The sequence below is a fragment of the Zingiber officinale genome, chromosome 11A (genome assembly GCF_018446385.1).
Source record: "Zingiber officinale cultivar Zhangliang chromosome 11A, Zo_v1.1, whole genome shotgun sequence".
NCBI classification, from domain to species: domain Eukaryota; kingdom Viridiplantae; phylum Streptophyta; class Magnoliopsida; order Zingiberales; family Zingiberaceae; genus Zingiber; species Zingiber officinale.
The window spans coordinates 42,732,058-42,804,146 of record NC_056006.1 but is presented as its reverse complement, the minus strand read 5'-3'; the positions used below and the strand labels follow the sequence as shown (position 1 = coordinate 42,804,146).

Genomic DNA, 72,089 nt, shown 5'->3' with positions numbered 1-72,089 from the left:
TCTACATCACTCACATCCCTCCGCATAATATGTTACACACCCAGTAATCGCCTTTATAGTCCACCTAGTTACGGGTGACGTTTGACAAAGCCAAAGTATGTAACTTTTTATGTAGGAAACCATGGTGACTTCAGGTCCAAGAACTGATAGTCATACTAATAGTCACATGAGAAAGTATATGACACTCATATAATGATCCATGATACTTTCTCATGGTGGTTCATTCAGTATACATTCTACAATGCATACCCATGTGTCAACTTGATATCTCTATATCCATGACTTATGAGATCAAGTCATCGAGTTGACCTACATGCTAGTCTCATCGCATTAACATTGTCCCTAAATGTTAGTACTTGACTAGGAATGATTAAGAGTAGTGTTCTCTATATCATCTCACTATCAATTCAACCAATCGATTGATATAGATAAGAACCTTCTACTCAAAGACGCTATTAGACTTAGTTATTTGGCACCAATATAAGAAAGTATAATAACCATAAAGAAATATCTTTATAAATATATATAGGAATATGATACATCGAGTCCATACAAGAACCATCATATAATTGGCTCTAGGACTCTAACTAACAATCTCCCACTAGCACTAGTGCCAATCAGTGTAGGCTCTAAGGCCCAATAACCTAGTGTAACCATCATGCTTTCTCTGTGCCAAAGTCTTGGTCAAGGGATCAACGACGTTAGCCTCTGTGGGTATTTTACAAATCTTCACATCTCCTCTATCGATAATCTCTCGAATGAGATAGAAGCGCCGTAGTATGTGTTTGGTCTGTTGGTGTGAGCGAGGTTCCTTAGCCTGTGCAATTGCTCCATTGTTGTCACAATAGAGCTCTATGGGATCTGTTATGCTAGGAACCACCCCAAGCTCAGTAATGAACTTGTGGATTCAAACTACCTCCTTTGCTACTTCTGATGCAGCAATATACTCAGTTTTTGTTGTAGAATCAGCAACTGTGTCCTACTTCGAACTCTTCCAGCTCACAGCACCACCATTCAAGTAAAACACAAACCCAGACTGCGATCTATAATCATCCTGGTCAGTTTGGAAGCTGACATCACTGTAACCCTTTACAGCTAGCTCGCCATCACCTCCAAATATCAAGAAATAGTCTTTAGTCCTTCTCAAGTACTTAAGAATATTCTTGACCGCTATCTAGTGACGCTCACCTGGATCTGACTGGTATCTATTCATCATGCTCAAAGCATACGAAACATCAGGATGAGTACATAGCATGACGTACATAATAGATCCTATGGCTGAGGCATAAGGGATCTTATCCATGCGGTCTTTCTCCTCTCTAGAAGAGGGACTTTGAGTCTTCGAAAGACTCACACCATGCGACATCGGCAGAAATCCTTTCTTGGAATTATGCATGGCAAACCATAGTAATACCGTGTCAATATATGTACTTTGACTTAGGTCAAGCAATCTCTTAGATCTATCTCTATAGATCTTTATACCTAAAATACAGGCTGCTTCACCTAAGTCCTTCATTGAGAAACAATTCTCCAGCCAAGTCTTTACAGACTACAGCAAAGGGATGTAATTTCCAATGAGTAGTATGTCATTCACATACAATACAAGGAAGACAACTGTATTCCCAACAACCTTCTTATAGACACAAGGTTCATCTTCATTCTTGATGAAATCAAACTATTTGATTGCATCATCGAATCAAAGATTCCAGCTCCGAGAAGCATGCTTTAGTCCATAAATGGACTTATGCAGCTTGCATACTCTACCAGTATGTAATGGATCTACAAAACCCTCAAGTTGTGTCATGTACACATCCTTGAGCAAGTTTCCATTCAGAAACGTGGTTTTGACATCCATCTGTCAGATCTCATAATCGTGGTATGCTGCAATAGCAAGCATGATCCGAATGGACTTAAACATCGCTATTGGAGAAAAAGTTTTATCATAGTCAATACCATGAATTTGCTTGAAACCTTTAGCTACCAAGCGATCCTTATAGGTAATAAGTCCATCCATGTCAGTCTTTCTCTTAAAGACCCACTTACACCTAATGGGTTTGACGCCTTCAGGTGGATCAACCAAAGTCCATACTTGGTTGGTGTACATGGATTCCATCTCGGATCTCATGGCCTCTAGCCATGACTCAGAATCTGGTCTCATGACAGCTTCTTGATAGGAGATAGGCTCATTCTCAATGAGCATAACGTCATCATGGTCAGACAAGAGAAATGAGTATCTTTCAGGCTAACGACGTACCTGTTAGTTAGAGCCCTAGAGCCAATCATATGATGATTGTTGTATGGACTCGTTGTATCATATTCCTATGTATATAAAGGCATTTGTTTTGGTTATTATACTTACTTGTATTGGTGCCAAATAACTAAGTATGATGGCGTCCTTGAGTAGAAAGTTCTTATCTATATCAATCGATTGGTTGAATCGATAGTGAGATGATATAGAGAACACTACTCTTAATCATTCCTAGTCAAGTATTAACATTCAGGGACAATGTTAATGCGACGAGACTAGCATGTAGGTCAACTCGATGACTTGATCTCACAAGTCATGGATATAGAGATATCAAGTTGACACATGGGTATGCATTAGAGAATGTATACTGAATGACCCGCCATGAGAAAGTATTATGGATTTTTATATGAGTGTCATATACTTTCTCATGTGGCTATTAGTATGACTATTAGTCCTTGGACCTGAAGTCAGCATGGTTCCCTACATAAGGAGTTGCATACTTTGGCTTCATCAAACATCGCCCATAACTGGGTGGACTATATAGGCGATTACTGGGTATGTAACAAATTATATAGAGGGATGTGAGTGATGTAGATTGGATCTATCCCTCCTATATAACGGGAGTGACATCATTATTCTTGATAGAGTGAGACCACTAAGTGCATGGTCATGCCCAAATGAGTCAATATGAGATATTGAGCTCATTTGATTATAGTGAGTCTACTTGGAGTTCAAGATTTAGATTGACTAGAGGATGACACGATCTATGCCTCACATTGATCAATCTAGGTGTCAAGGATAGAAGGACACTTGTCATATATTGTGAAGAGTCACAATTAGTAGTCACAAGGTGATGTTGGATCTCAACATCCTTGTAACTTGGGTAGTAATGATGTGTTGTTAGATACCGCTCATTACTTATGCTTCTAAATGGGTTTAGGAGCATTGCCAACGTTACAAGAACATATAGGGTCACACACAAAGGGCAATTAGATGGAGATTAGGTTCATTTGATGAACCAAGAGGATTAGGTTCATGTGATGAACCAAATTGGATTAAGAGTAATCCAAATTAAACTAATTGAGTTAGACACAATTTGATTCATGTATTCAATGGATCTAATTTAGATTATGTTTCATTGAATCAATTTAATCAATGAATAGAGATTCATTATATTAAATTGATTTGAATCAAATGGGTAGATTTGATCAATCATGGAGAGAAGTGGTCAAGTTTGATTTAACTTGAGAGAGAAGATGAAAGGTCAAGTTTGACTTGACCATTGTCACCTCATTTGTGTGTTGCCATTAAGTAGGCCAATGATGATGTTCTACATCATCAAGGTTAGCACATGTGTGTGCCACCTCATAAGGGAGATCAAGAGTTGCGACTCTTGATATCCCATGGAGGTATATAACCTTTTTCTAAGGTGGCCGGCCACATTATTCCATGAGTTACAATTGTGTAAACTCATTCAAGTCATTTTCTTCCTCCTCTCTTTTCTTCTCTCCCTCTCCTCCTCCTTGGCCGAACACCTTTAGAGTGCTAGCACACTCTAAGTGTTTTCTCCATCTCTATTGTTCGTGTGGATACGTATAGAGGTGTGTCCACTTGAACACACTTGAGATCCGACAAATTTTTGGACGAGCGGGATTCGCGAAGGGCTTCGCTACAAGGGTAATCTCTTAACCATGTAGATCTAATGTAGATCTAGGATAGAAAACAAGTACATGAAAATTTTATCTTTGCACGGATCCGGTGGCATGGGACTTCGGGGTTTCCGCAACGCAAAAAATGGTTTTTGCGGCTCGAAAGTCCCAACAGTGGTATCAGAGCCACGTGCGAAGCGTATACGAGTTTCATTTTTATTTTTATGAAAAAAATTCAAATCTGTAAGTTTTTGCATATTTACAATTTTTATAGATTTTATGGGTATTTTCTCGTATAGGCGAAGCAACAAGTGTTTAGACACTTGTAGGCTTCGACTACCGAGAAAACCTTTCCGAATCGGCAAGGTTTCGCCCAAATCATTTTGGGACAGCGGCTTAAGGCATTGTAAGATCGTCGTAGGACACTTGTGATATTAATTTCACGAGAAGGGGCACTGCCCCTAACCCCGCAAGGGGTATTGTACCGCGATCGCGCCCGAAAATCGCTAAATAGGACCGTTGAAAAATTTTGACTCATAGAATTATAAAAATAGTAGTAAGGACATTCGATATCTTAAACATAGGGAAATTAATACACTCATGATAAGAAGGAACCCATAATGTAATTTGGGATTGATGCGGTAGTTCAATAATAACTCTTTAGTGGTATGAGTTATTATTGATGAACTTGAGTTGAGTGTTCGGGGCGAACATAGGAAGCTCAAGATCATCGGGAGACCAAAACCAATTTTTCCTCTCGGTCCCTGTTGTAGCCTCTATAAATCCTTATATCCACAAAGTCCACTTCTTACCTAAGTAATGGATCGGACACATCCTTGCTTGGAGCAAAGGGGGCCGACCAAGCATTATTTGGAGCCCAAGAGGTGGCCAGCACTACAAGAAAAAAGGTCTATAATGACACACATAAATGTCCTTATAGTATATTTTTGGTGACACTTAAGTTTTAGTGGCATCACCGAAAAACATCCCATAAAGTGATGTCGTCTTAGACCTCCTCGCATTCCTGACATTTTATGATGTCTTTATACAATATCAATGATAACTTTAAAAGTGTCACAATATAGGGATATACCGACAGTCAAAAATGTCAGGAAAAATCATATTTTAAGGACATTTATAAATGTCACCTAAACTAATTTATAATGGCATAATAAATATCATTATAATAATTTATAAATACATTAAAAAATATCATTAATATTTATTTAGAATATATAACTTGAATTCAATATTTACACATCATCACAATTCATTGACCATTTAGAATAGAAAAATTTACAAAACAAAATTTAAAGGGCTAATAGATATTTTTATTCATCCAATACTCATTTGAGTCAAATTTACAAATGCAATACTAATGATAAATCTTTTACATCCAAAACAACCTATAAATACACTCAAAATATTAAATTTTAATACTAACAAAGTCTTGTAAAATAAAAACTCGATTAGATGGATCATCTTCAACCATTATATTGATTCATAAAAATCCAAGTACCTGTCAGCTGCAAATACAATGCATATATTTGTATAAGTGAAATAAAACAATGAAGATACAAAATTAATAAAAATAATTCAAAATATTATATATCATACCAAACCAGAAAAAATGCAAAGTATCATTCCATATGCACTTAATAGCAGTCTTCGCTTACTGTTAACTACAAACACCAAAGCAAACAATGAAAATTTTTTGTTTCCATAACAGTATATGTGCACCAACAAAGCAAACATCATTAGTAACAAAATAAATCAATAAACTTTACTTGTCAATCAACACTAGTAATCAGTCCTCTCATTATCACTTAAACCAACTAGGGAAAATGCATACTACACAAACTTAATAGAGCTGAGTTTATTCATACTTCTTTAACTGTCAACCTTAACTCCAATTCTACTTGAAATTTAATGGTTAGGCACATACATAAAGAAATTGGTAAAGCTTTGAACTAGATATATATACTACTTTGACAAACATAAAAGAGCATGAAAGATTGATACCTCTACTTTATGAACTCTACCAAAAAAAATAAATAAATAAAAAGGAAAGCAACAAAAATAGTGCTCGTGCTTTAAAAATCCCAGCTAGTCTTGAGAATTTTTCCACTTCAACACACAAGGATATATTAGAATTGCCAAAAAGTTGTTTGCAAGATTGCCCCACAATAAATGAGTTCAATGCTTGAACATATAGAATATCTCATTGGTATACCCAACGTAATATGTATGGTTAAGATTAGACTCAGACAAAAAACACTGAATTACATAAATTCCTACACCAAGCTCATTGGGCTCTGATTTAATATAGGAACCATTTCAGGTGATATGAGTGCATATGACATCTTCAAACTAGAAGTATTTGTCTACATATCCAAAATATATGAGGTTAATAAGCAACATGAGATAAACAACTAGATTCTTCAAGGAAAAAATATCATTTTCTTGCTTTGTAATGCAATTAGAACGTCTTCATAAACCATTCACAAGAAAATGAAAAATTAGTACATCATTGGCAACAATCATGGAGTTCGAAAGACTATGCAAAGTAATTGGCTAATCCAAAGAAAAATGTGAATGCTAGACATGCCCCAAAAATAAGATCAAACAATCCTCTTTAAAGCAAGTTACTCTGTCTGCTATCTGATCAATTCATAGTTCCTTCTATCAATTCCAAACGAAACATGATTCCAGCAAAAACACAATACAAAAGATGCTGAATAGATAATTTAGAACAAAGACTCTCAAATCTTGATACCTATCGTGATGTGAGCCCAGAAGAGGCACTGAAGGGAATTGGGGGACCCATGACGAGATCCAAGACTAAGAAAATGAAGCAAGCTTTGGAAGGCTTAATAATGGGGCTCAAGGAAAAGGAGGATCAATGCACAATGGAGGCAACAACTAAATGGATCAAATTCCTTCAATTTGAAAGTGAAATTGGACCAACATGAGGACCATTTTCGGATGCATTTTTGGGAGATTTTTCTAAAGTGACTTTTGATATCCTTTGTGGGTTTTTAATGCATTTTTGAGAGTTCCTAAGCTAGTATAATAAATACCATGCATGCATGGTTGCATTAAGCTAGTACTATGGATTAGTGGTTGCATTATTGGATAATAAATACCTATGCATGCAAGCATGATATTTATTGCATAATTAGTGCATAGTGGATCTTAAGGGATGTTAAATAGGAGAACTCTTGTATGGAAAATCAAGTAAGTTTGAATGAAAATTTTAGTTTCTCTTTTGGTGAGAGCTTCCTTCTAGTTCTCAGGCAAAGAACTAATTCCGATCTTATCAAGGCAACTTGTGGCGATTAAACCCCATGACTTATCACTCACCTTCTCATCTTGCTTGAGTGTGGCGTCAATACCCTTCCCCAAGCTGAATTTCAAGGTGATCCATTTACAAGGTTGCTTATCATTTGGTATCAGAGCCTTGGCTCCTTAATTTTCAGGTTTGTGTTTTGTTTTCATCTTTATTCTTGTCCATCTTTGTTGATCTCTCCGTCCCTATCTATCATAAATTCTATTCGCTATTTGGGTCCTCAACTCAAAAAAAAAGGAAAATTCAAAAAAAAAAAGAGAGAGAAAAGAATCATTAGAGTCATTGGTTTCTGATTGAAAAAAAAAAAGAAAAAAAAGGAGGAGGATTTGTGAATTAAAAGGACTCAATATTCTTTCTTTGTGAAATCTGAATTCAAAGATATATTCCTTTCATTGCTCTTGATCATTGCTGAAATGCTCATTTTATCCATTTATTTCTCTTGTTCTACTCATATTTCTCTTGTTGGTTTCTTATTCACTTGGTTGTCTACTTGTTGTCTTGAGAAAGATATTGATAAGGTTCTTTCCTTAAGAGCTTATAAAGGAAGCTGAGTGGATAAATTTGAATGCAACCACGTGAGTAGAGTGGTGAGGTCTGTCTAACATTTCTTTTGTAATTTTCCTTGTCATCTTCTTTTTTTTTCTTTGCAAGCATAAGTGGGGAAAAATCACCTCATTCCCCTAGGTGAGATCTTAATAGGCTTCAAATGGAGGCACTTACTCAACAATTTGAAAGAATGCTTCAAAGATAACTTGAAGAAATATACGAAAGGATGGACCGACTTGAAGGAGAAAATGTTTCCAACCGTGGGGGCAATTCTAATAATGAAGAATCTCATCAAAGTGACCCATTCTATGATTCACCAAGAGAAAGAAGGAGGCATGAAGGGGGAAGAAGACGTGAAAGAGGAGGTAGAGACCATAGACGAAAAGATGATCTAGGAGGTGTGAAAGTCCATATACCTTCCTTCAAAGGGAGGAATGACCCTGAAATATATCTTGAGTGGGAGATGAAAATAGAGCAAATCTTCTCATGCCACAATTACAATGATGCAAAGAAAGTAAAGGTGGATGCCCTTGAGTTCACCGATTATGCCTTGATTTGGTGGGATCAATTGCAAAAGGAGAGAAGAAGGTATGGAGAGCATCCTATCAACAGTTGGGACGAAATGAAGACTTTGATGAGAAGGAGATTTGTGCCTTCCCACTACCATAGGGAATTGCACAATAAATTGCAAAGACTCACCCAAGGGAGTAGGAGTGTGGATGATTACTACAAGGAGATGGAGGTGGCTTTGATTAGAGCCAATATTGTGGAGGATAGGGAAGCTACCATGGCTCGGTTTCTCCATGGCCTAAACTGAGATATTGGAGGCATTGTGGAGTTACAACATTATGTGGAGCTTGACGACTTAGTGCATCAAGAAATGAAAGTAGAGCAACAATTAAAGAGAAAGGGCGTTATGAAGAAATCATCTTCTCCAAACTACTCTTCAAGTTGGAAGGACAAGCCAAAGAAGGAGGGTTCTTCTTCAAATTCTAAGGAGGCAGCAAACACTAAGAAGCCTATTCCTATTACCTCTTCTTCCACTTCTAAGAGCAGGGATATCAAGTGTTTTAGGTGTTTGGGAAAAAGTCATATTGCATCTGAATGCCCGAATAAGAAGACTATAGTGGTGAGAGATAATGGGAGTATCTCTAGTGAAGAAGTTACTTCTCATTCCTCTTCCTCAAGCGATGAGGAAAATGATGGAGCATCCTATGCACAAGATGGAGATCTCTTGGTGGTTAGGAGATTATTGAGAAGCCAAGCCAAGGAGCATGAGGAGGACCAAAGAGAAAATATTTTTCATACTCACTGCCTTATTCAAGATAAGACATGCTCTATAATCATTGATGGTGGAAGTTGTACCAATGTGGCAAGCACTAGGTTGGTCACCAAACTCAACCTCAAGACTACACCACATCCAAGACCATATAAACTTCAATAGCTAAGTAATAGTGGTGAATTGGTAGTGAACTAACAAGTGTTGATTAATTTCTCCATTGGCAAATATGAAGATCAAGTTCTATGTGATATTGTGCCTATGGAGGCAAGCCACATTCTTCTTGGAAGACCCTGGCAGTTTGATAGGCGAGCTCACCATGATGGATTCTCCAACAATTTCTCTTTTGTCCACAATTCTCACAAAGTCACACTTGTACCATTATCACCTAGAGAGGTTTGCGATGATCAAATAAAAATAAGAGAGAAAAGAGAAAAAGAGGAGCGAGAGTTTAAGAAAAAGAAAGAGTGTGTGAAAAAGAAAATACTTGATTTTGAAGACAAAATTCAAAAGAAAAGAGAGAATGAGGAAAAGAAAGAGAGAAAAATAGAAAATTTGTTTACAAGAGGAAGTGAGGCGAAGAAAGCTTATTTGACAAGGCAGCCTATATTTCTTCTTTTGTGCAAGGAAACTTGCATGGAATCTAATATTAACTCCTTGCCTAGTGATGTTGTTGTTATTTTGCAGGATTTTGAGGATGTGTTTCCCAAGGAAGTACCTCAAGGTTTGCCTCCAATGAGGGGGATTGAACACCAAATAGACCTTATTCCTGGCGCTTCTTTGCCCAATAGGCCAGCTTATAGAAGCAACCCTCAAGAAACAAATGAGATACAAAATCAAGTGGAGGAGTTATTGCAAAAAGGATGGGTTAGAGAAAGTTTAAGTCCTTGTGTTGTATCCCTAGACTTGATGATTTGCTTGATGAATTGTATGGTGCTTGCTTCTTTTCTAAAATTGATTTGAAAAGTGGGTACCATCAAATTAGGATAAGGGAAGGGGATGAATGGAAAACAGCTTTCAAAACCAAATATGGATTGTCTGAATGGTTGGTAATGCCTTTTGGGTTAACTAATGCACCAAGCACTTTTATGAGGCTTATGAACCATGTCTTACGAGAATTTCTTGGAAAATTTGTGGTAGTATACTTTGATGATATTTTGGTATATTCCAAGAGTTTTGTAGAGCATATTGCACATCTCCAATCTGTCTTGCATGTCCTTAGAAAGGAAAAACTATATACTAACTTGGAAGAGTGTTCTTTTTGCACTAATCATGTGGTTTTTCTTGGTTTTGTCATAAGTTCTAAAGGAGTGCAGGTTGATGAAGGGAAAGTTAAGGCCATTAGAGATTGACCAACTCCTAAAACTATGAGTGAGGTTAGGAGCTTCCATGGGTTGGCAAGTTTCTATAGGAGGTTTGTGAAGGATTTCAGCACAGTGGCAGCACCCCTAAATGAAATTGTTAAGAAAAACATAGGTTTTAGATGGGGAGAGAATCAAGAAAATGCATTTCAAACACTTAAGGATAAACTCACACATGCACCCATTCTTGCTTTACCTGATTTTTTCCAAATCATTTGAAATTAAATGTGATGCATTTCATGTGGGTATTGGGGTTGTTTTACTTCAAGATGGTCATCCCATTGCATATTTTAGTGAGAAACTAAGTGGTGTCATTCTCAACTATTCCACTTATGATATAGAATTGTATGCACTTGTTAGAGCATTGCAAACATGGCAACATTATCTTTTGCCTAAAGAATTTGTCATTCATAGTGATCATGAATCTTTGAAGTATTTGAAAGGGCAAGGGAAGCTTAACAAAAGGCATGCCAAATGGGTCAAATTTCTTGAACAATTTCCTTATGTGATTAAGCATAAGCAAGGAAAGGTAAATGTTGTAGCAGATGCACTTTCAAGAAGGTATAACTTGTTAGTTACACTTGAAACTAAATTGCTTGGCTTTGAACATATTAAGGAATTGTATGTACATGATAATGAGTTTTCCCAATTATATGTTGTGTGTGAAAAGAAATCACAAAATGGGTTTGTTAGGCATGACAACTACTTGTTTAAGAATAACCGACTTTGTGTGCTTAAAGGATCCATGCATAAATTGCTAGTTAGGGAAGCACATGAGGGGGGTTTAATGGGACACTTTGGGGTTCAAAAGACCCTAGAAATGCTGTTTGAACATTTTCATTGGCCACACATGAAACACGATGTGCAGAAATTTTGTGCACGGTGCATTGTGTGTAGAAAAGCAAAATCTAAGACATTACCTTATGGGCTTTACATGCCTTTGCCTATTCCTAATTTTCCTTGGACTGACTTGTCTATGGATTTTGTTTTAGGGCTATCATGTACCCAAAAAGGTAAGGACTCCATTTTTGTGGTAGTTGATAGATTCTCTAAGATGGCACGCTTCATACCTTGCCACAAAGTGGATGATGCAACTCATGTGGCAGATTTGTTTTTCAAAGAGGTGGTAAGACTTCATGGCATGCCTAGGAGCATTGTTTCAGATCGTGACACCAAATTTTTAAGCCATTTTTGGAGGACCTTATGGAACAAGTTGGGAACAAAGCTTCTTTTCTCCACCACATGCCACCCACAAACTGACGGCCAGACTGAGGTGGTAAATAGGACATTTTCTACTCTTCTTAGAGTAATTATTAAGAAGAACATTAAATCTTGGGAAGAATGTTTACCTCATGTTGAATTTGCTTATAATAGGGCGGTCCATTCTACTACTCAATTTTCTCCTTTTGAGATTGTTTATGGGTTCAATCCACTAACACCTCTTGATTTGCTTCCTTTACCTAACACTTCTTCTTTAGTTCACAAGGATGGCAAAACAAAGGCAGAATATGTGAAGAAGCTTCATGAGCAAGTTAAAGCTCAAATTGAGAAGAAAATGGAGCAATATGCAAATCGAGCCAACAAAGGGAGAAAAAGAGTTGTCCTTGAACCCGGTGATTGGGTGTGGGTTCATATGAGGAAGGAACGGTTTCCTACCCAAAGGAAATCAAAGCTTCAACCAAGAGGAGATGGACCATTCCAAGTGTTGGAAATAATTAATGACAATGCTTACAAAATTGATTTGCTCGGTGAGTATGGTGTTAGTGCAACATTTAATGTGGCTGATTTGAGCCCTTTTGATGTAGGTGATGAAGACCTAAATTTGAACCCAAATTCACCTAAAGAAGGAGGGAATGATGTGAGCCCAGAAGAGGCACTAAAGGGAATTGGGGGACCCATGACGAGATCCAAGACTAAGAGAATGAAACAAGCTTTGGAAGGCTTAATAATGGGGCTCAAGGAAAAGGAGGATCAATGCACAATGGAGGCAACAACTAAATGGATCACATTCCTTCAATTTGAAAGTGAAATTGGACCAACATGAGGACCATTTTCGGATGTATTTTTGGGGAGATTTATCTAAAGTGACTTTTGATGTCCTTTGTGGGTTTTTAATGCATTTTTGAGAGTTCCTAAGCTAGTATAATAAATACCATGCATGCATGGTTGCATTAAGCTAGTATTAGGGATTAGTGGTTGCATTAGTGGATAATAAATATCATGCATGCAAGCATGATATTTATTGCATAATTAGTGCATAGTGGATCTTAAGGGATGTTAAATAGGAGAACTCTTGTATGGAAAATCAAGTAAGTTTGAATGAAAATTTTAGTTTCTCTTTTGGTGAGAGCTTCCTTCTAGTTCTTAGGCAAAGAACTAATTCCGATCTTATCAAGGCAACTTGTGGCGATCAAACCCCATGACTTATCACTCACCTTCTCATCTTGCTTGAGTGTGGCATCAACACCCTTCCCCAAGCTGAATTTCAAGGCGATCCATTTACAAGGTTGCTTATCATATCGACCGAAACTGTTGATCCAAAATTAAAGAGATGAAATCTATGTATCCAATTACAAGATACAACAATTACGAAAACAGAAATTAGAGATTGATCTTCAAATCAATAGGAGGGAAACCCTAGCTCCAATAAACCATTATGAACTATCAAATCAAGGATGTGGAATCATAGGGTCGCCAGAGATCGCACGCACCAGTGGCTTCTAAGAACCAAAATCATCTGCGTTTGGCATTTTCAGTTGGGGATCAGAGGGAGCGATCTTTCCTTCTTCCGCCATTTCCGAAAGTAGACGAAGGGAAAGAGATAGCAAGTTTTAAAAACGACATCCTTGGATGTGGGAAGGGAGCTAGAAGAGGAAGACAGGCTGATCTCCTCTTCCTCCGGCACCATCTCCTCCTTCTCGCCGTCAGAATGTGGCAACGTGAAGCAGACCCTCGTTGCCTGGCGAGGCTACGAGCAGTGCTGCGGTGAGGGAAGAAATAAGAAATAGATTACCTTTAAGCTTCTCCTTACTTGCTGTGGAGGGGGAAGAACCTGGCTACGTTGCAAAGAGGAAAGGAAAGAAGAAGAGGTGGGAGATGAAGGAAACCTAGCAACGATAGAGGAAACGAAACCTAGCAGTGATAGAGGAAAGAAAAGGAAAGACGAAGAGGTGGGAGACAAAGGAAATGACCGTGTGGGAAGGGAAAGCGTAGGTTAATAGTGTTTACAATATAATGACATTTATAAAATATGTCACCATAAGAGGTCTAATATGATTATTTTTCTAAAAAAATAATCAATGGTAAAGAGTGCCATTATAAATATTTTATAATGACACTTTCTTATAAGTGTCATTAAGAAAATGTCATAGTAGACCTTTTTTCTTGTAGTGCGGCCCCAAGCACATCTTGGTGTCCAAGATGTGGCCGGCCACATAAGTTAAAATGAAGTTTTAATTTTTGTTTGAAAATTTCCTTTTAACGACCACATGAAGAATAAAAGGAGTTTTTAATTTTGTGTTAAAAATTTCCCTTTTATAGTCATCCTCATGGTTTTAAAATATTTCCTTTTATAGCTATCTACAAAGGATTAAAGAGATATTTTAATTTTGTTAAAATTTTTCCTTATTTGTAGTTATCTATAATGTTTAAAAGAGATATTTTAATTTTTGATAAAACTTTCCTTTTTTGTAACTATGATTTAAAAGAGAAGTTTTAATTTTAATCTTTCCTTTTTTGTAGCCTTCTACAAAGTTTAAAAGAGAGAGATTAATTTTAAAACTTTCCTTTTGTTGCCATGCACAATAGGAAATTTAAAAGAGAGATTTTAATTGTTGTTAAAATTTCCTTTTTTAAAGGGAGGTCACAAATAAGGAAGTTTTGATTATGTTTAAAACTTTCCTTTTTTGCCATGACCAAGGATTATAAAAGAGAAAGAGAGGGTGCCTCATGAGATAGACAACCTAAGCCTTGCCTCCTCTCTTCTCTTCCTTGTGGTCGGCTCTCTCCCTTTCTCTTCTCACTTTGTTTCTTCTCTTAAGCCGGCGGCACCATCTTCTTCTCTTCCCTTTCTTCTTTCTAAGGTCGGCACCTATCTCATCTTGGTGGGTGAAACTTGAAAAGAAAAGAAGAGATCCTTTATGGCCGGTTGTTTAGAGGGGAAGAAGAAGAAAGAAGAAGGAAATGTCCTATTTTGGCATTCCTTGGTGGCTCTGTTTTCTTGGAGGCAAAGAAGTGATTCGGGTGGAGTTATCTTGGTAGATTGTCACCCACACGACGTCTAAGAGAAGGAGAGAAATACAATAGAAGATCAAAAGGTCATTAGCTACAAAGAAATGTATAACTAATTAATGGTTTCCGCTTCAAATTAATTAGTTAGTTTTCTTTGCATGGATTCTAAAACACCAACACAAGAGGCTAGCGATTTTATGTTTTGATTTCGTGTTATCGATTTTGTATTTTGATTTTGTGTTTCGATCTTGTGTTTTTATTGTGGTCTCTATAGTTAAACCTAGGGTTACTATAAGAAGTTAAATATCCAATTTCTTTGAAAGGCTTTGTCTAGGAAGTGGTGGATGATCTCATAACCAAGAAGGCCTAGTGCCTTATCATGTTTAACCTGGAAGCTAATTTTTGAAATAGATATTTAATCAACTTCTGTAATATGGTTTAACTTAGGATGATCACATCAGTTAAACTTGGAGTAAAAATGTTAAGTATCGTTTCCAATCCAAGTTTAACTTCTGAAGAGAAATTTGGATTAATAATGTTAAGCATCGTTTGCAATCCAAGTCTAACTTCAGTAGAGCACATGGGTAGCTAGGTTAAGTTCTATGCTTGTACAAATTTTTGTATAGGGGAAACAGAACGGTGTTCCGAGTAGCAACTAACAGAAAGCGCAGCGGAAAACAAACTAAATCCTTCCAGAAGATCCATGCAAAGGAGATAAATCACATATACTAAGTTTGATGAGAGGGGTTATATCTTTGTTGCATTCCCTTCTCAATCCCAATAGCAACTTTTCTTTAGATGCAGATCTCAGCGCGATCAGATGTTCATGCCTCTATAGTATCCACACAAATGCATTCCATCCGTCTCAAGAACTCATGATTTGGAGAAGAACCACCACTGTGGTACTAGCCACACATGGAGGTTCGACTAAGAGGAAATTCGGCCAAGGAGGAAGAAGGAGGAAGAAGGGAAGATCAAGAGTCTCATCTCTAAAATGAAATGTCAAAAACCCTTTTTTATTCATCCAATGAATACCAAGGATTTTTTGCCCTTTGGTCTTCCTCCTTCAATATATGATTAATCTCAATTAATCATCATTGTCTTCTTGCATGATTAATCCAAATTAATCATCATTGTATTCTTGAATAAATTGATTCAATTGTGTCTAACTCAGATTGGACTCTATCCAATCCAATGAGTTTAACTTGGATTGGACTCATTAACCCAATAATCCTAATCATTTCATAATTAGCTCTTAGAGCTAATACTAACATGGGATTATCCCCTTTCCTTAGGGTAGGGTTTTCCCCTCTAGGGGAAACACTAGAGCCCTCATCCAAGAGGCAGACTTGAGATATGTCCTCCTCCGGAGCAAGGGAACACCTCCAATAATATCAAAATTCTTGGATAAGTATTTCTCTTCTCTTTATTTTATGTATCGAGTTGTAGAATGTTATTTATTTGTCTATTAGTTGTGTCTCTCTTCTCAATGGAATAGATTCTCCAGATATAGGATGTAGGGAGTAATTAGGATATGATGTTGATGTATAAACTATGAATTTGTTCATTTCTTTGTTCAATGATATGTTTATGACTTATTCTATTGTGTTGTGTCTTATTCATGTTTAACGAAATGTGTGTATGGTAAATACATCTAGATGTAAAAAAATTGATCACCATGTAGAGGAGATGCTTTGAATTGTATGACCGAGGGGTCTTATGTCAAAGAATATCTCTTTAATCAGACTTTCTAGAGCATCGCCTTAAAACGAAAGTCAACCTTTTACAAAGGATTGACTAAATAAGTTTTCCTTAACTTAATATTAGGAAGTGACTTTGTGTAATCTAGACTGTATGGCCAGGGGGCCCTTAGTGATAGTAAGTATTCCTTTAACCAGACTTTTTAGGATTTCTTCTTTACTTAATGACTTTAAAAATTGGTGTAAACTTTTCAGTATGATCTTAACTAGATCGTATCGATATTTGGTCAGAATTCCTACAAGAGTGTAAGTATGGAGGCAAGGCGATGAACAATTTATAGAGACATTGATTAACATCATAGTGAATTGAAAGCCTAGAATCATTCCCCCAATCACTCTCTTCCTTTTTGCTCACTTCCTCTCTCTCTCTCTCTCTTGCTCTCTCAACTCTCTCCCCCCCCTCTCTCTCTCAATCTTTGATTCTCGAGCTTTTAAATAACTTTCAACTGTTTATATAACTTGTTTTATAAAATCAACTAGTGTTTAATCAATAGTCTATGTGGAATCAATATTTTTATTATTTGATGGCATTTCACACACTTGCGAATTGACAACAAAATTGCAAGAGATAATTTGAATTTAAAATACATAATCAGAATTGGTCTTATCGGTTAGATAATCTGAGGTGATAATCTCAAACTTCCAGGGGGACTAGTTCTGTCGAGCTTCGGGTGGTCTAAGTGAAGTGTCGAGTCCAAGTCAGGAAGTCACTTGACTGTCGATTCGCAACTTGTTCGAGTCTCCAAGTGCAAATTGGTTGAGTGTTGAATCAATCGAGTGCTCTAGAGGGCAAGCAAAACATTTCCGAGTGGACACTGAGTTCTTCTTAGTAGATTTTAAGTGTTGCCTAGTTGGGTTCTTCTGAATTGTAGAGTTGCCCAAGTGCTGACTGTAGAGTGCTCGGGGAGTCAATGCTAAGTTAGAAGCAAAAGCTGAGTACTTGAGAAGTCACAACCGAGCTGAGAGTGGAATCACTTGACTGTTTGAGTCGAGAAGAGGTATCCCCGACTGTTGAGTGTTGATCGAGCCCGAGTGGATTTTGTACCCAGTCGGAAAGCGATGTTGAAGTCCACGTTTGATGTGGTGACCTTCAAATAAATTTGTCCCACCTCCAATTGTATTTTGAGGTTGTTGTGGGTTGTTTCTTTCTCAAGATACAATGGTAAACCATGATCATCATCAACTACTGGTGGTCATAGCCAACTGAATTCATACTTGATTACAATCATGAATGGATCTGTCGAGCGTAAGATGGACATAGAGAGAGAACTGAGGAACAGAATGGATGAAGTTTTCTTTCTACTTTTTATTGTGTATCTCTTTTTTTTCATGGTCACAACATCCTTATATAGCAGCTCAGATCCAAAAAGTAATAAAATGGCTAATTAATGATCATTTACTACCTTTACTTGCCAACATCAAAACGTTAGTTGCCGACTAATAATGGTCAGCCGTTTCACTCGGTCGGTTACATATTCTCATTAAATCAACGATTAATTCATTATTTACACATCAATAACAAGCAAAAGAATTATTTACGTGACAAAATATTAATTGTTCCATTTAGATAAATTTTATACTGATTAATCTAACATTTAACACATACAAGTTGTGCTCGTATATGAAAATATGACTCAATACAAATTCGAACTCTGAATTTATATCCTCTTATATACTCATGCATGAAAAATAACTTCTTTTTATACATTTGTTTACAATTACCATGTCCGTGATGCAATAAAAACTAATAAAATTACCTTAAAAGTTTTAATACGAGACTAAAGTGACATTCGCAGAGGATTCACTTATGTCCAACAGAAATGACTTACGCTAAAGCCTCGGATTTTTTTTTTTTTTTGAAAAATGACTTGGTCGGTTTTAGGGGGCAAGTTTTCTCTGCCAAACCGATAGTTCAATCTATACATTTAGATCGAAAGAAGGATTTGCCGGATATTAAAAAAGAGGTGAGGTGCTATTTTATTATTTTTAAAAATAAAGATGCTAATAAGAAAAATTGAAGACTACCATGTTACTGGTACTATTGTTTTTATTAAAAACAAATCTGTCGTTTGGTTTGTTGTCCAATTGAATTTTCAATCAAAAGCAACTTACTGCACAGATGCATTTTTAAACTCGATTTTAGACCGAAGATTCTGTGATAACGATGACCAGCGCTTTCCTTTTGTTCCTGTCTGCGACAATTATGGCTGCTTCCATTGTATCACACGATTATATTAAATTCCCACCGACCAAAGTTTCCTTTTTCCTTTTTTTTTTTTTTAATTTATAAAAATGCTTCATTTTATTGGCGAATTTATTTAGTTGCTCATTTTTTTGATGATTTAAAAAAGTAACGGCTCTTTAACGTTTTATAAAAAGAGTTAGCTATTTTGATTTTTATCAAAAAAAAATATATATATAAAATAAAAAACGAGTCCCGACACGAAACATGGAGCGATGTGATGCCATCGGTGACAAGTCTGTTATCTGTTCACAACCTGCACAAATCCTACTTGTCAATTAATCTCTACCATGGCAATGATGAATTTACCGAGCTACCATTCTTCGCGAATCAGAGTAATTTACTGCAATGCCCTGACTCCGAAGTGTCCGTTTGAGTTTTCCTTTTTACGCAAAGAGTGGAGATTATAAATGACTATTAACTATTAGGGTAGATGATAAAATATTAAGAAAAACTTAGTTCCAACCTGTTGAATTTTGTCTTAAAATTTTATATAATAATATTTTATATTTTAATAATCGCATCGTCTGAGAGGACTTTGAGTTTTTTTAGTTCACATCCGATGTTGTTCAATTTAATCCACAGTCGATTCATCTGTCCATCATTTTTAGGTAATTGAACGGGAAGATTAATTGGAGTAACTAAATAGCGATAGCCCACCTATTAAAAAAATAAAAACTAAATTAATTCCTGTGTACTAAGGGTTAGACAGCAGAAAAGGTCACGCCCTTTTTTTTTATCTTCCCCTCCCATGGCGATTCCTTCCTTTCCCACGAACACTTCTCCTCGTTGTTCGTCGAGCATCCCCACTGAGCCAGAGCGCTAAACCTGAAGGCCTCTTCGCCGGTTATCCATGGCTACTGCTCGTGCGCCGCCGCCTCCGCCAGTGATCGGGAAGGCCGGGAGCTACACCGTTTTCATCACTCCCTCGTCGATGGCGCCGCCATCTGAGAGTCCGGGATCGAACATTGTGAGTCCCTCGCCGAGCTCTACTGCTAGAAGGCCTGAAACGGAAGCTCCTTCTCCTGCGAAGGCTCCTCCTCCGCCAGTTCAGGTCCCGCCTCCGCAGTTTGAGAAGACGACTGCAATGTCCTCCGGATCTGTGTTAGGGTTCTTCTGGGAGGCTGTCGCCAAAATCCAAAATGGTATCGTCTGTGATTTTTAAATTTTGCGGGTGTAATAATTTCCTTGCTTTCTCAGTTTCTTTAATGAACAGCGCATTCAAGCTTGGACGAACACTTGGCGAATTGGTTTGGCTTGGACCATTCGAGGTACCAGTGGGCCTTGAATGATTACTATGAAGTCAGTGGAAAGGTAATTGATCTTTCTCCTTTTCCCTTCAGTTCTTTTGGACGCCAATGGCTTCAGGCTTACTCTGAAATTGGAATACACTGTTTCAGTCTGCATTTATCTTCTATAATTGCGAAGTGATATTATTTTCTCTGGAATTATTTCCTGGATCAATTTTCTTGTTGGCAGAAGGCAATTAAGTTAATTTGAGTAGGCATTGATAAGGGTAAGATATTATGGAAAAGATCCAATGTGAGTTTCCTAGACTTTTCTATTCATTTTCTTTTTCTGGAGTTTATATCCACTATAAAGAAGGGTACCCATATTTGTTTAAAATCACATTTGCTTTGAAAAGTACAAATTTTCACATATTTGTATATGTTTATTGTTGGGCCAAGATGAGAAAGTTCAATTACAAAAAATTTCTTTAGTTCGAATATCTCATTATAGATTTTGATTATTTACATATTAACACGAATTGATTTAATGAAACATATAAAAGAATTAAGGTTATCCTTGAAGTGTACATTCAACGTTAGATCTACGCTCCAAACCTCTAAGCCTTCTTTAATGTTCTCTCACGATTCAACTTTGTAATAATGCTTTTTGTATGTGTGGGCACACCATATATATAGGACTAAATATAATTAAAAAGAAAGCAGCCTGGCTTTGAAAAGTACAAATTTGCACATATATGTATATGTTTATTGTTGGGCCAAGATGAGAAAGTTCAATTACAAATTCTATAATTCGAACATCTCATTAGAGCATCTGCAATGCTCATTAATAGGGGGTGTTATAACATCCCTTGGTGTTAAACACCCATTGTGGAGGGGTGTTATAACAACCCCCACTTTGAACGCGTTCAAACAATTGAACGCGTTTAATTGCAACGTGGGGTGGGCCAGCGCTTCACCCACCTCACGTGTGTTTTTTCTTTATTTTTTTAATTTTATTTATTAAAAAATTAAAATTTTAAATTAATAATTGAATAAAATGGTTAGTTTTTTAACGGCTAGTTTGAAATTCCATCTTTATAATTTTAGGCGCTCAGTTGTAATTTCATTTTCTCATAAACGTCTATTTTATTTAATAAATATATTAAAAAAATTAATATTATTTTTGAAAAACAATAAAATTATATTTTTAAAAGTAAGATTATTATTAAAATAATAATAATAATAATTTAAATATTTTAAAACATATTTAAAATGTATTTATTTAATATGATATAATTTTAAGATGATTGAGTGGATTGTGGGACCCATAAATAATGAGTGTTAATATTAAAATGAATGTGGGTAAAAGAAGGATGTTGTTATAATGAGTATGTTGCAGTGACCCCATGCTTTTTGATGAAGTGGTGGGTGTTATAATGATGATGCATTGTGGATGCTCTTATAGATCTTGATTATTTACATATTAACACGAATTGATTTAATGAAACATATAAAAGAATTAAGGTTAAGTGTTCTACTCAACTTTGTAGTAGTGTTTTTTTGTATGCGTGGGCACACCATATATTTATAGGACTAAATATAATTAAAAAAAAGGCATTCCGATACACAAAGCTCGCTGTTTCTTGGATTTAAACCCATGATCTTTTGGTCACAAAGTAACAACTTTACTATTGCACCAAGGCTCCCATTCAAGACTAAACATGATTATTCTATATAATAATAATCTCAAATAATTATATTCTTACTATAGTTGGGTTGATCAAATTATATCATATCTAGAATATTATGATAAGTTTTTTAAATACTTTCCCTAAATAAAGATTTGACAATTACTTGTCGTTACTATCAAATATCTTGTCATGTGTACAATACACATGTCAATTAGTCCAATATATTTTATTTTCTACTACAATTTCTATAAATTAACTCTTCTAATTTATCCAAATCTCACTCGAGCTACCAAAGGGACCGAATTGGACCCAATTAAATCAAACTATAATAAATTAATTTTGACATATTCAACTCTTAACTAATGAAAATAATTTATTAATCTCATTCTATTCTACTAAAAGAATGAGATTGCATGCTTAATCCAATTGGAATTAATGAAGCTTATAATCAATAAATATATCCTCTAATCGATTTATCTAACATATCACCTCCGTTGATCAACTAGAATATCTGAAATTGGGTACTATGACCAAAATGCCCTTGTTGGGTATTCACTATCACACAACTTTCTTCTTCTATTTGAGTGCCCCATGTAATCTCATCACATCATTAATTCAATAATTAAAGTTGAATTACAATTAAAGTTGAATTACAATTAAAGTTGAATTACTGGGCTCAGATTTTACTTTCTATTAGAACTTGTGAGTTTTGACCACGCCCATTAATTAGGTGATGGATTTTATATTGTGAATATATGTTCTTTGTTATTTCACTTGAATTCCCAAAACACCGAGATATTAACCAAAAGATATTATCCGCTCAGGATTAAGGTGTTATGTACAATAATCAAGTAAAATTAAATTTGTGCGGTCAAATCACAATTTAATTTCATGTGGTCAGTCCAATACATTAAAAGGTATCCCCAATTTTATTACGAAGCCAAAGATAGACATAATAAAATTGAGACAATCTTGTCAAAATGAACGATCATGAACAATGATTCTTTGGATTGAATTATAAATCGAACTTTGTATGTTTAACAACTTAAACACTCAATTTACAGTCTTATATAATTCATGGACACATGCAATGCTCAAAACAATATTATTGAAGTTTTTCCAACTTATCTTAAGTAAATAAGATATGTATAATATATTCATATTCTGAATGACTCTCAAAACTCCCAGTAAACTTCTAGTGTAGGGATCAGTAAGATTTTCGCTATCTTGCACATTGTCAAGTCTCTTTGTTGAAAGATATCCCTAATTAGGTGATACTTTTGTTCAATGCGTTTGTCATGTTGATGGTTTCTAAACTCTTTAGCATATGCCACTGCTCCACTATTATCATAGTACAAAGTAATGACCTCTGATGTAGAAGGAACAACCTCAAGGCTTAGCCAATTTTTTTTCATCCATACGACTTCTTTTGTTGCTTCACAAGTTGCCATGTACTCGCTTCCATTGTGGAATCAACAATACAAGATTGCTTGATACTCCTCCAAACAACGACACCACCACATAGTGTGAAAATGTAGACTTACAAGAGTCTTTATTGGCATGAAAATCAAAATTAGTATATACTATGGGCACCAATTCTGGAGCAAAATAAACTAACATGTATCCTCTAGTTATGCGAGGATACTTGAGAATATGCTTATAGAAGTCCAATGCTCCGTCCCTAGATTTGACTAATGTCTACTGACTATTCCACGAGTATAACATATATCTTGACGAGTACACAACATAGCATAGACTTCCTACAGTTGAGGCATAAGCAACTCGTTTCATGTATTTTACTTCACTTGAAGTCTTGGGACTTTGCTCTCGTGACAAGTGCACTCCATGTCTTTTGAACCTTCTTGGAATCTTGCATAGCAAACTTCACCTGTATCTTATCAATGTATGAAGCATGGGATAATGCAATCCTCTTGTTCTTCCTATCCCCAAGGGTTTGGATACATAAAACATGATTTGCTTCTCCCAAGTCTTTTATGCCAAACTGTTGAGTCAACCAATGCTTAGTTGATGTTAACTCTCCTATGTTATTCCCAATGAGCATGATATCATCCACATATGATACGAGAATAACTACTTTATTGTCTTTTATTGTCTTATAGATACAAGGTTCATCTAGATTCTAATCATAATCATAAGTCTTTATAGCTTGATCAAATCTGATGTTCTTAGCTTGATCAAATCTGATGATTGAAGACCTAGACGTCTATTTAAGTCTATAAATGGACCTTTTCAGTTTGCATACCTTATGCTCTTGACCCTTTTGTATGAGACCATCTAGTTGCATCATATAGATGCTTTCATCATGGTTTCCGTTAAGAAAGGTAGTCTTGACATTCGTTTGTCATATTTCATAATCAAAATGAGATGCAATGGATAAGAGGATCCTAATAAATTTTAGCATAGTCACAGATAAGAACGTTTCATCATTATCGATTCCTTCTCGTTGGGTATAATATTTTGCAATCGATCTAGCTTTAAAGGTCTTTACCTTTCTGTCTATTCCTCTCTTTCTTTTGTAGATCCACTTATACCCCATGAGTTTCATCCCATTAGTTATATCTACAAGATCTTGGATGGAATTAGTGTACATGGATTTCATTTCTGAGTCCATAGCACTCCTATAATGGTCAACGTCTATACCCTCCATAGCTTCCTTACACGAAGTGGGATCCTCCTCTTACTCAATAGATATTGTGCCATAAAGGACTCTCCATAAAGCAAGTACTTGGAGGGTCGACGAATCACTACCTCTAAGCTGTGGAGGCTCTTGGTTGATTGGAGTTGATTGTTGCTCTCTCTCTTGATCACCATGTCCCTTATTTTCCATTTCAATACACGGAGGCAATTGAACAATGGAGCTACGATTCTTAACCATCTCAATTGTCGGCAAATTAGTAGATACAATAGATGGAACCTCCATTCATTTCCCACTAAGACCAACATTCGATGGTGGTAAAAATATGAATTCAAATTGAGTTTGTTCAGTGCAAATATCTGAATTAGGATTTTCTTTCAAAAGAACCTTACTTTTTAATTCACGTTCTGTAAGTACCTCGGGTGAGTTTTGATGCGATTGACCGGGTTAAGTTAGGTTCTGCGTTATTTCATGCCTTGTGTCTAAGTGTGCATAGACTTAGAAACATAAGAAGTCGAGTGGAAGATGCAGCTAGTGAGAAGGATGACACGGGAAGTGAGTCGACAGGCTCGGTGCATCAAAGAGACGAGGTGTTGCGGAAGAGTACACCGGTGGACGAGGAAACGCGCGGAGCATCCAAGGGATGAGAAGTCGAAGACTGCTCGAGAAGAAGACCAGAGTTGGGTTCGAGTGAGCTCAACTTTGGATGATCGGAGAATCACTTAAGCGACCGGAGCAGTAGCCGGGCAAGTCAACACAAAGTTGACTTGTCCAGGTCTAGGCACCCGGACCACCTTGGGCCAGTAGAGGTGACCCGACGAGACGTTACTGTCCGGATAATTTTCGGAGTCCACGTTAGTAACACTCCAGATGTCTGGACTGATCTAGGCATCCGAGCGAGAATAAAGTTTGATCATCAAGCCATTAAAGAGCCGTGAAGCAAATAAGATGCATCGCTGGGGCACCTGACCTGCTCCAGGCGTCCCAACGGACGAATTCGCCAGACTATAAATAGAGCCATAGTCTTAGAAATTCAGTACAACACACTTGTATTTCATTTATGAAGTCTATTTCAACTGTTCGTGCTTTAACTTCTGTAAGAGACTTCTCCACCTTCAACAAATGAGACTTTTTAATTGAGCTTACATTGTCTTGGACTAGCAACCTTTCCGATTGCAAATTAAGTAAACTCAGAGTTTTCTCTTATTTTTTCTTTTGCATGTTATATTTGCTTAAGTAACAAGAGATTAGTTTTCAATTCTTATTTGTAGGCAATTCAACCTCCTCTTACTGGTCATAAAGGAGCTTCATGTTTTTCTATATATTTATCCTCAAAAAAGGTTGCATTTGTATATACAAATACTTTTTTTTTTATCTTGAGGACTATAGAAGTAATATCCTCTTGTTCCTTTTGGATATCCTATAAAGATGCATGCTTTTGATTTTGCTTCCATCTTATCTATCTTGCATTTATGCACATATGAAGGGCATCCCTATATCCAGATATATATTAGATTAGGCTTGCATTTATTCTACAACTTTAAGGGTGTCATAGATCTAGATTCAGAAGAGATTATGTTCAATGAGTATATTGTAGTTTGTAAAACATATCCCTAAAACAATATATTGAGAGTGGAGAATCCAAGCATATATATGACCATGTCCAAAAAGGTCCTATTTCTCTTTCTGAGATACCATTGGGAGCCTCATGCGCTCAGTTGGGATAAATTCACATTCTCTGAAAGGTATGCTCTAAACTCATTGGATAGATACTCCCCACCTCGATTTGATTAAAATGTTTTAATGTTCTTACCTAATTATTTTTCCACTTCATTTCAGTATTCCTTAAATTTTTCAAAAGCTTCAAATTTGCAAGTCATTAGGTAAACATAACCATATCGAGAGTAATCATCATTGAAAGTGATGAATACTCATAGCCACCTCTAGTAGGGACACTAATTGCCCCCATGGGAAGCTCTCACGTGTTGGCGCAGATGGTACTTGCATGAGTGTTTGCTCTAATAGGTCTTGGGGTCAATTTCTAATAGTTGCAAAATGTCTCGTGGGTGACATGTAAATGGTTGTTGTTTTAGGAAAAAAATGCCCTCGTAATTTGCCTGTATCCATGGGGTCAGCCATATTAGACCGCTTGAGGTGAGCGATTTCACTTTTTGCTTCAACTAATTGCCCCCATAGGCATAGCCGAGTTGGTACTTGGGTGGTAGATTGCCACGTGAGAGTAGGGATTGAATATCTGGAAAATAATCCCTTGCGGAATAAAATCCCTCCCACCTAAAGAGGCCGCTCAGTCACCATGATTTATTCCCTTCATTTCGTTGTGGGGCCAACGATGAAGAGTATAAAGTGCAACCAACTAGTAAATGAACTTAAACCGACTATCAATCACATAACTCTACACCAACATTAAGACCCAACATCCTAACACACGTAGAAACTTAGACAAATAAAAGAGGCCCTCGGGTGTGCACTGCCAGGTACAAGAAAGCTCATTCTTTAAGTCCTTCTATTTCCTCATTACCTACACCATATGGATCTTGTACTGCTAAAGACAGTAAGCTCAATCATTTATAGAAATAACATCCACTTGCATTTAAGAGAAATATATTTTTTTATATAATTTACCATGTAAGAAACGGAAAACAATGACATTAGTTTCATGAATTTTTTCATAAATTACAAGAATTTAGTTCATCAGATGTAGTTACTTTATATTTCAACCTCTGATCGTTTCACTAAACTTTTATCCTAGATTAGTAAGGTTCATCGGACCCTTCTTAAGTCGGATTCCCAAACCCCTTTACTTCAGTATGGTCAGAGTTCTTTTTTTTTTAAGGATTGCAGTGCTTAACCATTATAGTGCATCTACTTGTTTAGCTTAGAATAACAAAAATTGACATATGCACATATATATTTGCATTATACTTGTGTAGGCTAGAGCAAGGTTCTGAATCTCGACCCATGCCGGTTTCGGTTCCAGACCGGAACGATACAGTTTCAGTATCGTATCGTGCCATGTCGATATGGTTTCGATATTTTTTTATTTATATATACTAATTATTAGATAAATATGTTTATTGTGTATAATTTTAAAATAAGTTTTTATAAAAAGCAACTCCCTGAAAACAATATTCTATAACACATTTTTATAAAGTAAACTATCTCCTAAGAATATTAATTTAACTTTCTCAATTTAGAATGATCAGAAGTGCACAAGATTATAAGTAAGAAGGCTATTAGAAATCATAAACTTGATAGCATATGTTTATCAAAATTTTTGAAATAAATGACAGATAATATTTCCTAGGCAGGTAGAGACATTCTAAGACAAATATATATGTTTCATATGTTTTGGAAGTAAGAATCCTAAAAGTAAAAAAAAAAATATATTATTATTCATGGATTTAAATTTCAAATTGATTCTAAAGAAAAAAATATTATCTATAATAAGTATATAAATTAACACAAAAATAATACTTTATATATAATAATTATATAAATTAACTATTTATTAATTTAATTAATTATTAATTTAAATAATATATAATTTAAAATAATTTAAATAATTATGTAAAATAGTAAAAAAATATACAATAATTTTTCAAAAATATCAGAATATAAATCTGTTTTTTTTAGAATTTTTAAATAAAATTTAAAATAATAAAATTAATTTTCAAAATATTAATTAATAATTTTTTTTTTAATTTTAAATGTTTTTTATATTTTATTGGAATAATTTAATCGGAGTTTAGAAAAGCCGGTTTGAAATATCACGTTTGAAAAGTTTTCAATTAATTAAATAAATGCTGGGATTTATTTTCTTGTGAACTTCGCGAAGAACAGAAACGCGAACATGGACTTCGCACCATAGGGCTCCCCCGAGCGGATGCGAGGCATTGGAGGTGGCAAGTGAGGCATCCGACGGCCCCATAGGTGTTCGACGATGCTTTTGGTGGAGCCGAAAGCATCCCGTGACGCCTTCAGCCTCGCCTGCAAATCGATTCCTTTTGTCGCGATTCTTGGTTGGCGACGCACACGTCCTCGCTCGTGACGCACGCAACGTGATTCCTCTTGTCGTCGTTGTGACAAACGCAGTGACACACGAAACAAAGTGGCTCACGGTGCCAGTTTCGTGCGTTAAGCGGAATGGCAAATTTCGTCCATGTCGGGCGGCACAGAACGAAATTTTGATCCTTGGGCTAGAGAATTTTAAAACAATGTAGTATCATCTTTTTTTTTAATGAGATGGCACATTGACTTGTAAGATGCAAATCCTATAGAGACCCTCTTCATAGAGATCTCATATTACGAAGGGTTGTTATATGCTATTACACTTTACATTGTTTTTTATCTTGCATTGTTGTTATTCAAATTATATACGGTTAATTTTGAATTTTTTATGTACTAATATTTTTAAAATTATGTGTTACCGTCATGATGAGGTATTACAAAATATTTTGCCGACCAAAATAATTTCAATAGGAGGAGATCTAAATAAGCATGAAGGATTGAAAAATAGGAATATGATAGGGTGCATAGGGGTTATGAGTTTGGACAAGAAATGAAGGGAAAATTATATTGGATTTTGCGATCACATATGACTTTGTACTAGCTAATACATTTTCTATGAAAAGAGAAAACACTTGGTCACATTCAAAAGTTGAAATAATAAGTTGCAAATTAACTTTCTTATGGTTAAGAAAAATGATAAAAAGATTTGTAAAGATTATAAGGTCATTTAAAACTTAACTACCCAATATAGGTTAGTTATGTTAAATGTGCGCCCCCAACATAGTAAGAATAAAAGGAAAATGTGCATGACTTATAGAATTAACTAGTGGAAGTTAAAGAATGTGAAGTAAAACATATTTAAAGAGATGATAGGAGTACAAGTATTAGCAGAAATACACGATAACTTGAATACTACATGGGATAAAATGATATTACAGTTGAAAATAGTAGCTAAGAGTGTATTCGGTAAGTCAAATGGGCGTGCACTAATAAGTAAAGAATCTTGAATACTATATGGGATAAAATGACATTAAAGTTGAAAATAATAGCTAAAAGTGTATTTAGTAAGTCAAGAGGATTTGTACTAACAAGTAAGAATCTTGGTGGAATAAGATAGTAAAGGAGAAAGTGAAAGAAAAAATGAACTGCCTATAAGGTATTATAACACTTGTAAGAACGAAAAAAACTTAAAAAAAATACCGCCAAGAAAAAGACCAAAGCAATACATACAACTTTTGAACGCTTATATCGAAAATTGGATAAAAATAAAGGAAAAGGGACATGTCTAGAATAACTAAAACGAGAGAAAGGAAGACAAAAGATCTTATCCAAATAAGTTGTATTAAAGATGAATGCAATAGGGACTATTAAATGATGAGGAAATAAAAGAGCAATATAAGAGGTATTTTCATCAACTTTTTAATGAAAGTTAGGTGATCAACTTAACTTAGTAATTTAAGTAGGTCAAATGAGTATAAAAATTTAAATTTTTATTGTAGCATTCAAACTTTAAAAGTAAAATAAGCTTTAAATAGAATACAAAATGGAAATGTAATTGGACTAGATGATATTCTGACAGAGGTATGGAAGTGCCTAGGGAAACAAGGTATTGAATGACTTACAAAATTATTCAACTTGATATTAAAAATGAAAAAAAAAGTCTAATCAATGGAGGATTAAGTATTCTAGTTCTCTTATATAAGAACAACGGAGATATACAAAATTATACAAACTATAGGTGTATTAAATTAATGTGTCATACCATGAAATTTTGAGAAAGAGTAATAGAAAAAAGACTAATAAAAGAGATATAATGGTTGAAAATCAATTTGGATTTATGCCTGAAAGTTTGATAATAGAAACTATACATTTCAGACGATTAATTGAAAAATATAAGAAACAGAAGCAAGATTTATACATTGTATTTGTCGACATTAAAAAAAGCTTATGATAAGTCCCATGAGAAATTATCTCGAAAATTCTTGAAAAGAGACGTGTTAGAATAGCATAGTAAATGAAATGTCATTCCGTGCCGCCCGACACTGACGGTTTTTAACGTTCCGCCGTGGAGGCGAAACCGGTACATCATGTGCGCGCGTCTCAGCGTTTCTAGCAGAGCCTCCTCGACATTTCTGGTAGAGCCGGAAGCTTCGCGTGACGCCTTTGACGCCATCGGAAACATCGCCGGACGCCTTCGGAGTCGTCGGAGGCATCGCGGGCGCGCTCGCGTCGCTTCTAGCGGAGCAGAAAGCGTCGCGGGACGCCTCCGACGCCGCTGGAAGCGTCGTCGGATGCTTTCGGTGCCGCCGGAGGTGTTGCCGGACTCCTCCGACGCCGTCAGAGGCGTCCGCGGGCGTCGCGTCAGAGGCGGGCGCGGACGTCAGAAGCGAGCGTCGCTGGGTTTACTGTATAAAATTCATATTCTAATTTAAATAAATTAAACAATTCCTAAGTGTGATATTTAAAATAAGGTTTCATTAACCCTAATTAAATTATCCCAATAAAATATAAAAAAATATTTAATTTTTTTTTAAAAATTAATAAATTTTATTAAATAATATTATGAAATTGTTTATAATGTTTTAAATTTTATTTAAAAATTCTAAATTTTTTTTTAAAAAAAATTATAAAAATTCTAATAAATTAAATTTATATTCTGATTCTTTAAAATTATTTTATATTTTTTTACTATTTTAATGTTTAATTGATATTCTAATTTTTTTCTTACTATTTTAAATATATTATTTAAATTATTAAATAAATAAATATTCAATTTATATAATTATTATATATAAAATAGTATTTTATATTAATTTATATAATTATGATTATTTAATTCAAATTATTAATAGATTAATTTTTTTAAAAAAACTATATTTAATTATTTTGTATAACAATATTAAGTTGCTTAATAATATAGAACTTATATAAAATCAATATATAATTTATTTTTAAATTATAAACAATAAATATATTTATCTAATAATTATTATATATAAATAAAAAATACCGAAACCATATCGGCACGACACGATACGATACCAAAACCGTATCGTTCGATCTGAGACTGAAACCTCGGTATGGGTGGAGATTTTAAATCTCGGCATAACATATATCGACTTACTGAGTCAATAGGCTAGGAGTGAATGTTTGATACGTGTACTTTAGGGTGGTTTGAAGTAAGGTGGACTCATAGGCTAGGAGTGAAGGATGACACAGAAACCAAATTTGTGGGGCTTGGTCCATCTAAGGGATTGAGGGTTTAACACGAGGTAGACTTGAGGGCAACAAGGAATATAAGGTTGAAGACCTAGAGGTGTGAATGCTGCGAAAGATTACAAGTGATGTGTAATGTTTTTCCTTTTATGCAGGATAATTCAAGAATAATGTGCTTAGGTTGGTAGAATAGATTAGCTAATGGTTTAATTGAAGTCTACAATTAGGTGTACAAGGGTCTAAGCAGAGAGGAGGGACCACTAACTTGATTCTGTCCACACTAAAGATGGATCTTAGTTGATTGAATGCATGTTTGGGTGACAGAATGGTTATGTTCGAATAACAATCAATTTGAGGTTTATCCAGTCCACTCGAGACTTTGCAGTTGATTGAGTGGAATTTATGGCAGTTGGTTACTCAATGATGATTAGTGTCTGAGAAATCGATTGTAGCCTTTTCTAATTGATTGGAGGTGGATAAAAGAGCAACATACATAAAAACCCTTGGGAATCTTTGAGCAACAAGAGGTTGCTTGAATGCATTCTTATATTCCTCTACTATTGTGTAAATATTCTCAAAGATCTCCAAGGGCTTAGATAAGGTTAGAAGTTTTAATTCAATCTCTTGGTATTCTTCTTTTGCTTAAATTGCATCAGTCTTATTTGATAGTAGGAGAGACTTCATTGTAAACATTCCTCAAGTGGTATTGTAAAAAATTTACTTCATTTAACTCTTGTGAATGTGTCTCCTGTAAATGGGTGTTTTTTAGTTGAACGTTTATCAGGGTGACTTACTGGACCAGTTATTAGGATTAGAAGCAGTCTTCGAACCACATTAATTCATGTTGTTAACATTATATTTATTTCTTATTCTTATTTTATTACTACTATAGTTAACACGAATAACCGAACACACACATGAGTGCCCCACGAGACAACTAATGATTTAATTTATGTTTGTTTTGCAAGAGAATTTTATGTTAGGGTTTTAGTTGTTCACCGCCTTCCTCTATGGCCATATCAAACTTTGTCTAAACTAGATCATCGCTCTTGATAAGTGCTATTAGAGCAAGTGTTCTAATTCAAAGGACTAATTGCCAATCATCTTGCAACTGTGGAATATGACGGAATAAATTTTGAATTTTAAAAGATGAGAATGGAATATTTTTTCAAGATTGTCTTCGAGGTGTTTTCTGTTGTTGCACATGGATTTGAATCTCCAAAAGATAACAATGGAAAATTTCTTAAAAGAAGGAAATGGACAAGCTAAGATGTTTAATGGTTTGAGGGAAATGATAAATAGAGCAAAATTGGTGAGTAAACTTATTTAAAAGATCTTTAAAGTACGGTGGTCAATCTTTATGAAAAGCACTTACAATAACAAGAAATTCAAAGTGTTGAATTAGTAGAGGATAACAAAAATTATAAGTAGAAGACATTAAGTTCATGAGGCTGAGGAGTCACATGATGACGTAGACAATGAAGACTATGACTTAATTGTGTAGAGAATGACAAGCAATGAAGATGAGCGGCTATCTTCATCATCTGAGCCATTGGAAAAAATAACCCTTAAATAACATCAAGGAAATTTTCAGTTAGGCAATTGAGGAAACTCAAATGCCACTCCTTCAAGCCTCTTAGTCTCAAATCGTGAAATCCAGGCAAAAAAAAAGTTGTATGATTCGTATGCAATGAGAAGGCTAACTACAAAAATGTCCACACATAAAGAAAGAGAAAATGAAAGAGAAGAAAAATAAAGGAGAAAATCAAAGAGAAAGCAACCAAGAAGAAAATTAAGTGCTTTCATTACAATGAAAGTGGACATTTCAAGAGGGATTGTCTTCTTATCAAGAAGGGTCTGATAAGGAAGAAAAGAGATGTCCTAATCCCTTTACAAAGCTAATGTGGTAAAAATTAAGGAGCGAAGCTCAAGTCAAGTGGAGGTAGAAAGGTTTTCAAGGGGGTAACGAGCCCCTTTCTTAACTTTAATATGTATGATTTAATGTCTAATTTAACTTTAGAGGAGTCCAATAGAAACACCAAGGCTCGAAAACAAGAACTTGGGAAACTTAAGGCCAAGGTCAAATTATCTCACATGCTTGGTTAGTTGTTGAATTAGAAAATCAAACTTTGTGGTCAAAACTTATGACATGAGAACAACCCTATAAAAACTTACAAATGGCTCCACCTAAATATGATTTTAGAGGAGCCAAAAGGTTGACATCAGTATGACATACAAACTAATGCCTAAGAATTAGGTCGTAACACCCTCATACAATAGGTTTATTTTTGTTGACGGATGACTCATATTTGAGTGAAGGACATCAAGGATGAAAAAAAGAAATGGCGGAAAAATTCTACTACCGTTTTTCGTAACAGAATTCTTTTATGGTTTTTTTCTAACATAATTCTATTATGGGTTTTCAGGTTTATTTTGGGGTTTGAGCACTATTTATAGGGATCATTGTGATTATTATGATGAGAACTCTTTTGTGTAGAGAGAATTCTAATAAAGTTTTTGTGGAGTAGGCATGCCGTCAATCCACGATAACTCTTCTTCCTCTTCTTTACTCTTTCTTGTGTGTCTTTGTCTCGTTGCTCCACGCGATCTTTTCCTCTTCTTCTGCATTAGAGGTTGAAAGTTGTTACCTCCTCTTTACAGAACAATTGGTATTGCAAGGTTTTGACGGATTTCTTCAGCATGTCGGGGATGTCTTCTGAAAAATTTGATATGGTGAAGTTTGATAGAATCGAGAACTTCGGATTATGGCAAAGGAGGATTAAGGAGTTGTTGGTGCAACAAGACATGGTGAAAATGCTAGGAGAAAGGAAATCGGAAAGTATGGAGAGATCAGATTGGGAAAAACTTCAAGCGAAGATAGTAGTAACAATCAGACTTTGTCTTACGGATTATGTGATGTACCATGTTATGGATGAGAAGTCACTGGTGATAGTTTGGCAAAAACTAGAAAGTCAGTACAGGTCAAAGTTATTAACAAACAACTGTATCTCAAACAAAAGTTATATGGACTGAAGATGATAGAGAACTAATCTGAGCTAACGCATCAACTTATTCAACTAGATTGTGAGTTATTTGAAATGAGTTAATGTGAAGATTAAGGACGAAGACAAGACGTTGATGTTGCTGAATTCTCTACCTTCATCTCCTACGTACGAGAATTTGGTTACTACTTTGATATGGCGTAAGGAAACTCTAAATTGGAGGAGATCACATGTGCGCTGCTAGGTTTTATTAAAGGAAAAAAGCAAATGATGAAGTTTCTCAAGGAGGACTTGTGATGAATAGTAACCAAGAGCATGGTAGGAGCAAAACTTAGTATGGATCGGGTAGCGACAACAAGACCCTTTCTAAGTTGAGAAGAAGGTGATCATGTGCTTCAAATGTGGAGGAAGATATCATATGAAAAGAAATTGTCCAGAGATAAAGAAACATATTGCAGGAACAAGGATAGTTCGACAAAGTCTGCAAATATAGTTGAAGAGGAAAATTCAACGAGCAGAGATGTAGATATGCTATCAGTTATGTCGAGTTCGGAGCAGCTGATAAATGCACGGATCTTACACTTTATATGTTCATATCATATGACTCCAAATAAAGAGTAGTTTGACACATATAGGCAGTGAATTCTAATTCAGTGTTGATGACATAGTTGTCAATCGCGCGTAGCGCCCTGTAGCGCAAAGGGCGCACGTGGCTATAGCGCATAGCGAATAGCGCAGCGAGGGTTATTTGAAAGTATAGCGCCACAAGTATATAAATATATAATATATAGTATATAGTAACATCAATTCAATAGTTCATACTTAAATAACAAATATATAGGTTCAACTATTCAAGGCATATAAAACCTCAATTCTAAAAATAAAAAAAAACATAATCTAAAATTCATCTTCATCTTCAACTTCTCCATCAAGATCGAGACCATCTTCTTTATTTGGAATTGCATAACGCTCGGCATCATTCTCCTCTTCACTTTCTTCATCAAAATCGAATTCATCCTCTTCATCTACAAGATCAAGTGTAGTAGATGTTCCTATCGGCCTTTTCCCTCTAGACTTAGATGTGGACGCCTTCAAACTTCCTGTAGGTGTAGATGTGGTCATCTTTGCGACTTGCGTAGATGTAGGGGTCGCTTTCGAGGCCCCTTTGGATTTTCTCAATGTATAAGGAGCTTCATTTACTCCAACAGCATCTGCAACATCTAGCCAAGTCAAATCATCACCATCATGAACAAAGTCAAGCTCTTCATCCTCCAGTCTCCCTACCAACCATTCATTTCCATCATCTACTTCACTCAATATGATAGGATCGATGGTATCACGACTATCGTATCTACGCCTCAGAGCTCTGTTGTACTTAATGAACACTAAATCATTCAGGCGTTTTTGCTCCAATCTATTCCTTTTCTTGGAATGAAGTTGCGCACGAGACATGAGAACGAATTCTTAAAATTTCACAGTAATAAAAAATAAAAAGTGCAATATTATATAGGCTTACATGTTCAAACACACTCCAATTGCGCTCACAACCAGAAGAGCTACAAGTGAGACTGAGTATCTTCTGGGCAAGTCTTTGCAACTTTGGTGTCGAAGCTCCATACGAGTTCCACCATGCAGCTAGTTAATAACAATAGTTATATACTTATATTAGTATTTCTCATTGAATTTATTTCAAAAAAAAGGAGTAAATATATTTTCATACCTGGTGATACAACCTTTCTCATTTGGATTGCAATTTGCTTTCCAAAAAGACCTTCGGCTTGTTTGTATTTTAACAACTCTGTATGTATTGTTCCCTCTGACTCGGGATCATCAGTCAACCTACTGATTGAATTGTACAACCCCATAACTACTTCTTCATCTTGTTCTATCTCAGAATTTGAGTAAAAGAACTCGGGGTTCAAGAAATAACCCGCTGCATGCAAATCTTGATGGAGCTGCAACTGCCACCTATGGTCAATTATCTCAAAAACATCTTTGTACCTATCCTCATTATTACCAAAGGCTTTTGCTATTTTCTCCTTAGCCCTATCCATTGCCTCATATATATAACCCATGGCAGGCTTCTTCTCCCCATCCACCAACCGAAGTACCTCCAATAATGGGCCACCAACTTTCATAGCATAAATAATGGAATTCCAAAATGAAGGCATCAATATAATTTTCTGCGCTTGCTTACCAGTCTGTTCCTTCGTGAATTTGCTTTTACTCCAATTTTCTGAAGTAAACATCTTTCTCAAATTTTGCTTATGCTGCTGAAAGCTTCTCATAGTCAAGAAAGCAGTGGCAAAACGAGTTTTAGCTGGCCTTATAAGGTCTCTTTGGCCGGTGAACTCTCTCATCATGTTCAACAATATAGTTCGGTTGTAAATATATCCGTTAACAATGATTGCCCGCTCAAGTGCCCTCTTCAAATCCGGCATTTTGAATATGTCCTCAAACATCAAATCCAAACAATGTGCCACACACAGGGTCCAATACAAGTTTGGATATTTATCCATCAACTTCTTTCCTGTAAAGAACAAGAGCATAATGAATTAGTTAATCAAACTAATTTATGAAATTGAAAAGATGATGTAAGTTAGTATATTAGATTTTCGCACCAGCAAAAACATTATTCGATGCACTGTCGATGACCACTTGAACAATATTATGCACCCCAACTTTTTTCACAAACTTGTCAAGCAACTCAAACATCTTCTCACCAGTATGAGAGTAGCTAGATGCATCAACTGATTCAATAAACATGTTTCTTTTTGGGGTATTCACTAAGAAATTGATAAGTGATCTCCCCTTTCTATCTCTCCACCCACCAGCCATTAAAGTACAACCATTCTTCGCCATCTCTTCTTTATTTTGTTTCAAAATCAGCATTGTATGGTTGATCTCTTCTTTCAAAAGAGGTTCTCTCACCTCATGATAACTAGGTGGTTTCATCCCAGGACCATATTGTCCAATTGCTTCAATCATTGGCTTGAAACTATCATATTTGACCTCATTGAATGCGATTCCAGCATCATACATCCACCTTGCAAATTTTTGAGCTGCATCATACTTGAGTTTTTTTTTAACTTCATTAAATTGGGGTCCTTTGCCACCTTGATTCTTGGCTTCCAGCTTAAAGAAAGCATTTATAGGTCCCAATTGCCGAGGTTTTTTGGGCTGTAATATTGACGAGTTGGCCGAGGAAGAAATAGATGTCGACCTCTTTATACTAGAGGGATCCCTGTGTGAGTCAATATCATCTCCTTGCTCTTCTGTTATGTCAAAAACATCATCAAAGTGAGGTATGGAATCCATGACAGTTTTTTGGGCTAACTTTTCTTCAAAGTGATCTTTCATTTCTTGCTTAACTATTGCTGGGACTTTTGGACAAAGTTTTGTATTTTTAAATCCTCCAACAAGATGTTGTTTGAGCCTTGTTATCCCACCCTTTGTAACTTTTTGGCAAAAGTTGCATATTATTCCATCAACAATCTTGTCTGGGTTGACCATCCTCCCATAATTCCATCCAATATCTTTTTTTTTTTATATCTTCTTGTAAGTTTTCCATCTTTTAAACTCTGAAAAATAAAGAAAAAACAAAACTTTAATCAATGTTTCTAGAATCCAGAAACATTTATTTCAAGATGTGCACACTCATTCATCAAACAGGTGTAGATAGAGAGGAATTGAATGTGTTTATTACCTTGTAATATTCAGAAATGAAGCACACAACCAGTAGGAGGAGAAGGTTGCGTAGACTGGAAGAAGCAGGAGAGCAAGGCGAGGCGAGGCAGAGACCAGAGGAGAAGCAGTCGTCCCTTGCGCAGGTTTCTTAGGAGAGCAACGAGATTGGGAGAAGTAGCCGTCCCTTGCGCAGACCAGAGGAGAAGCGCAGGTTTCTTAGGAGAGCAGCGAGATCAGGAGAAGCAGCCGTCCCTTGCGCAGACCAGAGGAGAAGCACAGGAGAGCAGCGAGATCAGGAGAAGCAGCCATCCCTTGCGCAGACCAGAGGAGAAGCACAGGAGAGCAGCGAGATCAGGAGAAGCAGTCGTTCGGCCCTTGCGCAGATTCAGCGATCCAGTTTTAAAAAAAAAATCAGTAGGGTTTCTTAGGAGGTTTGAGAGCAGATCTAGGTTTTTAAAAAAATGGGCCTAAAAAAATTATATAATGGGCCTTTAAAAAATAAGCCTAAAAAATTAGGCAAATGGGTTAAAAAATTAAATCTGTGCTACATTTTGCAATTGCCCTGCTACGGGCGCTATTGCCATCCTCGCTATAGCGAGGATAGCGCCAATAGCGATCGTTATCGTCAAGATCGTTGCACGTAGCCCCTCATCGCCCCAGGCCGTCGCCTCGCCTCGCTATTCGCTATTCGCTATAGCGAGGGCTATTGGGGCTATTGACGGGTAGCGACAACAAGACCCTTTCTAAATTGAGAAGAAGGTGATCATGTGCTTTAAATGTGGAGGAAGATATCATATGAAAAGAAATTGTCCAGAGATAACGAAACATATTGCAGGAACAAGGATAGTTCGGCAAAGTCTGCAAATATAGTTGAAGAGGAAAATTCAACGAGCAGAGATGGAGATATGCTATCAGTTATGTCGAGTTCGGAGCAGCTGATAAATGCACGGATCTTACACTTTATATGTTCATATCACATGACTCCAAATAAAGAGTAGTTTGACACATATAGGCAGTGAATTCTAATTCAGTGTTGATGAGAAACGATGTATCATGCAGAGTTATCGACATAAGGAAAGTTAAAATCAAGATGTTTAATGGTGTGATTAAGAACCCTATGTGATGTCAGACATATACCAGAGCTAAGGAAGAATTCGATTTCACTAGGTATATTGGGATGATATTGGTTGCAATTACAAATCAGTGAGTATGGTGATGAAGGTCAACAAGGGAGCTTTGATGGTAATAAAAGGATGAAAGCTAGCAAGAAACATCTACAAGTTGATAGAGACTACAGTTGTAGGTGGAGTCACCTTGGTGAAGTTTGAATCAAACAATACTGTCTTGTAGCATATGCGATTAGGGTATACGAGCGAACGTGAGATGCTGGAACTTCACAAGAGAGATTTGTTAAAGAGTATCAAGACGTGTAAACTTGAATTTTGCAAATTTTGTATTCATGGAAAATAAAGCAAAGTGCAATTCAAGCTAGCAACATATAAAACAGAGGGGATTCTAACTACCAGCCAGTGTAGCATCACGTGAAGGGCATTTATATTTTGTGAGTTTTACTAATGATTACTTACGAAAGGTCTGGGTATACTTCATGTGTTACAAGTCGAAAACTTTTACGAAGTTTAAACTATAGAAAACTGAAGTGGAGATCCAGACCGGAAGGAAGATCAAATGCCTTAGGTTAGACAATGAGACTGAGTACATGGATTCAAAGTTTCAGGAATTTTATGAGTAGCATGAGATTATAAAACATTTCATAGCTTGACACCACAACAGAATGGTGTGGCGGAAAGGTTGAACATGACAATCATTGTGAAGACAAGATATCTCAGGTTGAATGTAGAGCTAGCAATGAATTTCTAAACGAAAACGGTTAACATGACATGTTATCTCATTAATATATCACCAAGAGCAGCACTAGACGGTAAAGTATCAGAGGAAGCATGGACAGAGAATCCAATAGATTACTCTCACCTTTGAGTTTTTCGATGTCCAGTCTATATGCACATCTAGTCAGGAAATATCAAAGCTAGATACAAAGTCAAAACAATGCATTTTTCTGGAGTATCAAAAAAGAGTTAAAGGCTTTAAACTTTGGGATTCTAAGACAAATAAGGTAGTGATCAGTAGAGATATGGTATTTGACGAGAATGTCATGTTACAAAATACTCAGAAAGATGAAAAGGAAACATCACAGAGTTAAGCAGAAGGACGTTGTGCAGGTGGAACTAGAGACTCATGATTTTGATAATGAGAGCTCAGGGTGTAGTTGGAGGTAGGACGAGATGGGTCATAATGCCACCCACCATATACGATTTTGAAGACTGATATCTTATGCGCTTATCACTAGTAGTAGAGACCCTGCATCTTTCCAGAAGGCGGTACACAATTTTGAGAAGGACAAGTGGATGAGTGGTATGGCGGAGGAGATGGGTATTGGTATTAGCCCTAAGAGCCAATTGTAAGATGATTAGGCTTATTGATTCCAATTCGAGTTAGACTCATTGGGTTGGATAGAGTCTAATCCATGTTAGACACATTGAGTTAAACTCAATTGAATCAATTCATTCATGGAAAGACAATGATGGTTAATTAGATTAATCATGCATTAAGGAAGATGGAAAGACAATGATGGTTAATTAGATTAATCATGCATTAATAAAAGGAAGACTAAAGAGCAAAAATCCTTGGTACTCATGGGATGAATAAATATAAAAGGAATTTTGTCAATGTATTTTATAAAAAAAACTTGTCATCTTCTTCTTCCTCTTCTCTTTTTGATCTTAGCTGAACCACTCTTGCTTGCTAGCACAAGAAGGTGGTTCTTCTCCGAAGCCATGTTCGTGCGACGGACGGAACGTATTCGTGTGGATACCGTAGAGGCACCAACACTTGATCGCTTGTGATCTGCATCCAAAGAAAAGTTGCTGTCGGGATTGTGAAGGGCATACAACAAAGGTATAACTTTCATCACACTTAGTATATGATTTTCCTTGGCATGAATCTTCTGGATAGGATTTAGATAATTTTTCCACTACGCTTTCTACGTGTTTAGCGTACTAGATCCCAAAGTGGTATCAGAGCTAAGGTTGCAAAGGCATATATTAAGTTGTTAGATTTTTATATGTTATATAGAAATTGCATGAGATGTTTGCTATGATTTGCATAATTATGAGTCCTTTTTTGTTGAGACCGAAATAAAGTTGTATGAACAAAATAGTCTCGGCTAAACTAGGTTTCGGCCAAACCAGGTCTCGGCCATACAAAGGTTTCGGCTAAACTAGGTCTCGGCCAAATATGTTGTGAACAATAAGGTCTCGGCCAAAACTATTGTGAACAGCTAGATTTTGTGGGCAACAGGGTCTCGGCATGATAGCAACTCATATAATGAGTATGCAAAATAATTTTGCTTCGGGGTGTTGTCCCGAAAACCCCCGCAAGGGGTGCTGCTCCCTTGGCCCCTGGTCGCTAACCGGATAGCGGGACTACCGTGGCATTACGACTCATAATTCTTTGTTGCAATTATAGTAGATTTTATGTCATAAAATATTGTGAATGTTATATGACATCGTGCATGGTTATAACCATTAATCCCAATGTGATTGGATATGTATGTTGTAATTCATAATATGATCTGCGTGTCGTGCCTTCTTTTTTATTCCTATTGTAAATTTAGACTACCCTCGAGTGTAACTCGAAGTTTCCTTAGATTTTATAATGTATAAATTAGATAGGAATCAATCTACTGGATGATGATGAAAAAGGGAGAAGGACAACAATACACGACGACCAAAGAATCATTTGGAGAAGCTGCTTTAACCTAGGTTGATCCTTCGCTCTTCTCATTGGCTTGAGAAGATCGTAGTTGATGGGGCATAACCATGTCACATTTATTAGCGTATATGTTGATGTATGCCATGATTGTATGTGATACATGCCTAGAGTATTCGCAATTAGGTCTTTTTAATATGCCTACTAAAGTTCGGTACTCACTACTTCCTCGATCATTTGTAGTCAGGTTTGCCATAGCAAAGTGACTCGTTTTATCTTGGTGTAGTGCGATAGGACAATAGTGATGCCCGATTATTGAGTTTTGGGTGTGACTTAACTAAGTTACCTCAATTGTATTGAGAATTTAGAGACATATCCCATATGATGTAAATCATATTATACTAGTCTTGGGCAATTAGCCAAAGCTAACTTAAGATGAGCTATAATATGGATTTCATAAGATGGACAAATGAACAAATAGTCTTATTCACTCAATGAGTCAAGAGTTACATAGGATGTAATTTGTAAACGTTGCCTATCTAAGTTATACTAAGTCTTGGACGATTAGCCAAAGTTAACTCAAGATGAGGTATAATATGGATCTTGTCCCACATGAATGTCATCACGTTTGGATTTGGAGCTAGTAGTGGGTAAAATCACATCCTTGACTTGCTCCTACTAAGCTTTATAATTCAGTGGGAGAATCATTTAATTAAATGCCTAATTAAATGATCCAAATATGACACTTATTTTTTTATTTTATTGTTGTAGATTACCATGTTGTCTAGTACGTCGAATACACTCTCACTGTAATATGTCCTTGATAAGGACAAGCTCAATGAAGCTAATTTCTTGGACTGGTATAGGAACTTCAGAATAGTTCTCAAGCAAGAGAGAAAACTATACGTCCAGCCTATTTCTGAACCACCCCCCCCCCCCAACTAGAGTTGATAAGGATGCTTATAAGAAACATCAAGATGATGCATTAGATGTATCATGGCTTATGCTTACCACCATGAACTTTGAGCTTCAGAAGCAACATGAGAACATGGATGCCTATGATATGGTTGAACATCTTAGACAACTATAATAGGGGCATGCAAGACATGAGAGATTTGAGATCTCTAAGGCTCTATTTTAATGCCTTATGTGCTCAAAATGATCGGGTATGTGGAGAACCTACAAAGATTGAGATTTCCAATGGGACAAGAATTGACTACTGACCTTATTCTGCAGTCATTGCCTGATAGCTACAGTCAATTTGTCGTGAACTATAATATGAATGAAATTGACAAACCATTGCTTGAGATGTTGAGCATATTGAGAATTGCTGAACTCAACTTTAAGAATACAAAGCTTAGTACTATTTTGATGGTGCCAAAGGGAAAAGGCAAATAAAAGCCTAAAGATAAGGGTAAGACCCAAGCCAAAGGTAAGGGCAAGACTCATATATTGAAACCCAAAGATGGGGTTGTTAAGGAAGGAATCTGCTTCCACTGTGGTGATACCGGACATTGGAAGAGGAACTGCAAGATGTACCTAGAGGAACTGAAAAAGGAGAAGTGAGACTTCTGCCTCAAGTATATATGTTATAGAAGTCAATGTATCTATTTCTTTTTCATGGGTATTAGATACCGGGTGTGTAGTGTAAAGGCTGAGAAATAGTAGAACATTGACAAAGGGTGAAGTAGACCTACAAGTATGTAATGACGCAAGAGTTGCTACTATAGCTGTAGGAACATATTCCTTATCTTTGTCTACCGGGCTTGTTTTAGAACTTGAAAAGTGTTGTTATGTGCCTGCCTTAACTAAGAACATTATCTTTGTTTCTTGTTTAGACAATAAAGGATTCTCATTTGTAATAAAAGACTAATGTTGTTCTGTTTATTTCAATGAAATGTCCTATTATAGTGCACATCTTGTGAATGAACTCTATGTTCTAGACTTTGACAATTCATTCTATAACATACATACCAAACGGTTCAGGTCTAATAATTTGAATCAAACATATCTCTGACATTGTCGTTTAGGTCACATAAATGAGAGTCGCATACCCCAACTCCATAAGGATGAACTTTTGAACTAATTGGATTTTGAATCATATGAGGTATGTAAATCTTATCTTCAAGGCAAGATGACAAAGACTTCATTTAGTGGACACAACGAAAGAACTAATAATTTGTTATGACGCATACATACAGATATATGTGACCCTTTCAGAATAACAAATAGAGGAGACTATCATTACTTCATTACGTTTACTGATGATTTCAGTAGGTATGACTATGTGTATCTGATGAGAGACAAGTCGGAATCCTTTGAAAAGTTCAAAGATTTCAAGAATGAAGTATAAAATCAACTTAGTAAGCGTATTAAGATTCTTCGATCAGGTCGAGGTGGAGAATACTTTAGCCAAGAATTTCATGACCATCTCATTGAGTGTGAGATTATATCTCAACTCACTCCACCTGGAACACCATAATTGAATGATGTCTCAAAAAGGAGAAATCGTACTTGATTAGGTATGGTACGATCAATAATGAGTCATACAGATCTTCTTACTTCCTCTTGGGGATATGCTCTAGAGACAACCACTTTCACACTTAACCGCGTTCCATCTAAAGCCGTCATAAAGACACCATATATGATATGGACTAGAAAGAGTTCTAAAATGTCTTTTATAAAAATTTGGGATTGTGAGACTTACGTTTAACAATAAATCTCAGATAAACTAGGACCCAAATCAGACAAGTGCTATTTTTTAGGATATCCCAAGGAAACAAAGGGATATTACTTTTATAGTCCCACACAAGGTAAAATATTTATTGCTAGAATGGTGTCTTTATAGAAAGAAAATATTTCTAGAAAAACTAGTGGGAGTAAAGTCGATCTTGAAGAAATTCAAGATACACAATTTAGCACCGAAACATTGATGGAAATTGAACAGCCACCACAAGATGTTATGAATTATGATTTTGTTACACCGCAAGAAGTTGTGGAGCAATAACTTGTTCAAGTTGCATAGAGCCATAAGCTCTATGCAGATCTGATAGGACTCGTCGTTAACATGAGATATATTATTTTCTCTTGTCTGACCACGGTGATGTAGTGCTTGTTGGTCTCAACGAGCCTATATCTTATCAGGATGTTGTACAAGCCCAGATTTTGAGAAATGGTTAGAGGCCATGAGATCCGAAATGGAATACACTAACCAAGTATGGATTTTGGTTGATCCACCTAAAAGGATCAAACTCATTGGATGTAAGTGGGTCTTTAAAAGAAAGACTGACATAGATAGTCATCTGTATACTTATAAGGGGCGATTGGTAGCTAAAGGATTCAAGAAGATTCATTGTATAGACTATGATGAAACCTTTTCACCAGTTGCGATGCTCAAGTCTATTCGGATCTTACTTGCTATTACATCTTACTATGATTATGAGATCTGACAAATGGATGTTAAAACTATATTTTTTAACGGAATTCTACTTGAAGATATGTACATGACACAACCTGAGAGTTTTGTCGATCCAGAGCATGCTGGAATGGTATGTAAGTTGCAACGATCTATATATGGATTAAAGCTTCTAGAAGTTGGAATCTTCGATTCAATGATGTAATCAAAGCATTTGGTTTTATCAAGAATGAAGATGAATCTTGTGTCTACAAGAGGATTAGTGGGTACTCATATTGTATGTAGATGTCATACTTCTCATTGGATATGATATCCTTACTCTTCAGTGAAGACTTGGCTTGGGATTATTTTTCGATGAAAGACTTAGGTGAAGCAACCTACATTTTAAGCATTGAGATCTATAGAGATAGATCTAAGAGATTTCTTGGTCTAAGTCAGAGTACATATATTGACAATGTGCGTAATAGTTTCACCATGCAGAATTCCAAGAAGGGATTTCTGCCGATGTTACATGGTGTGAGTCTTTCGAAAACTCAATTCCTCTCTTTTAAGGAAGAAAGGGACCGTATGGGTTAGATTTCTTATGCATCTACTATAGGATTTATAATGTACGTCATGCTTTGTATTTGCCCAGATGTCTCGTATACGAGCAGATACCAGTCAGATCTAGGTGAAGGTCACTGGACAGTTGTCAAGAATATTCTTAAGTACTTGAAAAGAACTCAATATTATTTCTTGATCTTTGGAGGTGATGAAGAGCATGCTGTAAAGGGTTACACATATGCTAGTTTCCAAACTAACAATGATGATTCCATATCGCAATTAGGGTATATATTTTGTTTAAATGATGGTGCTGAGTATTAGATACTACAGCGGTTCCATCTCATTCGAGAGATCATCGATAGATGAGATGTGAGGATATGCAAAGTATTGACCAATGCTAACATTATGGATCTTTTGACCACGACTTTGGTACATAAGAAGCATGATGGTCACACTAGGTCAATGAATATTAGATATTTCAGTGATTGACATTAGTGATATAAGGAGATTGTTAGTGTTAGCTCAAAGAATCAATTATGAGATGATTGACATGACACTTTTTGTATCATATTTCATTAATTAATAAAAGACAAAGTTGATTATTATATTTATTTCAGTTCAGTGCTGAATGAATAAGTATAATAATGTCCTATGGTAGTAGATTCTAATCTACAACATATCAATTGGTAGAATTGATTGTGGGATATTATAAATTTATATAGAATACTACTCTTAATTATTCCTAATCAAGCATTAATATGCAAGGACAATATTAATACGTTGAGACTAACATGTAGGTCAACGGATGATTTAATCTTACAAGTCATGGATATAAGATATCACGTTGACACATGAGTATATATTAGAGAATATGTTTTGAATTGACCGTCCATGAGAATGTTTCATGGATCATTATAATGAGTGTCATAAACATTCTCATATTATTATTAGTATGAATAATCTTTAGACCTGAAGTCACTACGATTCCCTACATAAGGAGTTGTGTACTTTAGTATCGGTAAACGTCACCTGTAACAAGGTGGACTATAAAGTCGATCACTAAGTATGCAATAAGTAATGCGGAGGGATGTGAGTGATGTAGATGGTATCTATCCCTTCCATATAACCGAAATGATATCTATGGGCCCTTGATTAGTAGGACACAAAAATGCATGGTCATGCTCAAATGAGTCAATATGAGATATTGAGCTTATTTGTATGAGTGTGTCTACTTATAGATCAAGAAACATAAAGATTGATAAGAGGATGACACGGTCTATGCCTCATTGATCAATCTAGATATCAAGGATAGAAAGACTGAGTCATACAAGATAATAGACACGGAAAGGTTAAGTCGGATTTCGACATTCTCGTCACTTAGGTAGCAATGATGCCTTGTTAGATGTCACTTATTGTTTATATCTCTAAAATGATTTTAGATGCATTGCCAATGTTACGAGAGTCTATTGGGTCACACACAAAGAATATGTTAGTTTGGAGATGGATATTTTAGTAGTGTGACTAAAATACTGAGGATCTTAAGAATAATGGGTTACTCCATAGTGTCGGTGTTATCTTGCTTGCTAGCACAAGAAGGTGGTTCGTCTCCGAAGCCGTGTTTGTGCGACGGACGGAACGTATTCGTGTAGATACCGTAGAAGCGCCAACACTTGATCGCGTTAAGATATGTATCCAAAGAAAAGTTGTTGTTGGGATTGCGAAGGGCACGCAATAAAGATATAACTCTCATCACACTTAGTATATGGTTTTCCTTGTCATGAATCTTTTGGATAGGATCTAGATAATTTTACGGGTGTTATGGAAGACCAGATGGAGTCGTTGCATAAGAACCAAATATAGGATCTAGTAGAACTTCTTGAATAAAAGCGAGCTATAGGGTGCAAGTGAGTATTCAAGAAAAAAGAAGCAATGCCAGAGAAAAAAGAAGTAAAGTTCAAGGCTCAGTTGGAAGCAAAGGAGTATTTACAGAGAAAGGAGTTGACTATGAAGATATTTTCTCTCTAGTGGTAAGACATACATCAATTAGAGCGGTGTTGGCTTTGGTGACACATCACAATTTGCAGTTGTAGCAAATGGATTTGAAGACGACATTTCTCTATAGTAATTTGGAGGAGCATATTTTTTATATCATAACCTTAGGGATTTAGTCAGCCCGGACAAGAGCGGTTGGTTTGCAAGTTAAAAAAATCGCTCATTGGATTGAAATAATCTCCTAGGCAATGATATAAGTATTTTGATTCATACATGATTCAAAATGGATATAGAAGATGTGACTATGATTGCTGTAAATATGTGAAGAGTCTTGAAAATGAATCACTCGTTTTCTTACTATTATATGTTGATGACGTGCTCATTGTTGCGAAGAAGATGAAAGAGGTTGACAAATTGAAAAGGCTACTAAGCAAGGAATTTGACATGAAAGATTTGGGAGAGACTAAGAAGATTTCTAGGGTGGAAATTCATAGGGATAGAGTTGCAGGGAGATTATGGTCGTATCAAAGTAGCTATGTGAAGAAGATATTGGATAGGTTCAACATGAAGATTGCAAAGTCGGTGGGCACACCTCTAGCGCATCATTTCAAGTTATCTCGTACGCAGTGCTTAAAGAGAGATGAGGAGATCCAAGAGAGGTCAAAGGTTCCTTATGCTAGTGCAATTGGGTGTATGCCATGGTTTGCACGAGACCAGATTTGGCGCAAGCAGTTAGTATGGTGAGTAAATTTCTTTTAAATCTTGGTCGACTGTATTGGGATGCAATGCAGCGAATTTTCAGATAATTGAGAAACACAACTGATTATGACATAATGTTCAGTAGAAAATCGGAAGATCTTTCAGTTGCTGGGTATGTGAATGTAGACTATGCAGGAGATTTAGATGACAGGTGGTCTACTATAGATACATGTTCACTGTGGCAAGAGGACCTATCTATTAAAAGTCTATGATTTAAGCTATTGTTGCATTGCCTACTACAGAGCAATATATGGCAGTAGATGAAGCAGCGAACGAAGTTTTATGGCTTATAGGGTTAGTCAAGCAACTACGTGTTTAGCAATGTGGAGTCAAGTTATTATGCAATAGTCAGAGTGCTATCTATTTGACAAAGAATCAAATGTATTATGCGAGAACCAAACACATTGATGTGAGATTTTACAAGATCAGAGAGCTGATGACTTCCAAGGAAATTTAACTTAAGAAGGTTCACATTGCAAATAATACTATAGACATGTTGACAAAGCATGATAGAGAAGTTCAAGCATTGCTTGGATTTGATTCATATCTCTAGATGTTAGACGAAGTTCAGACTTAGAGATCCAGATGGAGTTTTGCTCAGATACTCTTGTTCTTCAATGAGGTGAATATTCGCCAAGGTAGAGATTATTAACAGGTGACTCATATTTAAGTGAAGGACGTCACAGATGAAAAGAAAGAAACAACGCAAAAATTCTATTATGATTTTTCATAATAAAATTCTGTTATAATTTTTTCGTAATAGAATTTAGTTACAATTATTTTGGTATGTTTTAGGGTTTGAGCACTATTATAAGGATCATTATGAATCTATTGGTAGTATTATCGTTATGATGAGAACTCTTTTGTGTAGAGAGAATTCTAATAAAGCTTCGGTCTTTTTTGTAGAGCAGACATGTTGTCGAACCATGGTAAATCTTCTTCTTCCTTGTGTTTGTTCTTTCTGTCTTTGTTTCGTTGTTCTATGCGATCTCTCTCTCTTCTTCCGCATTAGAGGTTGAGAGGTGTTGCCCGACTTTCAATTGAAATGTTAGACTACATGAACCAACTAGGTCAAGATATGCCAACAAGAACATTAAGCCTAGAATGATGACTAGGGAAGATATCCCTAGTGAATATCTAGGAAACTCAATTGAGACGAATAGTTGTTGGGTTCTAAAGAATATCATTTTATTATTTCAAATAGGTTGGGTATGCCAAATATTTCCAAAGAAGGGTCAATTCACTCCTAGTAAGTTAAACACATCAATTAAGCTCTTTAGTGAATGTATATTTGCAATTACTTAGAATGTGAAATTAGGGATAAATATGATATTTGAGGTAAATTGATTGTTTCATCATTGATGTGCCATGATATCGTTGTGTATTTATGTTTGGTTGAATTAAATGCCTAGATGTAGTAAAACCATGTCAATAATAAGCTAGGGATAACAATAATAGATAGTTGGCAAGATTAGAGCACATTTTTGCACTATGTATCAGTAGACTTATGGAATCACAATAATTGCCTAATCGTAAGCCTAAAACATGCAATTTAATGTTATGTGTCATTAAATATTAGGGATAGACAATTCAGCTATGCGAAGATGATGATGACACTTAGGAACTCATATTATTGAACAATTTGGATCACTTAAAAATCTTGACAAAAAATAAAGCATTATGACTTTGTATGAAAAATAAATATGTACGTAAAGTTTAATATTATTAAAATTGTATATGAACTTTTATGAAGTTTTAAACTTGGACTATTGTTAAAGTAAAAGGAGATATCATTCATCCCAAGCGGCTCAATATCGTCGGCCTCATGACAAGATACAAACAGACAAATCACTAGGGACCTTGGACTACTATTATTTTAACATCTAATTGACTTTATCAGTAATACAATTGATTGAAACTTAGACTAATATACTAAAATTACAATATTTAATTTTAATTTTTTGATAAAATTTTGCATATCTTATAGCCCTTGATCATGTTTAAATGGCCGTATATACTCTATACATCATCAAAACATGTTTGACTAATTTTCATCATCTTTAGCATGTTAAAATTCAAATATGACAAGCAATTTACATCTAGGATTGAAATTATGAAATCTACTATTAGCATAATTATAAATTGGTTGTTTGACTACATTTAGGAATATTTTATGCTCTTGGAATACTTATCATGCATAAACATATGTCCTCATGTTTATTTACATATATACTTCAAGGGGGAGAAATGTTTTTAATTAGTATGTGTGATTGATATGCATACCTTCTTGCATGTCTTGATCACTATGCATGGAATTAGTATGTTGATATTGTGGCAAAGGGGGAGAAGTATAAAGGTCCACTAATAAAAAAGAAAAGCGTCACCTTTGGTAGCTCACTCATGGATGAAGTATCGAATCAAGGGGATATGGAGCTTTGAGTTTCGGATTGCCTAGTTTATTTATTCATTTTTAAGTCCTAATTTAAGCAGATCTTCAAACATCAAAGTGGAAGATTGCTGGTGCAACGATGCTCCCAAATGGTTAGCTTCAATTAAATTATTTTGATGTGTTTGACAAAGGATTTAAATTGGATTTGACGTATGAGTGTGTTAGGAATTAGAAAAATGCATATAGGAGCTTACAGAGCTCGACAATTTAATGCACTTAAGTTGGTTTGATGGATGACTTGACGTAATCAAGTTGAGTGGTAGCTCAAAGGTTTGACATAAAGTTGGACTGAAGGCAAGGAGCGATGCATTGTGGAGAAAGCTTCGAGAGCTTAGTGCATCAAGGTACTGAGGGTTTGATGCTAGGTGAACTTTGGAGTGAACTCCGAAGGAGAGAGAAGGATGACATGAAGCAAATTTGGAGAGTTTGGTAGATCTGAGGTATTGAGAGTCTAACACAAGGTGTACTCTAAGGCGATGCCAAGCGAGGTGGACTTATAGGCGAGGGGTGAAGAATGACATGTGCAACAAGCTCCTGGGGCTTAAGTGCATCCAAGGGATTGAGGAGGACCTGATACAAAATGGACTTGAGGGCAATGAAAAACATCTACTAGGTTTAAGACCTGGAGGCATGAAAGTTTTGAGAGCTTATGAATGATGTGTAATGTTAGGCTTTTGCTTTTGACCAACATCATATGAGGTTGTGGTTAACTAGTAAAGGTACATTACCTAGTGGCTTGATTGAAGCCTTTGATTGAGGAACAAAATGTGAGATTTGTTAGTATTAGCCCTAGTACCAATTATGAGATAATTGTAAAGGGCTTATTTTGTATCATATATCATTATTAATAAAATACAAAGGTGGTTATTATATTTATTTCAGTTCAGTGCCAATTGAATAAGTATAATAATGCCCTTGGGTAGTAGGTTCTTATCTACAGTATATTAATTGGTTGAATTGATAGTGAGATATTGTAGAGAATACTACTCTTAACTGTTCCTAGTTGACCATTAATATACAATGACAATATTAATGCGTCGAGACTAGCATGTAGGTTAACGGATGATTTGATCTCACAAATCATTGATATGAGATATCAGGTTGACACATGGGTATATATTAGAGAATATATACTGAATGACCCGCTATGAGATGTCATAAACATTCTCATGTGACTATTAGTATGAATAGTCCTTAGACCTGAAGTCACTACGGTTCCCTACATAAAGAGTTGTATATTTTTGTATCGTCAAACGTTACTCGTAATAGGGTGGACTATAAAGTCGATCACTAGGTATGCAATAAATTATGCTGAGGGATGTGAGTGATGTATGTGAGATCTATCCCTTCCATATGACGGAAGCGATATATGTGAGCCCCTTGATTAGTAGGACATAAGAAAGCATGGTCGTGCGTAAATGAGCCGATATGAGATATTGAGCTCATTTGTTTGAGTGTGTCTACTTGGAGATCAAGAAACACAAAGATTGATAAGAGGATGACACGGTCTATGCCTCATTGATCAATCTAGATATCAAGGATAGAGGGATCAAGTCATACAAAATAATAGTCATGGACAGGTTAGGTCGGATCTCGACTTTCTCGTCACTTGGGTAGCAATGATGCCTTGCTAGATGTCATTCATTGTTTATGTATCTAAATGGTGATTTGGGTACATTGCCAACGTTACGAGAACCTATAGGGTCACACACAAAGAACAAGTTGATATGGAGATGGGTTCATGTGATGAATCAATGGATTAAGTGTAATCTGAATTTGACTCATTGAGTTTGACTCAAAGGGATCCAATTGTTGGATTGAGTCGAGTTGCTTGAGAATCAATAGGTTGAACTCATTGGGTGAACTCGAGTTCACCAAGGAAGTTGAATGGTCAAAATTGAACCATTGAATTGAATGGTTAATTTTGAGCCATTAGATTAGAAGATGAAAGGGTGAAGACTCTTGGTATACCATGGGATGGTTATAAATATCATTTTGGATGATATTCTTCTAGAGTTTTCATGTGTTGAGACTCTTGACATTCTTCTTCTTCCTCCTTCCCCCTCTTGGCCGAAACACACTTAGAGGTTGCTAGCACAACCTTGTGTGATTTCTTCTCCATCTTGCTTTGTTTGTGAGACAAGTAAAGACAAGGCTTGTTAGTGTGGCTACCATAGAGGCGCGGACGTGTGATCATGCTGAGATCCGAGCTGTCGGGAGATCGTGCGCACGCATCAAGGGTATAATCCTATCATCTAACTTAGTATAGATTGTTTGTATGCAATGTTTATTCCCTTCGCATGGATCTGCTGGATGGAGGATTTAGTAATTTTTTCGCTGCGTTTCCGCATCTTTGGCGCGCTAGATCCCAACAAGATCGTAGTCTACAATGTAACTCAATTTCAAAACTTCGTGTAGGCTTACAAGGGTGTAAGTTGAGTGATGGAGAAATCATTGATTTGATTCTGTTGATTAGAGATGCTTCTTAGTCAACTGAACGAGTAGTTTCTGTTAGAGTGTATACTAAAAGCCTAACTTTTGTAAACATTTATTTTTTTGAAATAAAAGAATCACATTGGTCAATATCTACATTTATTTGTTAAATGTAATTGTTCGATTAATTTATATAGTAGACAACATGGTGTGTGGTGTCACACACAGATCATGTTGTCGGTTCTTTATAAATTATAAATAGTTGCTCACGACTAAGATGGAAAGGAACAAACCATCGGAATAGTCGTAGTGTAATTAAGTATTAGTTTATCTTGATTAATAAATTACACTGGTACACTCTAAGTGTATTGAGTAGGACCATTTTAGGTAAGTCTTTTTTGTACTGACTTAATAAAAGAACTAGACCTTAGTTATTATGGAAGTGTGTGCTCTTAATCCTAATATAATAACAAGCACATATATTTAATATTTATTTCTTTGACTTATCAAAGGGTGAGGTTTAGCTCGATAAATCAATATGTCCGATAAGTTGGGAAATGATATTACTTATAGTGTGTGTTGTTGATTATAGAAGGAAACTGTGTCCTAGTAATCTAGGTTGAGAATGCCCCCAAGAGGAGCTCATAAGGATTGTCATGTTAAACCCTGCAGGTGGACTTAGTCCGACATGACAATGAAGTTGAGTAGTACTACTCTTGGAGTTAGATATTAATTAAATGAGTTGTCAGTAACTTACTTAATTAGTGGACATTCGTTATCTTAAACACAGGTAGACTAACACACTCATGATAAGAAGGAGCTCATAATGTAATTTGGGATTGGTGCGGTAGTGCGATAATAACTCTCTAGTGGAATGAGTTATTATCGATGAACTTGAGTTGTGTGTTCGGGGCGAACACAGGATACTCAAGCTCATCGGAAGGCCAAAATCAATTTCTCCTCTAGGTCCTTGTCGTAGCCTCATTAAAGCCTCAAGTCCATCCAAAGAAAGGCCCATCTTGGTGTCCAAGAAGGGGGTCGGCCCAATGCTTGGTGACCAAGCAAGGGCCGACCACCATATCCTCTTAAGGGGTCGGACCCTTGCTTGGTGCCCAAGCAAGAGGGGGCCGACCACATTAATTCAAATAAGGAGGGGTGTTTTGAATTTTTAAAATCTTCTCTTTGTAGAAAATTACAAGTTTTAAAAGAGAGATTTTAAATTTAAAAACTTTTCTTATTTGAATTAGGCCACATGTTTTAAAAGAAAATTTAAAAGTTTTAAAACTTTCATTTTTTAACCATTCTCATGGTTTAGAAAAAAAAGGAAGAGAAGTTTTAAAATTTAAATTTTCTATCACCATGCTAAAAAAGGAAATTTTATAAGAGAAGTTTTAATTTTAAAACATGATTTTAATTTTTTAAAACTTTCCTTTTTTAACTCGTACTTTAGGAAAGAGAGCTTGTAAATTTTATAAAAGAATTTCTTCTTGTAAAATTTTATAAAAATATATTTCCTCATCCTTGATGAGGTGGCCGGCCACCTTGCTTGGAGCCCAAGCAAGGGGCCGACCAATCATAATAAATCATCAACCAATTGATTTAGTGATTGATTCAATTAAGAGGAAAGAAAAGGAAAATTAAAAGGGAAAAGGAAAAACAAAAGGAAGATTTTAATTTTTGTAAAAATTCTTCCCTTATTTGCCTTGCACAAGTAATATAAAAGAAGGGGTGAGGAGGCTTCATGAGACACAATTCTTATTCTCTTGCTTGGAGATCTTAGTGTGGCCGGCCCCTTCTCCCTCTTCTTTTCCTTTTGCTCTCTTCTCCTTGGTGGTGGTGGTGGTGGCCGGATTTTAGAGGAAGAGGAATGAAGCTTTTGGGTGGTGTTCATCTTGGAAGATCGTCGCCCACACGACGTCCAAGGCGAGGCGAGGAATACGGCAGAAGATCTTGAGGTCATTAACATACAAAGAGAAGGTATAATTAGTAATTGTTTTCCACATCATACTAGTTATTTCTTTTTGTAAGAATTCCAAACACAAGGAGCATTAGATCTAATTTTTCGAATTTATTTTTCGAGTTTGTGTTTCCTTTGTTTTTCGAATTTGTGATTCGATTATTCTTTTTGGTTAACCTAGAGTTATTTAAATAAATTAAATATTAGCTTTCCTTAAAAGACTTTGTCTAGGCGGTGGTGGTTGCTCTCATATCCAAGAAGGTCATGTGCCTCACCATGCAGTCCTGGAAGTCAATTTTGGAAATTAATATTTAATGGAATTAATAACATAGGTGGATTTGGATCAATAGTGTTAAGTTCCGCTTGCGATCCAAATCTAAACCATTAAGAATAGATAAGTTAAATTTGGAATCAATGATGTTAAGTTCCGTTTGCGATTCCTAATTTAACTTCTAAAGAACACAATAGGTTATTTAAGGAAATGTTCGACACTTGTACAAAATTTTTTTACAGTGGAACCGGTATGATTTTTCTAGGACTAACCAACAGTTTCAGTTAACAAAAAAGTTTTTGTTCAAGCAACAGCCAACTGGAGGTTTGTCTAATTGATTCGAGACTTAAGCAATCAACTAGAAATTTGGATTAACGATATGGTCGTTGGCTGCTCTAACGATCGTTAGTGCCTGAGCATTCAACTAAAGCCTTTTCTAGTTGATTAGAGGCAGAAAAAATAGAGTTGTGGGAGCAACATCTATAAAAGAGTGGCAACAGGTTGCCTGAATGCATTTCGATACTTGTCTAATTCTGTTCTAACAATGCTTGGATAAGGCTGAAGCTTTTAATTCAAAATATTGGTAATACAAGTTTTATCCCATTATCTTTTGCGAATGAGTGATTTTTAGTGGAACCTTCATAAGGTGGCTCAAGGATAAATCATTAGTCTTGGTTTAGGAGTGGAGTCTTCAAAGCACATTATATGTTATTATTAGTATTATATCTGTTTCTTATTTTTATTCTGTTGCATTTATAGTTCACTTCAGATTTGTGCTTGTTTTGCAAGAGAATTCATTTTAGAGTTTCAGCTATTCCTCCTTCCAACCATATCAAACCACATTCGAACCTGCCCTTGATCTTGATCTCGATCTCGAAATGTTTATGAAGGGGATTTTATATAATTTGTATTGTGATTAGTTTGTTAGCATACTTCACTAATTTATGTTTGTGTTTTTTACCTTTAACATGCCTTAGTTTCTCACTTGACCAATCAATGAATTATTAGGTTGTGTCTCCAATCTGGTTCTCCAATAGGGCTATAAATGAATAGTACTTTGTGAACAAATTCAATTTGTAGCTTGATAAAAGTTAATCCATATTCATTCGACATTAAATATATATAGATATATAATAAATAAGCTTGGACACTAGTGAGGTTGATTCATTAAGCTTCATGAATAAATAAAACTTGCAAACAATTGACTTTTCTGAAAAATATATTTTTAAAACTTATATGAAAAATATAATTTGTATGGTACAATTTTTTTTTTACTTTCATGCTATCCAATAATATGTAAAAAGTGAGAAAATAAAGCAACTTTCAATTATTAAATCTATATTTTAATTTATAATGCTAATGATAATAATGTTCAGTTGAGCTTGGTAAGAAAAATGAACAAGCTTCAATATTGTCAATTTATATACTTTAGTTGCCCCGGGGCAATGATGCAGCACAGCAGCAGGGTGTGTTCTCAGTTTTCCAACATTTAAGGATTGAGTCCTAGTTTCGGCAAATTAACAGATAAATTTTCTTAATGGACGATTGACCTAAGAACTCCACCCACGATGGGCCAGTCATGACCGGTTCTAAACCTAGATAAAGGAGGGTTGCGTTATATTATCAGTCAGCGTTAAAACTATGACAAATGTTCAATGAATGTATCCTATATAGAATTTAAGTTTAGCAATATTAGGCATAATGAGACAATTGTTAAGATAGAAGATGATGAGTTATCTGGAACCAAGAGCTTTAAATATTTAGGATCATTTTTGCAAAATGATGAAGGGATTGAGAGAGATGTTTTACATAGAATACAAGCAGGATGATTGAAATGGAGGAGAGCGTCAGGTGGTTTATGTGACTGTAAAGTACCTCTAAAACTTAAAGAAAAGTTTTACAAAACTATAGTTAGACCTGCTATGTTATATAGAGATGAATGTTAAGGACTCGAGCGCATAAGCAGAAGATGAGAGTTGCAAAAACGAGAATGTTAAGGTGGATATATGGACATACGAGAATGGACAGAATAAGAAATGAGAACATTATGTTGGAACCCCGTGGTAGTTTTAATGTGATCAACTAGGTTAAGTTAGATCCTGTTATGTTTGATCCTTGTGTTTAAGTGTGCAGGAGCTTAGGAACACAAGAAGTCGAGCAGAAGATGCAGCTAGCGAGAAGAATAGCACGGGAAGGGAGCCGACGGGTTCGGTGCATCCAAGAGACGAGGTGCTGCGGAAGAGTACACTGGTGGGCGAGAAGGACGTGCACGACGTTCCGAGGGATGAGAAGCTGGAGCGGAAGCCTGCTTGAGGAGAAGACTGGGAAATGGGTTCGGGTGAGCCCTATCCCGGATGACCACGATCACCCAGACGATCGAAGCAATAGAAAAGCAAAAGGTGGATGTGAGTGTTACTGGAGGCGCCTTCAACTGGCGCCTCTGTGCGCCTCCACACCTTCACTGTGGAAGACGCCTTCAATGAATAGTACGAAGGTGCCTTCCAACTCTATGGAAGGCGCCTTCGATCAGGCTGATATTGTCGTTGCCAAAGGATAAAACTTTATCCTTTGGCGCCTCACTGGAGGCGCATTCCAACTTCAAATAAAGTTTCCCAACGGCTTTAAAAAGACCTCTGGACCTAGGAAATAGGGAACAACTCTTGTAATCTTTTCTTAGCAACTGCCTGAGCGTTCAACGATTGTAAGAGGCTTCTCCGCCTACACGAAGGAGATCTTTTAGTGCTTTCATTCTCCTTGGATTAACAACCATTTAGGTTGTAACCAAGTAAATTCTGAGCCTCGTTTTTTTAGTAGTTAATATGAGTTATTAGTATTGTTGCTTTTAATTTGAGTTGAAAGAACGAGATAGGTGTTGTTTTTCTTTTTGACAAATAAACTCAACCCCCTTTTGCTGGCCCTAACTGGACTAACACATTAGAAAGAAAGTCAGAGTTACATCTATTGAGGGAAAACTCTGAGAGACACGTTTAAGATGGTATGAGCATATACTTAGACGACTAATAAATGTTCTAGTTAGGCGATGTGAAACTATGACAAACACACATATCAAACGAGGAAAAGGAAGGCTAAAAAAGACTTGATTGGTAATAATAAAATAAAATAAAATACATTCAAGTATAACCGACCCCACCTAGTGGGATAAGGCTTAGTTGTTGGGTGATTGACCTAAAAACACTGGGTTGATGGACCGCCTATTGCGATCGCTTCTTAATTTACTCTGGTAGCATATAAATTTCCATGGGGCTCGTTCGGCCGGTCACCCTCAAGATTAGTCGGCGTAAGTTGGATACGTGGTGTAAAAAAAAGAACTATATACTTGAGTTTTGTATGCTGAGATAACATGGGTTGGGTCTATGATTCCATTTTCTACATGGTTAACGATTCGTGAGAAGTAGATTATCGGCAATACTTGATGGCCTTTGCAATCTTCCTTGAAAAAACTTCATATTTATTGCAGAAGGATAGTGAAAAAGTCACAAAACCAAAAGAGCTTGTTGGCAAAGGCCAAGCTGCCTGATGGGTTGTAGTAGAGTGGTATCCATCCTTATCTGCACATTTTTCCCTTCTTCCAAATGTTTATGGATGACTCTAAACTTGTGTTCTTTTTTTTTTACAGTAAGCGATTCCAACATTCACATCCGGAAACATACTGTAAAATGAAATGCTGTGAAGACATCTCCATGAACCGCCCAGCATTTTTTTATATGAAAGGTTTCACGCCATCATGCCGATCAGAGTTGCCCAATAAGGAAGCTGGAGTATATTAGATAAATAAGATTTCCTTTAGATATATTATCCTTGGACAATTCTGTATCTGATGTGTAACAATCAAAATTGCTCTTTTTTCTTGTATGGGACTGGATCTAACTATTCCTTTGTGGTAGTTTTAGTGTCTGATGTTTTCGGGTAGAATTGAATTATTTGTGCTTCGATTATTGATTCTCTTGAATTTCTATTCATTCGCACACTTACGTTGTGGAATCTTGTCTCCTTAAGGTGCTTGTGGTGTGTTTTATTTGTTTTATGTATTCGTACCAGGGGCTCCATCTTTGGTCCTTTTTTTAGTTCAATTTTTGTTCCATATTCTTTAGGTGGCTGTCATGTTACGTACAGGTGATAGGTTCGAGTCTTGAAATAATTTATTACAAAGTATATTAAGACAGTGTATAATAGATCTTTTCTTTAAATTTTGTATTAGTGGAAGTTTTGTCCATCGAATTATATTTTGAAGGTTGAAACTAGAGTTTTTCAATATTGTTCTCTTGCCGTGCCTAATTTCATATACTTTTGAAGAAGAGATTTGTAAACCTTATATGGTTTAGAGGCTCTGTTCTTTGAAGTTTAAGAGAATTGTTTTGTCATCTCCAGAGTAAAACCAAGAGATATATTTTCTTAAAGAAAAAATCAAACGAGGACCCTTATCATAATCGTTAAAACGTTATTTTCTCAAAAAAAAAAAAAAAATAGTATCCATCATATTTTTCATCGAACTTTTTTTTAACTTTAGTGTCAATTTGATCAAAATTATTTAAATTTAGTTAAAATCATGTCTCAAAATGATTATAATGTAATTATAAAATATTGTAATAGCTTATTAATATGTTGTTGCCTAGTATATCTTTGTATAAAAGTGTTCCATATCTAGATTTTAACGCTATAAAAATACCTTTATTTTAACGCTATAGGAGGATTTGATGGATGCGTTTTTAATTTATCTTTTTTTATAAGGATTCTTTTTAATTCACTCTCTTTTTTTGTTTTTTTTTGCAGACTTAAGACACAATATTTTTGACCCGAAACAAATATAAAAAAATAAACCCCTCAAAGGCCTTAAATTAATACTTCTTTTTATTTTTGTTTTTCCTTTTTTGAGAGTTAGTCAAATGTTTAGGAGCAATTTTTTAATTGATTATATTTAAGAAAATATTTAAAAAATATTAGGAAACATAAATTAGTGAATCCAATTTGAGATATAAATGAATGATGCATATAATTGCACAAAAAGAACAATTAGAGATAAAATATAATTAAAATTTATGATTAATTTTCACAATTTACATTGAAGGGGAAAAATAATGTACAAGACCAAAATAATTAATTAAGCAACAAAAAAAATATCAAAAATAAAAATATACATGGCAGATCATTAGTCAAGTGGCGCATCTTAAAAAATTCCTAGACCCACGCTCATCAAGATTGAACACGTTACATAAATAAGAAAGTATAATGGAAAGAAATCAGATCTCGAGTCAAAATGGAGTATAACAATTAAGAAAAAACAAAAATCCAATAGAGTCACGATCAAATGAAGGAGACATAAATTAGCAAAGGAAACAAATTATTGATAGATTATTTATTAATAATATGTTGCGGCCCATGTAACTCATAGGATTGATTTTAATATAAAAAGGGCGTAATTTGATGCAACTTTGGTTGAATGTTACATGGTTCTATTTTAAATAAAATTATCTTCTCTCCCTTATGTACTTCTTTATAAAAGTAATCGTTATTAAAAAAAAAATAGATCCGTTATTTTAACGTCCGGTCTCATGTATATAGTTATACAAATAGCGGTTATTAAAATATATTCCTCATGTGACGTCAATTAAGAGTTAACATGCGGGATAATTTAGACAGTAAAAAGAAATTATCTTTTTTCATATTTGTAGAATCGATTTTAAAAAGACTACTGATATGCTGGTTCTATATTTTAAATAGTAAAAAAAAGAAATCTACATCTTTCATCATCAAGATACAATAAAAATAAAAGATAAAGAGGAGAGAAAAGTTTTACATATCAAGAATTTATCCGTTGCATTATGAATCCGAGTATGTTTCATTTAATATCTCAATATACATATTAATACATTGTGAAAGCCATTATATCCAAAATCCTTTTACGGTGTAGTTTTTTGTAATTAAAAAATCACATGAAAACTACAATTATAGTTTTATCTATGAATTGATTGTTGATCTACATGCATGAAAAATATAAAAATATGAAATATGTAAAATTTATAGTGATCTTCCATAATAGATCTTGATCTTCACTTTCGTACAAAATGAAAAACTCACAGTGATGCTCGGAGAAGAAGATCGGAGAAGATATCGAAGAATAACTTATCGTCAGAAGAATGTGTTGGAGCCCCAAGGTTATTTTGGTGTAATCAACAAGTTAAGTTAGATCTTGTGTTATTTTAACATTGTGTCTAAGTGTGCAGGAGCTTAGGAGCACAGGTACTCGAGCGGAAGACGCAGCTAGCGAGAAGGACGGCACGCGGTACGTCCGAGGGACGAGGTGCTGCGGAAGAGTACCCCGGTGGACGAGAAGGAAGCGTGCGGTGGTTCCAAGGGACGAAAGCCGGAGCGAAAGATTGCTCGGGGAGCAAGAGATGCAACTAGCGAGAAGGTCGGCACGTGGTGCGACTAAGGGACCAAGACTGCGGATGAGTACGCTGGTGGACGAGAAGAAAACACGCAGCGATTCCGAGGGACGAGACACCGGAGTGGAAGGCTGCTTGAGAAGACCGAAAGTTGGGTTCGGGTGAGCCCTTTTCCGGATGGCAGAGATCACCCAAGCGAGCGGATCCGGAGGAGAAGAACCGGACTGAGGCGGGACTGAACCAGAGAAGAGGTCCCGGACGAAAAAATCAACATCTGTTGACTTTGGGCTCCGAGACGCCCGGAGCAGCCCGGGGTGCCCGGAGCAGCCCGGGGCGCTCGGAATGACTCCGGGCACCCGAACCAGGATAGTTAACCAGATCGCGTCAAACGCGATCTGAACGTTGGGGATAAAGTTTTATCCCCCCAGGGCGCCCGGAGCCCCTTCGGGGAGCCCTGACCAAGACTATAAATATAGTCTTGGTCCAGAAGCTTTTGAATGAACTCAGAATTGTAAATCCAACGCTTGTGTGCTTTAGAGTTTTAGTTGAGCTTATTTCTTTTTGTGCGTCAACGTTGTAAGAGGCTTCTCCGCCTGAAAGAGATTAATATTGGGCTCAATCTTCCTTGGATTAATAACCATATCGGTTGTAACCAAGTAAACACTGGTGCCTCTTATTTTATGCTTTTAATTTACTGCTTAATCTATTTATGCAAGTATTAGCTTAAAGAGTTCGAGGAAGGGTTGTTTCATTTTTGATTTTGCAGGATATCCAACAACCCCCCTTCCAGCCGGCCCAACGGTCCTACAAGTGGTATCAGAGCCGAGACACCTCAGAAGGACTAATCGCCGTCTGAAGCAACAAAACGATGGCCGGAGCTAGCGACTACCCACCAACATTTGAGGGGGAGTTCTCTTTATGGAAGCAACAAATGGAGGTATATCTAAACTCTGATTTTGGTATTTTTTCAATAATGAAAATTGGTTATGAAGAACCGAAGAACGCGAATGGAGAAGAAATCGATTTACGCCTCAAGACCAACAAACAACGTAACAAATCGATGGCAAACGGACGGGCAGAATTTCATTTTCTAATCGTAATACCAAATGAAGATCTCGACAGAATCGGTGAATACAAAAGTGCAAAAGAACATTGGGAAAAGTTCTTGAAGCTCTACAATGAACCAGCTGAAGTCGAGGATGAATCCAACACCGATCCACTATCTGAAGGGTCCGAAACCGAGGTAAGTACCGTAATAGCCCCAACAGCCGAATTCCATCCCGAAGCCACAGTAAGCTCATCCCAGACGAGTATTGTTGAAGAGGGAGAGACTTCGGAAGAAAGCAACTCGACAAGGGGAGAATCAACTGCCGAAAAGGTAAGTCAGGTATGACCTTCTGAACAATTGGCACAATCAATTGAAAAGTTGCCTGAAAATTTTTGCGAATCAAAAATTCAATCATCGAAAAAGTTTTTCGATTTACCAATATTATCGAAAGAATTTTTCGAATTACAAAATGTTTTGACGAAAGATTCTTGCAAACTAGAAATATTATCGAAAGAGTTTCTCGAATTGCAAAAAGTATTGACGAAAGATTCTTGCGAATTACAAATTATTTTGTCAAAAATTTTTTTCAAATCAGAAATATTGTCAAAAGAATCTTGCAAATTAGAAAAATTATCAAACGAATTTTTACCAATTATTTTGTCAATACAATTTCTTGCATGTTTAATATTTGTTGCTTTAAAGCTAAAAGAAATAGCTTGTCGATTAAAGTATCTCGACAAACTATTAACAGATATTAACATGATACAATTCTTCGTATGTTCAAATTTTCTTATTTCAAATTTGAGAAATTGTAATAAGTTAAAATGGAAATTTAAAACCTTCTGATAAAAGCATAAAAAAAATGATGAAATAAAATTAAAAATAAATACATAGAATTTTTTTATTTCTACATGTTCCAAAAAATTTTTTATGCATAAAGTTTTCTACTGAGAAAATTCTTAATTTTCATGATGAAAACTTAGAAATTTTCCAAAAGTTATTTTTAACTTAGAAATTTTCTCTGATATTTTGAGATTGCTTTTGTGAAAATTATTACAAAATTTTCAAAGTTGTCAAAATTTTCTAAAAAGTTCTTAATGACTTAGAAATTTTTTAGAAATTTTCCTTGACTTAGAAATATTGTCCAGAAAATCGGTAAAATAGATCTTTATAAAGTTTCTAAGTGTCAACCCTTAGATTTTTTTGCAACCCCAATTTTTTATGTGATCAAAGGGGGAGACGAAAAAGTATAAGTCTAGGGGGAGGTAGAAATTAAAAAATTAAAATTGGAATTTAATTTTTTCTGTCTTGTCGCACGTGATTGTAATATTAAAATGTTTAATTTTCATATCTATTTTGTCCCTAGCTTAACTTGGGTTGATCACATCAAAAAGGGCGAGATTATTGGAACCCCAAGGTTGTTTTGGTGTGATCAACAAGTTAAGTTAGGTCCTGTGTTGTTTTAACCTTGTGTCTAAGTGTGCAGGAGCTTAGGAGCATAGGTACTCGAGCGGAACACGCAGCTAGCGAGAAGGACGACACGCGGTGCGTCCGAGGGACGAGGTGCTGCGGAAGAGTACCCCGGTGGACGAGAAGGAAGCGTGCGGTGGTTCCGAGGGACGAAAGCCGGAGCGGAAGATTGCTCGGGGAGCAAGAGACGCAGCTAGCGAGAAGGTCGGCACGGGGTGCGACTAAGGGACCAAGACTGCGGATGAGTACGCTGGTGGAAGAGAAGAAAACACGCAGCGATTCCGAAGGACAAGAAGCCGGAGTGGAAGGCTGCTCGAGAAGACCGGAAGTTGGGTTCGGGTGAGCCCTTTTCCGGATGGCAGAGATCACCCAAGCGAGCGGATCCGGAGGAGAAGAACCGGACCGAGGCGGGACTGAACCAGAGAAGAGGTCCCGGACGAAAAAGTCAACATTTGTTGACTTTAGACTCCGGGGCGCCCGGAGCAGCCCGGGACGCTCGGAATGGTCCGGGCGCCCGGACCAGGATAGTTGACTAGATCACGTCAAACATGATCTGAACGTTGGGGATAAAGTTTTATCCCCCCAAGGCGCCCGGAACTCGTTTGGGACGCCCCGACCAAGACTATAAATATAGCCTTGGTCCAGAAGCTTTTGAATGAACTTAGAATTGTAAATCCAATGCTTGTGTGCTTTAGAGTTTTAGTTGAGCTTCTTTCTTTTTGTGCGTCAACGTTGTAAGAGGCTTCTCTGCCTGAAGGAGATTGATATTGGGCTTAATCTTCCTTGGATTAACAACCACATCGGTTGTAACCAAGTAAACACTGGTGCCTCTTATTTTATGCTTTTAATTTACTGCTTAATCTATTTATGCAAGTGTTAGCTTAAAGAGTTCGAGGAAGGGTTGTTTCATTTTTGATTTTGCAGGATATCCAACAACCCCCCTTCCAGCCGGCCCAACGATCCTATAGAACGATCAAGAATGAATCGAAAAACTTTTCAAGATTCCACGAGCCAAATCCCTCTCTACCGGATGTTCTTCTTACCGATTACTTGCTCACCCTCCATTTCTCATGATTCTTTGGACGCCTTTCATCTCTTGCTCATTCAAGTCAATTCATAAAGGTTAACTAGTTATAAAGATCATGTAAGTCACGTAGACTATATTATAATCAAGTCACAAAGACCAGAGCAAAACACTAATTAGTCACAAAAATCAAATAAGAACATCCAATCCATACTTTAGGAAAAATGGTTCCTACGACAGCAAGCACACTAAGGAATTATTGCTAAGAAAATTGTTACACCTTACATAGTTGCTCTATAAAACGAATTAGAGACATCAATAACTTGCCTTTACGTTAGATTAATCATTTATATCATTATGAATATTTCTAATCCCTCATAACAATAATTGTGTCGAGGGCATATTCTATATTCAATATTTACAATCATTTCTATACATAACAGAAATGGTTCGACCAGTGAATAACATCAAAGATGTAAATCTATTTTAATCATCTTTCTTAGCTCGAATCTATTCATTCTAATTAGTCACTTTTCTAGTTAAGCTCTCCATAAACCGAATCACCCATAGACAATAGGAAACATGCTAAAATAGAAGACACTGATAAGAATTTTAAGTAGACAACTAAATAGTCGCTTAAGGTGAGATTGAGATTAACTTATAATCTCAAGGTTTTGAATCACATGCTACGATATTTTTTTCTTTACTAAAAAGAGCTTATATTTTTCTCAAAAATTTATCATCGTACATATTTTAATCTAGATATGCCTAATGTCTAATCCTGAATTCAATATATGAATTCCAATATGGCCTTAAGCAGATTTGGTAAATGGTGGGTGCATTTACTCGGATCATTACATAAATAATCTTATCTTGACACAATTATCAAGATGACCTTAACTTATGAGTATGTCTCTATGCACAACTACATAAGCTGTCTCATAAGTAACAACCTTACCTCTATTTATACTTAACAAATAGAGATGATTGTCTATGTGAGTGGATCAATCTCAACATGCCAACATGCTCATCAAGACTTTAATCTAAAATATAATAACATATACACTGAATAGATTATGACATTTTACAACGTGTTACATTTTACAAAGTTACAAAGACTTTCCATATCCTTGAAATGACTCTTTAGTCAATAGCTTAGTAAAAAGATTTGCAAGTATATTACGTGTAGGGATGTACTTAAGAAATATCTATTTTTGTCAACAATATCGCTTATGAAATTATATTTAATTTTTATATGCTTGCGTTTGTTGTGATATTTGAGATCCTTAGAAAAAGCTATAGCAGCTTGACAATCACATTACACTATAACATGACTCCTACTAGCTTCAACAATCTTCAAATGATTTAGTAATCTTCTTAACTAGATAGCCTCTTATATAGACGTTGCACAAGTTACACGACTTCCATTATCGATAAGGTTATACAAAGGCCAGCCATATAGCTTCTATTGTCAACAAGGCTACACAAGCCCAGCCATATACCTTCTATTGTCGACAAGGCTACACAAACCAAGCCATATAACTTTCATCGTCGACAAGGATACATAAGCCTGCTTCTTGCTATTCCATGAGATGACACCACTATTTAACAAGAAGGTATAGCCAGATGTGGATTTTCTATCATCAAGGTCCCCTGCCCAATCTTCATTTGTGTAGCCACTCAGGCTCATCTTAGATCCTTAAAAATATATACACAATCTGTTGTCCTTTTGAGGTATTTTAATATCATCTTCACCGCTTTCCAGTGCCTCGATCTTGGATTTAACTGAAAATCCCTAACCAAGCTAATACCATAGCTTATATCAGGATGAGTACACAATATAGTGTACATCAAACTACCAATAGAACTGGCATATGACATTACCTTCATTTTGACTATTTCTTTTGGAGTCTTGGAATACAATGTTGCAATATGATATATTAAAGTGTTGTAACGTCTTAGAAATATAAATCTCTTGAGATAAATCTAAAAGTCTTTTTAATCATTCTCTAATGATTTTCACTCCTAAGATGTACTCAGCTTCTCACATATCTAATATGTCAAATTGTGATGAAAGTCATGATTTGACTTTTAGCATACACTTCATGTCATTTCCAGCTATTAGCATATCATCAACATATAATGATAAAATGATAAACTTTCCTTTTTTTCCTTTCTTAGGTAAACATAATTATCCTCATTGATCATTTCGAAATCATAAGACAAAATGACTTCATTAAATCTTATGTTCCATTATTTTAACTCTTATTTTAACCCATATATAGACTTCTCAAGTATACATACTCTATTTTCTTGGCCTTCAGCAACATTACCTTCTGATTGTACCATATATATTTTCTCATCAAGATTACCATTAAGGAAAGTTATTTTACATCCATCTAATGTAATTCCTTGTCAAATTATTCTACTATATCTAGGATGACATGTATTGACACAAACTTCATAACTAGGGAGAATATCTTTTCAAAATCAATACTTTCTATTTGAGTATATCCTTTTGCAACTAAATGAGCTTTGTATCAATTAATCGATCAATCTGTTGTCTTCTTTATTTTGAGAATCCACTTATTCCTAATAGCCCTTCAACTCGGAGGAAGATCAACTAAATTTCAAACTTGATTCTTTTTCATTGACTCTATTTTCTCATCAATTGCAACTTTCCATTCTTTTCTAACTGAGCATCTCAAAGTTTCCTTAACTTTTCGAGGTTTCTCATCGTCAACTGAGAGAATTATCAATGTCTCATTCTCAATATTAAACCTTCTCCGAGGAATAATCTGACGACTATTTTTTGTAGGTTAGACTATTGAAAGACTGACTTATTCAATGGCAAATCATTTCCACTAGGTTGACTAGATTCAGGCATCTCCTGATTTATTGATAAAGGAACATTATCCTCCTCCTCTATCACATATAGAGGAATTGTCTTATCAACTTCACCTCTTGTTGGAAACTCAGTTTTGAGAAAAGTAGTATCTCTTGACTTTATTTCAGAGATGGTTTCATCTTATCACTCACTAATAAAGTTATTTTTGTCATGAAATGATATCAAAATAATTTAAGTACTAAACCCCTTCTAACTACACTAATGTAGTATAGAAATGACTTAGGTTATCTCCCAATGAATGCAATAATAGGATGATAGTTTAGGATTGCGTGTTATTCATATTTTTAGGGTTTTTAATATGGAAATGGAAATTATTTGGTTTTTGTGAATCTAAATCTAACAAATGAAAAGTAAAATAAATAGGAAACTAATCTAATGTTTGAATGAAATTTAACTAAGTGCAACAATTAATCCACAACACATTGCCACTCTAAGTTATGAGTTTCACCATTAACACAATTAAACTAAGGAAGAAAATAATAAAGCATTAAATGAAACCTAATCTAGTAAATGAAAGACAATGTAAGTAATGATAGATAAGTCTAACCTAACTATAATTATAGAAAATAAAAGACAACATGAAGTAAAGCATCAATGAAATTAAGGATAGAATAAAACCTAGAGCATGTAATGAAACCTAAGCTAATTTATCCTAATTGCATTCAATAAAAACTAGAACTTAAATTAATTGGAAGAACAAGACAAAGCAAGAATTAAACAAAGAAAAATGCATCAAATCAAGCTTAACTAATGGTTGAAACAATTCATCGAACATGTTATGTGCATAAAACTATCTAAGCATGGTACATGCAATTCAAACATGAAAAATCAAGTTCAATACAAGTATTCAACCACAATTAATAAACATAAATAAAACTAAGTTACCACTCCATAATCCACATTCAACTTTCAATTCCAAAGAGTACCCTTGCCGTCACACAAGGGTCCAGAGATGAAACTCCAAACTTCGATGAACAGTAGCACACTGCCGATCTACTGCTTAATTTGACAACAATGATGATACGAATCTTCCACAAAAGAATGCCCTCGGATGGAAGTTGACTGGACTGTGGATGGACTATCATCATTGCCTCCTTGCTCTGCGACCTGAACCCTAGATGGTAAAGCTATCAGAAGGAAGACGGAAGGTGGAGGTCACATCGGAGAACCCCTCCGGCGAGGTGAATACTCTCATTGCCAAAGTTTCCTGCCCCCTTTAGAATGCTGCTACCGTCACCGCTTGGAATCAAGAAGAGAAGAGTGGAAAAAGAGGGCTAGTCAGCGACAATGAAGGAAAGGAGAGGCCGCCGGCCGGTGGAGAGGAAAAAGGAAGAAGAAGTGGTGTGGCGGGAGATGGCGTCGCGAACCCTAAAACACGAAGAAGAGAAACAGTTGTTCCTGTGGATAATTGTTTAGATGCACTGTGCATTTCTTAATGGGTTTCGGGTTTGGGTTAAGGAAAGGGTTGAGAAGTTTGAGTGAGATCCGGATCCAATAACCAATAAGGATTTGAAATTGGACTCTTGAATTGGGTTTTAAGAGTGGGCTTTTGGATCAAATTGAGCTCTTCTCTCTTCAATTGACTTGAACTAAATATTCTCAAATTAAACTGGCTTTAGATCTATAGCTTTAAACCAATCGGTTTGACTCGACTCACGTCTATGTATCTTCTTTAATTCCCTATAAAATCATGAAATAATGCCAAAATTAGGAAGAGAGTATAAAAAACTCACAAATATATCCTAACTCATGAATCATAATATTAAACAAGATTTAAGCGAATGAGAGGATAAAAATGCTAAGTATGAGAGCTAAAATAATACATAAAAATACTAGTTATCACTCACCAATAAAGACAACTCTTAGAAGTCTCAGAATACCTTATAAAGATACATTTCTTGCATTTGGGTCCTAATTTTTCATATTCTTGAGTCTTATCATGAGCATAGATAGCTGACCCCTAAGGTCTCAGATTACTTAAATCTGATTTTTTACCTATCCAACGTTCATATGAGATAGATGAAACTGACTTTGAAGGTACTTTGTTAAGTATATAGGCCGTAGCTAATATAATGTATCTTCCTAATAACAGATAGATAAATTAGCCTGCTCCATCATAGACCTAACCATTTAAAAAAGAGTCCTATTTTTTTCAGCAATCCATTTTGCTATGGAGTTCCAGGGATAATTAGCTAACTAATAATTCCTTTATCATTACATGTTGTCTTGAACTGATCAGACAAATATTCACTTCTATGGTCAGTGCATAAGATTTTAATCTTATGTTCCAATTGATTCCCAATCTCGTTTAAATAATGATTGAAGCAATCTAATGCTTTAGACTTATGAGAGATCAAATACACATGACCAAAATGTATGAAACCATCAATAAATGTAATGAATTAAGAACTTCCATTTCTAGCCTTCAATTTCATTGGACCACAAATATCTGAATGAATTAATTGTAGTGGTAATTTAGCTCTAATAGCCTTACCAAATGATTTCTTAGTTGTTTTTCCAACAAGACAATGCTCATATATAGACAAGTTAATTTTAGCATGAGTGTCGAGTAGACCCTCTTTAGCTAATCTATTCATTCGTTCTTGTCCTATATGTTCTAATCCAGTATGTCAAACTTCATCATTTACATCAGCATCGCTAGTAGGAGCAATGTTTGAAAAAACAACCCTTATTGTCATAATCAATACCTGGTTCTACATTAAGAACCATGAAACCATTCGATACATATCCATATCCTATTAACACAAAGTTAATTCTTAGTTCCACACAACAACTGTGAAAGTTTATATAATAAACCAAATCAAGAAGACTAGTAACAAAAACCAGCTTTTGTCAAATCTCAGTAGCATATAGTCAACCACATAGTTTGAGTTTGCAAGTGCCAACTCCTTTGACTTTAATCCTTGCATTATTTTCCATATATATCCATTTGTTGCCAGTTGATACCCAATATTACTCTACGTATGTAGCCCGATCATAAGTTACATGGTTTGTGTTGGTTGCTACTCGGAAAACCTATAGGTTCCACTGTACAAAAATTTTGTACAAAGGTCTGAACCTTTTCCTAGCTACCATGTGTTCTTTTAAATTAAATTTTGGATCGCCTGCGGAACTTAACACGTTTGATCCAAAACTTAATCTATTTGTTCTTTTAGGTTTTGACTTGAATCTCCTGCGGAACTTTACACGTTCGACCCAAGTCTCCTTAAGTTATTAATTCCATTAAATATTAATTTCCATAATTGGTTCCCAGTACTGACGTGGTGAGGCACATGGCCTTCTTGGATATGGGAGCAACCACCACCGACTAGACAAAACCTTTTATAGAAAGCTAATATTTAATTTCCTAAAATAACTTTAGGTTAACCAAAGAGAACAATCAAATCACAAGGAAAAGAAAAACAAAAGAACACAAAATCGAAAAACATATTCGAA

The 72,089-nt window shown here is 35.8% G+C and overlaps 1 protein-coding gene across 4 annotated transcripts; it reads left to right on the top strand.

Annotated features, from left to right (window-relative positions):
• Positions 1 to 19,375: 19,375 nt before the first annotated feature.
• On the top strand, positions 19,376 to 59,824 carry LOC122032617 (lysine-rich arabinogalactan protein 19-like). Of its 4 annotated transcripts, none has more exons than XR_006126160.1 (5): positions 19,376 to 19,809; positions 19,881 to 19,978; positions 20,147 to 20,206; positions 59,258 to 59,334; positions 59,417 to 59,824. XR_006126160.1 is itself a non-coding variant. In XM_042591927.1 (4 exons), exons 1-3 carry the CDS (start codon positions 19,518 to 19,520, stop codon positions 59,315 to 59,317), a joined length of 450 nt encoding a protein of 149 aa, XP_042447861.1. In that variant the 5' UTR covers positions 19,377 to 19,517; the 3' UTR covers positions 59,318 to 59,334; positions 59,417 to 59,824. The 4 variants fall into 4 exon arrangements, 2 of the variants coding, with proteins under 2 accessions (XP_042447861.1, XP_042447863.1); XR_006126159.1 differs by having other exon boundaries at positions 20,144 to 20,206; XM_042591927.1 differs by lacking the exon at positions 20,147 to 20,206 and having other exon boundaries at positions 19,377 to 19,809.
• Positions 59,825 to 72,089: the final 12,265 nt, after the last annotated feature.

Coding starts and splice junctions, on each gene's coding strand:
- LOC122032617 (XM_042591927.1), top strand. CDS start 19,518: ATGGCTACTGCTCGTGCGCCGCCGCCTCCGCCAGTGATCGGGAAGGCC. Junction 19,810..19,880: donor TGTCGCCAAAATCCAAAATG/GTATCGTCTGTG, acceptor TTTAATGAACAG/CGCATTCAAGCTTGGACGAA. Junction 19,979..59,257: donor ACTATGAAGTCAGTGGAAAG/GTAATTGATCTT, acceptor TATTTATTGCAG/AAGGATAGTGAAAAAGTCAC.